A 72,089-nucleotide genomic window follows, 5' to 3' on the forward strand; every position below is an offset into this window, starting at 1 on the left:
TACGTGTTGGTGTCCTCCGTTCGCGTCATCGCGCCGTCGTTCGCCGGCGAGCTTGCGCGCCCGAGCCGCCGCCGGTGATGACGTCATCGCCGACGTCATCATTGCCGTCCGTCGTAGACCGGTCGTAAACCGTTAGATCTTGGCCGTCCGTTGTGGATAGGATCGATCTCGGCCGTTCGTTTCCGTGAGCCGCCGCCGTGCACCCGGTCCACCGCGAACCCTAGCCGCTAACGCAATAATTCCCTTTTCCTTTTCAAAAATAATTCATTATTGTGTCATAATTCAATTAAAACCCATATAGGTGTTATAATCTGATTTAATCTTTAAAAATTCATAACTAATCCATCTTAGCTCGGATTTAGTTGGTTCAAGTCTCTAAATTTTTCTAAAATTGAGATCTACATGTTAAAAATATCCACATGTACTGTTCATGCTTGTTTATGTGCTGTTTTGGTGATTTTGCTCTTTTCTCTTTAGATTCCGACGTTTCCGGAGAGTCTGAGTTTGCAGGAGAAGATTTTGAAGAGTTCCAAGGCCAGCAAGGCAAGTCACACAGATCCCAAACAACCCTTTGAGCATGTTGATCCCGTTTAAAGCTATTGTTTCTATTCAACTATTGCATTTATTTTCGAATGTCATTGGGTGGAATTAACCTATTGTTTGTTATAGCCCTTTTGTTCTTAATTACTTTATTCCTTGATACCTTGGGTTATTATAACTTGACTAGTTGGGCTTAATATATTGGTTCAGCTAGATAATAGATATGATTGCTTAGCCATGCTTAGAAACATTAGCACACTATTAGGATAACTTATGACTCACTATTAATTAATGAGGGCTTAATGATAGCTCATGATGGTTAATCATGATTGGTTAATTAATTAATTTGTCAACTAAAACCTGATAATGGTGGGTTGTGAGCACATGGTTTTGATGGTCGTGCTCATGACAATTAAGGACCGGTTCACGAGTTTCGGTTGTGAAACATTAACCGTGCCAACCACAAGCCAGCGTGGGCAACGGCTTTACCTTTTGTATAGCATGGTTCATTGCGGGGCACCAGACTGAGAAGTGGCGGAGATAAGCCCACGGGGGTCGCTGGGGAGTCCATGCCTTGTTTATAAGGGGGTGATTATGATCCAGGAATGGTGCGCTGTGGTGGATTGTGTTGTGCGAGGGGTACTGTCACAGCTCCTTTCTGAGGTACCGTGGTGGTATTGAGGTGCATGGTGACATGTTGTGGGGCTGTGTCTTGTGGGTACAGTGGTACACCTCTGGCTAGAGTAAAACTATTCGAATAGCCGTGCCCGCGGTTATGGGCGGGTCTAACAATGTCTTTCGTGATTAATTTCACACTTCTCACCATAATAAAAGATGCTATAACTGGTAATAATTTGATTAGCTCCTGTTTTGGAATGGTATATTCCTGGTTTGGAGATAGAACTGTGTAGCCGGGATGGTTGTTCAGAATGGTTGGGCCTATGCAACATGGTATGTTGTATAGCGTTGGATTAATATTGTTTAATTACTACTTAACTATTTTATTAAATTCTGAAATGTTTATTAAATGCTATTTATGCAAATGAAACCCTACTATACCATCCTTTGTTATCCTGTGCACTTGCATATTTGCTGCGTGGCTTGCTGAGTATGTCATATACTCACCTTGCAATCATTCATCAGAGAAGGAGTTCTACAGTGATGCTGATGGTGTGGAGGATTAGGTGTAGCCCTGGTCAAGCTGCCTGTGGAGTGGAGTCATCTGCGCCGTTTATCTTATTTTTCCACTACTTAGATCTTTATTGATTGAGAGGAACTATCTACCTCTATAATGACATTTTATTCGCTTATTAATTAGAGTAATAATTGTACTCTATTATCAATTTGTTATTGTGTGCCTCGGCTGATTCCTGGACGAAGGTTCACACACATGTAAGCGTTTGGAATTTTGGATAGAAATTCCGGGCGTGACAAGTTGGTATCAGAGCTTCCTTGACCCTAGGTTATGCCAAATGGTTACCCATAGAAGCCCTCTAAAAATATTGGAAAAGTAGAATTGTTCTCCTCCCTTTCTCTTTTAATTAAACCAAACTAATGGCACATGCACTTCATAATCTCTTTTAGTGGTTCTCATTCAAAATTTATTCCAGTGTTGTTAGTACTGTACATCTATTACTGTACTAATGGCCCATTTACCAGCAAAAATTTTACAACATTGTTTATCTATTCTTGCTGCAATGAAATAAATTTAGCATGTTGATTTTATAACTTTCTTTTATTTTAATTGAAACCTGTTGTTCAAAAGTACAAAATTTGTGACCTTGTTTTCAACTGTTTCAACTTATCTTGCAAGCTTGGTTTACTTTATTTACTTACCTTTTACTTTGATTTTCTAACTTTATTCAAATTAATCCAAAAACTTGTGCTATTAATTGGATAAATGTCTTAACTCCCTCCTTTCACTTGTCTTTAGATGCTGCGCTACAAGCCTGAGTACTTGTTTGGTGTTGAGGGATTTGTCCAGGAGTTGCGTACGATGTCCTTTGCCATAGGATTTGGGACTGCCCCTTTGTATGCCCAGATTCCTCATGATCGTGACGAAGAGAAGTGCCGAGTCAAAGTCACCTTGAACAGTAATAGTGAAGATATCCCATCAGTGATGTTCGAAGCTGGAGGAGGAAACTACATTCATGCATGTCAGGAGGTGGCAAGGATCGCCATAGGAGAGCTCCGCGATCGCTACAGTGATCAGTTGGCCGACACTGAGTATCGCTACCATCCTCGCCAACCCCAGGGAAGTGACCGTGGCAGCTACCTTGAGACTGAGGGGATTGAGAATGATGTTACCACAAGGCATTTGGTTGAGATGCTGTGGGCTATGGATGAGACCCGCGCGGAGGTTGTGCTAGCAGCTCAAGATCGTGAAGACCGGAATCATGGAAAGATTTGCAAACTAGAAGACAAGGTGGATCGTTTGGAGAAGGAACTAGCCGCATTGAAGGGAGAAGCACCACCGCAGAAGGCCAGGGTTCGTCTTACCGCAAGGAAGAGAGTTCTATTCGTCCCTCGCTACCAATTGGCGCCAAAGGTTCATGTGGTGGAAAAAGAAGCTACCCCAGCCCTAGCGGATCCTCCGATCGTCAACGTAAGTGATGATGAAGGAGAAGAATCGAAGCGCACCCACTCAAAGGTCGAATGGGGAGCTACTCAAGATGATGGAGACGAGCCGAACGAGCCTTCAATCAACTCCGATGCCCGGAAGATCTAGAATGCCTTGTCAAGCCGTTGTCCTAGATCGTTGGGTTAGTTTGCTTGTTTAAAGTTTGATTGTGTGTGTGGGTCCTGCATGTGGTTTACATCAGTGGTGGGATGTAAGTGCATGCGTTTGTTTGCTTTTGAGTGTTAGGAAGTTGGTGAGTTTAGTGGTGTGAGAGTCTTCAGTTTTGTAATAATGAAACTCAGTTAAGATCAATAAAAGTTAAGTTAGTAGAAAAATTAATTCTCTGTCCTAAGTAGTTTTTCCCCGGTTTCTCTTCTTGTGCTCTTGCCCATGCCAGATGGTGCTCACTCGCAGCAACGGGAATGGCTCCAACATCAACAATAACAACAACAATGGAGAGAATCCCACACTTGCCCAAGTCCTGGCTCAACAGGCACAGCTTATGAACATGATGATGCAGCAACTTCAGAACCAGCAGAACCAGGGAAATAACCATGCACCTCCCCAGAACAAGTTAGCAGAATTTCTTCGTGTGAGGCCGCCCACTTTCTCTAGCACCACTAATCCTGTTGAAGCTGGTGATTGGCTGCACGCCATAGAGAAGAAGTTGGATTTGCTTCAGTGTACTGATCAGGAGAAGGTCTCATTTGAATCACACCAACTGCATGGCCCCGCCTCTGAGTGGTGGGATCACTTCCGCCTTAACAGGACTACTGCTGAACCTATCACTTGGCTTGAATTCACCGCTGCTTTCCGGAAGACGCATATACCATCGGGAGTGGTGTCTCTCAAGAAGAAGGAATTCAGGTCGCTCACCCAGGGATCTCGCACGGTCACCGAGTATCTGCACGAGTTCAATCGTCTGGCTCGTTATGCTCCGGAAGATGTGCGCACTGATGAAGAGCGCCAGGAGAGGTTCTTGGAAGGACTTAATGATGAGCTTTCTTACCCACTCATGACTGGGGATTATCATGATTTCCAGAAGTTAGTGGATAAGGCTATTCGCCGGGAGGACAAGTACAACCGCATGGAGCAGAAGAAACGCCAGATTGCTCACTTCAAGGCACAACAGGGGAATAGTCAGAGGCCGCGTCTTACTTTAGGACCCCAGTCCATGCCACAGGGAGGTTCTTCGTCTATTGTTCGTCCGCAGCGTCAGTTCTTCAACAACAATGCTGGCAACAACATCCGCAATCAAGCTCCACGCCCTGTTGCAGCTCCAACACAGCAACAAACTGCCAAGAGGGAGCAAGGCAGCAAACCCGGGGTGTGCTTCAACTGTGGAGACCCAGGACATTACGCTGACAAGTGTCCGAAGCCCCGACGCGTTAAGGTTGTCCCTGCCCAGAGCAACTCTACCGCACCAGCATCAAAGGCTCGTGTCAATCATGTTGTTGCTGCAGAAGCTCAAGGTGCTCCAGATGTGATTTTGGGTACGTTCCTTGTTAACTCAGTTCCTGCAACAGTGCTTTTCGATTCTGGTGCTACACATTCATTTTTATCTATGAGTTTTGCGGGAAATCATGGGATGGAAGTAGAAGATCTTAGACGTCCTTTGATGGTTAGTACCCCGAGTAATCAAGCACTCTCTTTGCAACGTAGCCCCTCTGTCAGAATAGATATTCAAGGAGTACCATTTCTGGCCAATCTTATCCTGTTAGAATCCAAAGACCTGGATGTCATCCTAGGGATGGACTGGTTAGCCAGATATAAAGGTATGATAGACTGTGCCAACAGAAAAGTAACTCTCACCAGCAATGATGGTCGAGTTGTAACTGTTCATGCATTGTCTTCTGAATCTTTAAGGTCAAGTCTGAACCAAATAGCTTTGGAAGAGATTCCCATAATACAGGAATACCCGGACGTGTTCCCGGACGATTTACCTGGTATGCCGCCTAAAAGAGATATTGAATTCAGAATAGATCTGGTACCAGGAACAACCCCGATCCATAAGAGACCTTATAGAATGACAGCCAATGAATTAGCAGAAGTCAAGAGGCAAGTAGGTGATTTGCTTCAGAAAGGATACATCAGACCAAGTTCGTCTCCATGGGGAGCTCCAGTTATTTTTGTGGAAAAGAAAGATCATACCCAGAGGATGTGTGTGGACTATCGTACACTAAATGATGTGACTATCAAGAATAAGTACCCGCTGCCTAGAATTGATGATTTGTTTGATCAGCTTAAAGGTGCCACCGTTTTCTCCAAGATAGATCTTCGATCAGGGTATCACCAGTTTAGGATTAAAAAAGAAGATATACTTAAGACGGCTTTTACCACTAGGTATGGGTTGTTTGAATGTACTGTTATGTCTTTTGGACTTACCAATGCCCCCGCTTTCTTCATGAACTTGATGAATAAGGTGTTTATGGAATACCTAGACAAGTTCGTGGTGATCTTTATTGATGACATTCTTATCTACTCTCGAACAAAAGAAGAGCATGAAGAACATCTTCGCCTTGCACTAGAGAAGCTACGAGAACATCAACTGTATGCCAAGTTTAGCAAGTGTGAATTTTGGTTGTCTGAAGTGAAGTTCCTTGGTCACGTCATCTCAGCCGGAGGAGTTGCCGTTGATCCTAGTAATGTGGAATCCGTAACCAACTGGAAACAACCGAAGACAGTTTCAGAGATTCGCAGTTTCCTAGGCCTCGCAGGATATTATCGGAGGTTTATAGAGAATTTTTCCAAGATTGCTAAGCCCATGACACGATTACTTCAAAAGGATGTAAAGTACAAGTGGTCAGAAGAATGTGAGCAGAGTTTTCAAGAGTTGAAGAATCGCTTAATATCAGCTCCTATTTTGATTTTACCTGATCCAAAGAAGGGTTTCCAAGTGTATTGCGATGCATCCAAACTTGGGTTAGGTTGTGTTCTGATGCAAGATGGGAAGGTGGTTGCCTATGCATCTCGTCAGTTACGTCCGCATGAGAAGAACTACCCTACTCATGATCTTGAGTTAGCTGCCGTGGTTCATGCGTTGAAGATTTGGCGTCATTATCTTTTCGGTACTCGTACAGAGGTGTACACTGATCACAAGAGTTTAAAGTATATTTTTACTCAGCTAGATCTGAACATGAGACAACGGAGATGGTTGGAATTAATTAAGGATTATGACATGGGAATTCATTATCACCCGGGAAAGGTTAATGTTGTAGCAGATGCTCTTAGCAGAAAAGGCTATTGCAATGCTACGGAAGGACGACAGTTGCCATTGGAGTTATGCAAGGAATTTGAAAGATTAAATCTAGGAATTGTCAGTAGAGGTTTCGTTGCAGCCTTAGAAGCAAAGCCCACTCTAATTGATCAAGTTAGAGAAGCTCAAATTAACGACCCTGATATTCAAGAAATTAAGAAGAATATGAGAAGAGGAAAAGCTATCGGTTTCTTGGAAGATGAGCAAGGAACTGTATGGTTAGGCGAGAGAATCTGTGTCCCCGACAACAAAGATTTAAAAGATGCAATTCTGAAAGAAGCTCATGATACTTTATACTCCATTCACCCTGGTAGTACCAAGATGTACCAGGATCTCAAGGAAAGATTTTGGTGGGCAAGTATGAAGCGTGAGATAGCGGAATATGTAGCTGTGTGTGATGTTTGTCAGCGGGTCAAGGCAGAACATCAGAAACCCGCAGGTTTGCTGCAGCCTTTGAAGATTCCTGAATGGAAGTGGGAGGAAATCGGTATGGATTTCATCACTGGTCTACCCAGAACGTCATCAGGACACGACTCTATTTGGGTGATAGTCGACAGACTTACCAAAGTGGCTCATTTCGTCCCAGTAAAGACAACATATTCCGGAAGTCGGTTGGCGGAATTGTATATGGCAAGGATTGTGTGTTTGCATGGTGTTCCTAAGAAGATCGTATCCGATCGGGGAAGTCAGTTTACTTCAAAATTTTGGAAGAAACTTCAAGAAGAGATGGGTTCTAAGCTGAACTTCAGTACTGCTTATCATCCGCAGACAGACGGACAAACCGAAAGGGTAAATCAGATTTTGGAAGACATGTTGAGAGCTTGTGCTTTAGACTTCGGTGGAAGTTGGGATAAGAATCTACCTTATGCGGAATTCTCGTACAACAATAGTTATCAAGCTAGTCTTCAGATGGCTCCTTACGAAGCACTGTATGGTCGGAAGTGCCGCACTCCGCTTTTGTGCGATCAAACGGGAGAACGTCAGGTTTTCGGGACAGATATCCTGAGGGAAGCAGAAGAAAAGGTGAAAATCATTCAAGAAAGATTGCGTGTGGCCTAGTCTCGTCATAAGAGTTATGTCGACAATCGTCGTAGAGATCTAAGTTTTGACGAAGGACATTATGTGTACCTTCGTGTCACGCCTCTTCGAGGGGTTCATCGCTTCCACACTAAAGGAAAATTGGCACCGCATTTCGTGGGACCTTACAAGATTGTCAGTAGAAGAGGAGAGGTCGCTTATCAGTTGGAGTTACCTCAATCTTTGGCAGGAGTCCATAATGTGTTCCATGTGTCGCAATTGAAAAAGTGTTTAAGGGTACCTATCGAAGAAGCTAATCTTGAACAGATAGAAGTCCAAGAGGATCTGACCTATGTTGAGAAACCAATCCGTATCTTGGAAACAGATGAGAGAAGAACCAGAAATCGAGTTATCCGTTTTTGTAAAGTTCAGTGGAGTAATCACTCGGAAGAAGAATCAACTTGGGAACGAGAAGATGAATTGAAGTCAGCTCATCCGCATCTGTTCGCCAGTTCTTCCGAATCTCGAGGACGAGATTCCGTTTAAGGGGGGTAGGTTTGTCACACCCTAAAAATCCTAAATATATAAATTGTTGTTTAACTGGAATTATTAGAATTTATTTTAAAAGCCTAGAAGAGAAGATCTAGTTTTAATTAATAAATTCCAATATAAAATGGGGTCAGATAAAATTTCATTAAATACTTTGCTTAATTCTATAATTCCTAGATTTTTCTGCGATTTATTTGAGCTAAGGAAGTATTTTTAATAAATGGAATTGCATTTCATGAATAATTTAAATTGAAAAAGGTTTTTTAAAAAAAGTCTTCTTTTGGCTTTGGGCCGAAAGTCGGCCCAAAACCTTTCTCTCTCTCTCTCTCTCCCTCGGCCCAGTCCGGCAGCAGCCGCCCACGAGCGCGTCCGCCCGCTGACAGGTGGGGCCCACCTGTCAGTCTTCGTCTTCCTCGCGCCGCTGCCACGCCCAAACCCTAGCTAAGCAGCGCCGCCATCTCCTTCCAAATTCGGCCGCGCCTTTCCTTTCCCGGTGAAATCAATAGAGGGGAAATGATCTTCGGGATCTCCTCTACCTTTTCTCTTTTGGAATCGTCGGCTAAAATCGTTTGGAAATCCGTGGATTCGAGTTCGATTCGGATCGATCTCTCTCCTCCGAACCCTAAACCTTCCATCGCGTCGCCGGTCGCCGTGGGCCTTCACCGCCGCCTCCTTGCCCCTATAAAAGGACCCCCAAGCCCGCCGCTACCCGCCGCCACCCTCGCCTTTGCCTCTCGTCGCCGGTAGAGCCCTATCACCGTGTAGCCTAGCGCCGTCATCGCCGTCCGTTGATCTTCTGCCATTGTTTTGGTCACCGGTGAGTTCGCCGCGTCGCCCTCTACGTGTTGGTGTCCTCCGTTCGCATCGTCGCGCCGTCGTTCGCCGGCGAGCTTGCGCGCCCGAGCCGCCGCCGGTGATGACGTCATCGCCGACGTCATCGTTGCCGTTCGTCGTAGACCGGTCGTAGACCGTTAGATCTTGGCCGTCCGTTGTGGATAGGATCGATCTCGACCGTTCGTTTCCGTGAGCCGCCGCCGTGCACCCGGTCCACCGCGAACCCTAGCCGCTGACGCAATAATTCCCTTTTCCTTTTCAAAAATAATTCATTATTGCGTCATAATTCAATTAAAACCCATATAAGTGTTTTAATCCGATTTAATTTTTAAAAATTCATAACTAATCCATCTTACCTCGGATTTAGTTGGCTCAAGTCTCTAAATTTTTCTAAAATTGAGATCTACATGTTAAAAATATCCACATATACTGTTCATGCTTGTTTATGTGCTGTTTTGGTGATTTTGCTCTTTTCTCTTTAGATTCCGACGTTTCCGGAGAGTCTGAGTTTGCAGGAGAAAATTTTGAAGAGTTCCAAGGCCAGCAAGGCAAGTCACACAGATCTCAAACAACCCTTTGAGCATGTTGATCCCGTTTAAAGCTATTGTTTCTATTCGACTATTGCATTTATTTTCGAATGTCATTGGGTGGAATTAACCTATTGTTTGTTATAGCTCTTTTGTTCTTGATTACTTTATTCCTTGATACCTTGGGTTATTATAACTTGACTACTTGGGCTTTATATATTGGTTCAGCTAGATATTAGATATGATTGCTTAGCCATGTTTACAAACATTAGCACACTATTGGGATAACTTATGACTCACTATTATTTAATGATAGCTTAATGATAGCTCATGATGGTTAATCATGATTGGTTAATTAATTAATTTGTCAACTAAAACCTGATAATGGTGGGTTGTGAGCACATGGTTTTGATGGTCGTGCTCATGACAATTAAGGACCGGTTCACGAGTTTCGGTTGTGAAACATTAACCGTGCCAACCACAAGCCAGCGTGGGCAACGGCTTTACCTTTTGTATAGCATGGTTCATTGCGGGGCACCAGACTGAGAAGTGGCGGAGATAAGCCCACGAGGGTCGCTGGGGAGTCCATGCCTTGTTTATAAGGGGGTGATTATGATCCAGGAATGGTGCGCTGTGGTGGATTGTGTTGTGCGAGGGGTACTGTCACAGCTCCTTTCTGAGGTACCGTGGTGGTATTGAGGTGCATGGTGACATGTTGTGGGGCTGTGTCTTGTGGGTACAGTGGTACACCTCTGGCCAGAGTAAAACTATTCGAATAGCCGTGCCCGCAGTTATGGGCGGGTCTAACAATGTCTTTCGTGATTAGTTTCACACTTCTCACTATAATAAAAGATGCTATAACTGGTAATAATTTGATTAGCTCCTGTTTTGGAATGGTATATTCCTGGTTTAGAGATAGAACTGTGTAGCCGGGATGGTTGTTCAGAATGGTTGGGCCTATGCAACAGGGTATGTTGTATAGCGTTGGATTAATATTGTTTAATTACTACTTAACTATTTTATTAAATTCTGAAATGTTTATTAAATGCTACTATGCTATCCTTTGTTATCCTGTGCACTTGCATATTTGCTGCGTGGCTTGCTGAGTATGTCATATACTCACCTTGCAATCATTCATCAGAGAAGGAGTTCTACAGTGATGCTGATGGTGTGGAGGATTAGGTGTAGCCCTGGTCAAGCTGCCTGTGGTGTGGAGTCGTCTGCGCCGTTTATCTTATTTTTCCGCTGCTTAGATCTTTATTGATTGAGAGGAACTATCTACCTCTGTAATGACATTTTATTCGCTTATTAATTAGAGTAATAATTGTACTCTATTATTATTTTGTTATTGTGTGCCTCGGCTGATTCCTGGACGAGGGTTCACACACATATAAGCGTTTGGAATTTTGGATAGAAATTCCGGGCGTGACAAGAATATAGGAAGTTGGCTAGATCTAGGCCCTCTTTGTTTAGGCTTAGGTTTATTGGCCTAGACTTTTAAGTCAGTTTATTGGCTTATATGATTTATAAGCCGGTGGATTTAATGTCCTAAGTTTAGTAGTTGAGTCATACATCTACCTCACATAAGCCAAAAAAAGCTTCTTCAACCTAACTTTTGGCTTAATAGTGTTAGAGTGGCTTATAGCTTCAAAAAAGCCAAACGGAAAAGCTGCTTGTTTGTTTAGGCTTAGGCCCTCTTTGTTTAGGCTTAGGCTTATTGGCTTAGACTTTTAAGTCAGCTTATTGGCTTATATGATTTATAAGCCAGTGGATTTAATGTCCTAAGTTTAATGGTAGAGTCATACATCTATCTCATATAAGCCAAAAAAAACTTCTCCAACCTAGCTTTTGGCTTAATAGTGTTAGAGTGGCTTATGGCTTAAAAAAGCCAAATGAAAAAGCTGCTTGTTTGTTTTGGCTTAGACTTTTCGACTTATAAGTTGGCTTATAAGCCTAAACAAAGAGGGCCTTAGACTTTTTGACTTATAAGTTGACTTATAAGCCTAAACAAAGAGGGCCCTAGTAGGTTAATGGGCTTTTTAGGCCCATAAAAAGTATTTAATTTTAATTATTATGGGTATTAAAAAAAAGAGAGAGGAACGGTGGATGGAGGATCTCACGTACGTGCGCACGGATGCTGACGTGATTTTTTTTTCTCGTGAAGATAAATCTAACGATGAAAATTAATGGGCCAACCAATTTAAATGAAAATTAATAATAAGATTTGCCTATCTTTTAAGAGTGACACGTGGCGACTCGAGAGCGTTTATAGGATGCCACATGGCAGTCTTGGAGTGTTTGTAGAAAGTTTAATAGACTTTTAGTATATAATAATAGATAGATAGATATCTCACATGATTATATTTTGATGAAAAATTATAGATTACTTTTATAATTTATCTAAATTACTTTTACATAAATTATAAAAGTAGCTAAAAACAAAAAGAAAGTAACTTTGTCACGACATTAGAAGTGAATTCATTATAGCGATAATATCTAGAAATTAAATTTAATCAGCACAGATTAGCACAAGTAAGTTTAACAATTTTTAAAAGTAACTTCGATGTTAATTGGAAGTAACTTTTGCATGGTTTAGAAGTAACTTTCTATAAATCTGTTTTAAACACGGATTGTTTTTTCCCTTTCACTTTTGTTTTTATGTAGTATGAGAAAAGAAAATAAAACCTTTAATGAAAATAACATTGATAGAGTAACTAATGAGAATTAATATGTATAAGATGTAAAAATTACTTCCTGATAACATAAATGTTACTTCCTAACATGTACTTCTTCCTCCGTCCTAGAATATAAGAAGTTTTAGGGTTGGACACGGTTATTAACTCTTAGAATATAAGGGCACCCACAATGGTTATCTATAGACTCTCTACAAGAGATCTATGTCAGCATATTTTTCTACTTAGAAGAGATTAAACGAAGAGATAGAGCAAAGCTATCTAATAACCTGGAGACAGTCTATAGAGAAAAACGAGGCAATGCATTAGAGAGCTATAGATACCCATGTAGACATACTATTGAGGTGGTTTACTATTAATCTAGTCTATTGCTGAGATGTACATGTTTTATAGAGAGCACCTTACTTTACCATTGCGGGTGCTCTAAGAAGTTTTAGGGTTGGACACGATTATAAAGAAAGTAGGTAGAAGTGAGTGGTGCAGGGTTATGATTGAATGAGTAGTGGATGTAGGTAGGAAAAGTGAATAGTGTAGGGTTGTGATTGGTTCGAAAGAGAATGTTGATGGAGAAATTGTTATATTTTGGGACAAATCCTGAGAGCTAAAAGTTTATATTTTAGGACGGAGGGAGTAATCAGTTACTTTTAAATTAATAAAATATTTGAATATATTCATTATGGATCTTGTTTTGTCGCATATTTTGAGTGGAGCACAACAGTGCAAATATATTTTAAAAAGAATATGTGATTTAAAAGATACTTCTATAAGTTATTAAAAAGATTAAAAAACACCCTATTATACTTAATGGAGTGGTAGCTGATAAAACAAACCATACTTAGAACCACCACCGCGCGCGCGTGGGGGTTGGGGCCTTGGGGGCGGCGGAGGCGGCGCGCCACGCCCAAATCGCCAAACGCAACCCGCCTGCAGTTACACCACGCACACCCCCCGTTTCATTTCAATTCACATTTGCCCGCTCAAAAATAATTCCCGCGTCCCCATCCCCCGCCCGCCGCGGCCTCTCTCTCTCGCGCGCCTTCTTCCACCACCTCCAAACGCTTCGAATTTTCCAAATCCGCACCAAACACCGAAAAATTTCCCCAAAATCTTTCCCTCCCCCAAACCTGAAACCCCCCTCCACCGAATTTCCAAATCCCCAATCGGAGGAAATGGCTTCCCTCCAACTCGAATTCCCTTCGAATCTCATCTCCCTCCCTCCCATTTCTGTTCGCGCACCGGCTACTTATAATCGCCAACTGCCCAATCCCTCCTCCGCCTCCGCCTCCACCTCCGCGTCCGCTCCGCCGCCTGCCTCGCCGCGCCGCCGTGCTCGGAGGAGGAGGGAGCAGCCGCGGAGCGCGTCGAGATGGCCGGCAAGGAGAACGCCGCGGCGGCGCAGCCCCGCCTCACCCGCGCCGCCGCCAAGCGCGCGGCCGCCGTCACCGCCGTGGCCGTCGCCGCCAAGCGCAAGCGCGTCGCGCTCAGCGAGCTCCCCACGCTGTCCAACAACAACGCCGTGGTGCTCAAGCCGCAGCCGGCGCCCAGGGGCGGCAAGAGGGCCGCCTCCCACGCCGCCGAGCCCAAGAAGCCAGCTCCGGCGCCGGCGCCGGCGGTGGTGGTCGTGGTCGACGACGTAGAGGAGGGGGAGGGGGAGGGGGATCCGCAGCTCTGCGCGCCCTACGCCTCCGACATCAACTCCTACCTCCGCTCCATGGAGGTACGCCACATCTCTCGTCCTTGCCCCCACCATCTCGCCCTCCGCCGCCATTTCCAAGATCTAACGAGGCGCCGTCGTGCGCGCGTGCGTGCGCAGGTGCAACCGAAGCGGCGGCCGGCGGCGGACTACATCGAGACGGTGCAGGTGGACGTGACGGCCAACATGCGGGCCATCCTGGTCGACTGGCTCGTCGAGGTCGCCGAGGAGTACAAGCTCGTCTCCGACACGCTCTACCTCACCGTCTCCTACATCGACCGCTTCCTCTCCGCCAAAGCCATCAACCGCCAGAAGCTGCAGCTTCTCGGCGTCTCCGCCATGCTCATCGCCTCGTAAGCGCCGCCCATTTCATCATCCCCGCCCCTCGCTGAGATTTACCCATTAGTTCAAGAATCGATATTTACTTCGGATTGGTTTGGTGGATCCAGGAAGTATGAGGAGATCAGTCCCCCAAATGTGGAGGATTTCTGCTATATAACCGACAACACCTACATGAAACAGGAGGTGGGTACTGATTTGGTGGATTTCTCTTTGTTCATGTACCTGGGTACGATTTGATTCCAGATCTTTCAAGTGTTTGATGCTAAATTGCTGATTGAGTCGTGTTCTTGTTGCTTGTCGATGTGTAGGTTGTCAAGATGGAGCGCGATATACTGAATGTTCTCAAGTTTGAGATGGGCAATCCTACAACCAAGACGTTCCTGAGGTAAAACCACAAACCAAGTTAATCTGAAATGTTTTGTGTTAATCACCATGGATCTGTATCTGACCTTTTCTCTCTGTTTTTCCCTACTCTGTTTTCAGGATGTTCATCAGATCTAGCCAAGAAGACGATAAGGTAACAATCCACAAATCTCATTTGCTATATTTCTTGTTAGATTACTTGATTACTATGTACATGTTTGTTGATCTCAAAGTATTTTTGATTCTTGCTGCAGTATCCTAGCCTTCCCTTGGAGTTCATGTGTAGCTATCTTGCCGAGCTGAGCCTGCTGGAGTATGGCTGTGTTCGGCTCTTGCCATCTGTTGTTGCAGCCTCGGTGGTGTTTGTTGCAAGGCTAACCCTTGATCCAGACACCAATCCTTGGGTATGCAAACAATTCCATTGCATCCAAAGCTTTCTTTGAACCATATCTTGTGAAATGGCAATTCATCTGTTTCTGTGTGGTTGCAGAGCAAGAAGTTGCAAGAGGTGACCGGCTACAGGGCATCTGAGTTGAAGGATTGCATTACCTGCATACATGACTTGCAGCTAAACAGGAAAGGGTCATCTCTAATGGCTATCCGGGACAAGTACAAGCAACATAGGGTAAGCTTGAATCTTTTACAATTGGAGAATCTTCTTGACATCTTATTCATTTAGTACTAATCTAATTGTGCATTCATCTCTAACAGTTCAAGGGCGTATCGACATTGTTACCCCCTGTTGAGATCCCTGCATCATACTTTGAAGACCTAAACGAGTAGATGTTACTGGATGATGATGTGGTGAGATTAAGATTGAGCTTTCCTCAAGATAGATCCATGGTGACTGAAGTTGAAAGGGGGCTTGTCAGTACACTCAGTACAAGAGATGTCCTACCTTGGATGCTGGACTGTCAAAGCTTAGCTAGGAGCTCTTAGGGTTGATTTATTAAGCTGAAGCTTAGTACACTTCAGTAAGATGCTAGGCATGTGGAGAGTTGTACCTCTGTATCATATTCATACATTACAACCTGATGCCTTAATTTTTGGGCCAGAACTGCAATACTTGATTTGCTAGTCCTCATGCCATTTTTTCTTTGCTATTGATTATTTGATTCTTTTATTCATATAGCTTGGCTATTAGCCTGTTACTACTATAGTTAAGATGCCTTTTAGTAGGCAGTTCCACATTAGAGATCAGAATTACTTATCTAGCTGCAACTCTAAACATCTTAGTATGCACCAAGTGATGTGCTCTTCACATTACATGTATCTTCATATGACTGGTGATCATTTCTAGCACAATGTTGTTGCCAGTAAGAACATCTGAATTCATGAGGGTTCGCAGCTATTTTCATAGCGGAATTTTGCAGATCATTTATTAACTTGTGCATCACAAGAGGTGGTTTGCTGTAATGCATTGAATCTTCTAATATGCTGGACCAATTGTCTGTGTGCCGTAGCCTGAGTTTATAGCCCAGAACTAAGATCATGGTGCTTTTATTTTGGTGAAGTTTTGTTACTCAGTACAAAACATGTGGTCCGGATAATGTCTTGCTAATGATTTTCCCATAGTTTGCTCATGTTCTTACTTGGTACTTATTACAGTGACTCCATGTTGAGAACCTCCATTTCTACAGCGTGTTCACTCAAGTTTTAGACACTCTGGAGTCCGGTCTATACTGAAAACATGTTATTTTTCAAGATGATTTCAGCTTACCACTTGGCATAGAGTTAACAAAGTTCTGAGCCTGTCTTTCACCAGTAGGTGTTAGGAGCTTTCTGTCCATCCTACTTCAGTTGAACAACTGAAAGATTACCATGTAAAACATTAATGAGTTTCTATTTTACAGACTGAACTCAGTTCAACGACTCAAATGAGTTCAGATATGTACCATAAGTCTTTCAAAGCATAAGGTTTCCCTTAGGCCTTGTTCGGTTAATCCCTCTCCCAGGAGATTAACAAGCCCTTAATGAGGCAAAGAAAAGGGGAAAATGTTGGTTTCTTCAGTGGCTGACATTGTTTTGTGGTAATGAGAAATGAGTTTGATAGCCTTTCAGAAACAAAGAAGGTAACATGCCAAAGAAAATTGGCACACAGGTCAATTCTTTCTCTTTTTGTTTCCCTAAGAATAAAAACACTTCGAAGAATATTTCTCCCAGGAGATTATTAACCGAACAAGCCCTTAACGAGGTAAAGAAAGGGGAACATTTTAGTTTCTTCAGTGGCTGACACTGTTTTGTGCTAATGAGAAATAAGTTTAACTGCTTTTTAGAAACAAAGAAGGCAACATGCCAATAAAAAATTGGTATACATGCAGCTTTTCAATTCTCTTCTTGTTTCCCTCAGAATAAAAACACTTCGAAGAACATTTCTTGACCCTGCCTTGATCACTTCAAAAGCTTTGCACATACTCCATCCGTCCCAAAATGTATGACGTCATTAACTTTTCACATAACGTTTGACTATTCGTCTTATTAAAAAGATTATATAAACGATATGTGAAAAGCCAATGGCGTCGTACATTTTGAGACGGAGAGAGTAGATCATAAGTTCAAAACTACTGTGCGATTATGTTATTTGCAGGCACTGATCAAGTGATTATATAAATCATGTGAATAGTTAGAGTTCTAGGGCTAAAGTAGACCTTAAAACAGAATTGGTTTCTGTTGAGGGAAAAGGAGAACTTCTCCACAAGAAACTGCTTATTTGTTTCAGACTTATTTGTTTGAAAATAGAAGTGAGGAACCAAAGTATAAGAGAAACTAAACTATTCTCTGCTAGTATAACTTCCATACCAAAACACTGCTTATTTGTTTCTTTTCTTCAATCCTAATTCAAAAGTACAAGCCTACAAGACGTGCATGAAGATAAAATGCTTTTTTTTAAAAAAAATGAAGATATGATGTATGTTTCTCTCTTTTAACATCAGTTATCTTCCCTATATCCTCTATTTATGGGCGATTGAGTACACGCTCCTCACTTTTATTTTCAAAGTTTTAAAACTACTGATACGGTGATACCACATTCATTTCCATAATTGTCCCGATCCCCATGCAAGTGAAACGGCGAGGCATCTTTTCAAAGGCAGCTAAAGAGTAACACAACCTGGTAGAATGTTCCTCCAAGGTTTCAATTATATGTGTTACAACTTACTAGTACTCCTACATTATATCTTCATAAAAAAAACTGATTTTACCTATGCATCTATGATTAATTAAGAACAACTGTTTTAAAAAATGGAAATGGAGAAATCACTTTACAATTTCTCTTGAAGAACAAGTTGGGCTTTTATTCGCAGCAACCTTGCCAGGACCTGGTTTTGCTACAGGCCGTAGTGAGACCGCAACTTAAACAGTCCCGCTAGGGCTATCAGATTTGAATCCAAGGGCTCAGATTGACCCAAGGACTAGGTTTACTGTATCAGATATGCTACTATCTTGGGAGATGCCAATACTTGTGGAACACCAAGCTAAAATTAGTGAACCAGGTATGCCTTTTCTGCTGCTGATATGTCTCCATCTTATCCTATTGCTGAGCCTGAGTAGTGGAATTGCAACTGCAACTTGATGAGTGGGAACATCTGAGAAGAGTTCTGTACTGTCCAATTGTCCATGTCAGGCTTGCATTCCCCGGACCAAAGTCAGATTTTAAAGGCCATAATAGTGAAGCACAACTAGCATAGCACCAAACTCTGCTACTGTTATCGACCAGTTCTTTGATTCCGACATGCAATTTTCTGCTAATATTAGGTTTGTCCCTTTTTTTTTCTCTCTTTTGATATCCTTTTCTTCATAGGTAGTGCAAGATTTTGAACTGGTTTAAAAAAAAATTCTTTCTTTCCTAGTACTACTGCATATTTGTGCTCTACTTATGTGCCTTTTAAGAAGAAAAAGCTGCACATACGACACCACCATTAGGCAGTGCAGATTGCAGAATTACATCCTCTGTCATCTCCTCTGTTATGACATACCCCCTCCGTCCCATAAAAACCCAATCCTACCAACGATATGTGTCCAGTTTCATTGCCAGGATTGGCTTTTTTTGGGACAGAGTAGTAATATCAGCATGATTATCCTGGATTACTAACTAAGAACTGAACTTGCTGAATTTCACATCTGAAGAAAGAATGGAAGAACTGAACAGCAAAACGCCAAAACGCTTCAGAGGTGAGGTATCTGAACTCTGAAGAGGGAGACTAACTGAACTGAAAGATAATCTCTTCCTGGAATCATTATATATCAAACTGAAGAATCAAACACATGATGATTATATACTGGTCAAATTAATTAGTACAAGAACTAGCTCTACACCTAGGACATGCATGGATTTATATCATGATGATGATCAATTGATCACCTATCATAATCTACTAGTATAATCTCTCACATCACAGCCTGAGGCTCAAGTCTATCTTCTTACTCTGCTCTGATGGCGGCTCCTGCTCCGAGCTGGGAGGAGGCTCAGGCTGCGTCCTGAACCTGAAGCTCCCGGGCCACGACGACGCCGACGAGCTGAGCACCTCGTCGTAGGCGAGCGGGGCGACGGGCGCCCACGGCGTGACCGCCGCCGCCGCCGCCACGGCCGCGCCGTCGTGGAACCTCGGCGCCGTGGCGTCCTGGGTGATCGGCGGCGGCGGCTGGTGCTGCTGCTGCTGCTTGTGGATCGCCGAGCCCGCCGGGTTGACGCGGAGGGCGGCGCGCATGAACGCGGCGTGCGCCTCGAGCGGCAGGCCGGCGCCGGCCATCATCATCCTGTGGTGGTGGAGGTGGTACGGCGACGACGACGGCGTCCGCTTGGCGGCGCTGCGCTCCCGCTTGTGCGCGTTCTGGTGCCCGCCCAGCGCCTGCGAGCTGAAGAACTTGCGCATGCAGAAGTTGCACGAGAACACCTTGTTCGGCGCCGACGACGCCGCCGGAGAAGAAGGAGAACCCTGCTGCTGCTGCTGCTGCGACGGCGTCACCGTGTCCGCCTCGCCGGCCTCCGAGGACGCGGAGGAGTCCGCCGCCGTGACCGGCACCGTCTCAACGCCGCCGCCGCCGTTCACGCCTAGCCTGAGCTCAAGCCACCCCCTGTTCACCGACGCCTCGTGCCCTCTCTCCATCTCCCTATCGACTCGCATGCACACAGCTTGTTGAGCTCAGCAGCTTCTTGTTCTTGGCTGTTCTTCTTGCAGCTGATGATGCACTAGCTATCATGCAAGCTCGACGATGAGCTTAGCATCAGCTACTAGACACAGATAATCTTCGGCTCGATCGTATCGGAAGCATCAGCTGGGTAGCTTTATAGGTGGAGGAGATGATGAGATGAGGGTAGGGCAATCATCCGGCAGGGTAACGTAGGGAAGAGGGAATAATTCTAATGGAGGCTTGTGGAGGGTCTCTGTGAGGAATCAGGAGGTAACTAGATAAGAAGAGAGAGAGAGAGGGAAGGGCACAACTTTAATCATTTTCAGAATTTCTGGCTGCGGCTGCTGTTGCTGCTGCTTATCTCTTCTTCTTTACTTTGTTTCCTTTCCCATCAGGATCATCATCCTGGCCCCATGTTCCTGGAGAAATGCTCGCTGATGTCACCTTCTCCTTCTCCAGCTATATATAGCTGATAAGCTGTTAAAAAAAAAAGAACGAATCGACAAAAAAAAAATGTGTGGGTAAAAGTTTTATATCCGTGTCGCCAAATCCACTCTCAAATAGTTTGTGTGAAGCTCTTGGATGGTGGCGGGTCGGCAGGTTTGTGTGAGGGAGAGGGGTCTTTCTTCTCGATCTCTTGCCCTCTCCCTCTACAACCTTTTGCTCTGGCAATGTCCAGTAGGTCAGTTCCTTAGCTGTTTGGAGTTGGCATTAGGCGGTATAGCTGTAGCTCCTTATTGGTCTAGCGGCGGTAGGTTTGGTGCTAGTCCTTTCCTCAGTTGTGTGTATAGGGGTCGTCGATGTATAATGGTGGTGCGTTTGTATTTTCTTTTTCCTAACTATAGTCTTCCAGAATTATAGCTCGTAACTTTTTTATGTTTTATCCAATTAAACTTCATACTATCTAAGTGCCGGTTCGTTCGAAATTTTTTATATCCGCGTTGTTTGCGGTTTAAAAACTGATGCTAGAATTTAGAATATGGGCCTTGTTTAGTTCCAAACTTTTTCTTCAAACTTTCAACTTTTCCATCACATCAAAACTTTCCTATACACGTAAACTTCCAATTTTTCCGTCACATCGTTCCAATTTAAACCAAACTTCCAATCTTAGCATGAACTAAACACACCCATGATGGAAAAAAAAAAACTCCAAAATTTAGTCCCCACCCCACCCCCAGCTGCATCTATCTGGTGAGCACAACCATTTCATACTGTTGCTGATCAAGTGTCAAGTCTCAGCTGTTGTCGTGTACTCTGTTCCAGTCAGATTGGCCGTGTCATTGTAGCTCTTCTTTTTCTCCGAAAGATTGTATAACACACACACACAGAGACTTGGAAACTTGGTATGAAGTTTCAACGACAGGGTTGCTTCCAATGGCGATGGGCGGACACGCCGTTTGGCCATTGGCCGGTGCAGGGCTTGATAAGAGTGATCTTCTTTGACGGTGAACATCAGAAGTATGTAACATTCAGCAGTAGATTCATGTGTTTCTGGACTGTAGCTGTTCTGTCCAATCAGGATAACTTGTTAGTCCAAACTCCAGTTAGATGATTGGGTTTAATTTGGTCTCGAAACATGCCATGCATGCATAGTCTTGTGGTAGTAATCAGCACAAGTATCACGCAATTGATGGCGCCATGCTGAAGTTACAGAGGATGTCTGCTAACCTGTGTCTGAAGGTTTAATGCTTACGCTAAAACACCATGATGATGTGATGCTTCATGTTTGTAGTTTAGTGTTTGTTCTCAAGTAAAATATCTACTTCAGTAAAATAATAGTAGAATTATTGAACTTGTTTGTTGGTTTTTACTGACAAGAATTTGGCCATGAGCTCTCACATCCATCTGTGAACTGTTCCTGGTATTGCACAGTGCTAGAGAGCCTAAAGAACTTGAGAAGACTGAGCAAGTGCACTTCAAGTTCTGTCATTTTCTGCTAGCACTATAGCTGGTTGATAAGCCTAATATACATTAACACTTAACAGTTCAGAGCTTAGACTAAATCACTATGACTAAGTCAAACAGCCTTGTGCTAGTCACGCATCATGCATTTTTTTCCCCATCTCTTTCATGTTTCAAACAATGTAACTTAGGTACTAGTAATACTGAATAATGATGATTTGGCCAACAAGGTTAATTGTCATGCATCATACACATTTTTTTTTCAGTAGTGGAGGACTGTAGTTGTCACAACTCACAAGTGCAGTGATAGAGGACCAGCTGTACTTTTGAGGAGGTGTTGTGTAGGCAGCTGAGTTCTCTACACTCTTTGGATGCAAATTCCAGAAATCCTCTTGTGGAAGTGTTAAGAGTTTGATGTTAGCACTGGGGGTTCAGACAGAAGCCTCTTACATTTGATCCTGGGAGTCAACTTGATCGATTTCTCGAGGATAGAAAAGGAGAGGCACCTGGGCTTCCTTCCACACAGTTAGCCATATCTGCAGGGGGCAGCTCCAACATGCGTCGCTTTCGGCGAGATATGAAGATCTACTTCCATTTCCTCAAGCACAATTTGATCAGATCGGGGGGGACCCATTGGCACCCAAGTTCTTTGCATTCCTCAAATCATCATCCTTTATTCCTAGTTGCCTGCACTGCATGTGTTCCCTTTCAAGAACTGAATTCTTTCTTTCTTTCTTTTTTATTCTGGCTTCAGAAGGTGCACATAGTCTCTGAATAAGTGCTGTAATCATGGCAATTTAGGTATGGAGTAGTTCTCAGATCATGAAAACCTCTCTCAATCTGTGCTCCAGCTCATCATCAGTTTGTGTTGACCTCTCTGCGTTGAACTCTTTGAGGCACAATGATCTGAACATGATCATCGGGGAATACTGTGTGAGGAGCTACTGTTCCGTTCTTATTGGAGACGGCAATTTTGTCAGAAATCCTCTGCACGATTGATTGGACAGCTACTACTGGAAGCCAGCCAATGTGAGAGATGAGAAATTCTGGACACAGAATTCACGCTGTTTCCGGTGCTGTGTTGATGTCACCTTCAGTCCTTCACTATGAAATTCTGTAGTAGTAGTAGCCTTCAGTCTTGTACTTGCAGCAACACACAAGTTGTAGTAGCTTCAGTTTTTGTTTTGACCATGTACCTTCGACTTCAAGCTGAATGTGACAGTAAAAAAAAAAGAAGAGGATTTTTCCCCTATCTATACAGCAATTCCTCTCTTCAGACTTCAGAGTGCTGGTGAAACTACCCATATATTTTTTCTCTGAACTTGATTGGAATGATCAGAGGTTTGGCCATGTCATCATACATGAACAGCAATCTTTCTAATTGGACTCCCTCACATCACAGGTGAACAAGGTTGGTTAGTTCTACCTCCAAGTCCAAAAGGCAACTGCTTTTTTCTTTCTTTCTCTTGGGAGTTCCCAGTGATGGCAACCCTTGTCTGCCACTTTGCTTGGTACTGCTACTGGATCAAGTGACCCATCATAGGATGAGAGGACAAGATCCTAAGCAAGAAGGTATCCTGAAATTGCAATCTTCAGAAACTATTATGTCCACTCACTCAATCAGGATTACAAGGCATCCAAACTAGTAGTAGTACTACATCTTCTTTGTCAAATGCATGTTGGGCATGTGTTATTCCTTGGACTTTGTTTGTTTGGCTACAGTGGTCACCACAGGATTCCATGGGAAGCTGCTCATGTCCAGAAGCCAAAAGAGGAGAAAGTGACAGCAAAAGCTTGCAAAATGTGCAGGATTAGTGGGCCAAGAAAACAGATAGACAGAGAGGAGCTTTGTTTGACAAGGAAGGAGACAGTGCAAAGAGAATATTGGGAAGCATGATGAGGCCAATAAGTGCTCTTTCTTCCTCGGCAAATTCTTCACTGAAAGTAAAAACCGATCGATCGATTCTCGTGTGTCCTAATCGGGCACGTCTCTCTTCTCTGTCGTCCTCTCGTGCATTCCCTTTGCCAATCACAGTAATCTAATCTCTGAACATTGGACAGGGACGGCTCGTCGAGGCTGCACCTGTCGAAACGGGGAGAAATTAAATCTCTGAACATTTGGACAGGAATTTTCAGCACTTGGTTAGTTATACTTTGTGTAAAGTTTATATCTGAAAGGTGACATTACTTCGACGAAATCTGACGAGTGACAAGGCTCTTGAGCATGATTCAATGCATGGCGTAGTTTTGGTTTATTCAGGATCGAGGTGATCACAGACCGAAAGAGAGCATTTTGGCTTTACAAAACGAATCATCATGGAAAATTCATTTGCTGGTAGTGTTAGGCACCTTTGTAGCTTCTGTCTTTTTTTCTTTTTTTAACTTTCAGGTTTCTTTTGACAAACCAGTCACTTTTTTCTCTTATCAAATTAGCTACTGTAGTAGGCTGTATTCCTCCAGATCACGTCTCATATGATCGTTCAAGCTTCAGCAAGAACAGTTGGGGAATGTTAGATTTGGGAGGCGAGAATCTATGTCGACCCAAGGAAAGATGAAGGTTAATCGTGAATGCTAAAAGCAACTCCAGTGAAATTCTTGACAAAACATATTTCACAGATGAATCTCTGGGTATTGTTTTGGAAAAGACAATACTCACAGATTGCGCCAAAAATGCTATTCCCTCTGTTTCTTATTTTTTTTATGATGGTGGTTAGTTAAAAAATGAACTAACCAACGTTTCTTTTTTTTTTTAAAAAAAAAGGATTCTGATATCCCATGTCAAAATAGATATGTTTCTTTCAAGCGAAAAAGGCAAAGAATGAATAATCAATGACAGCTAAAAGCCAATTCTATCACACAAGCATAAGTACCGCATGGATTCATAAAAGAAAAGGTGAGCATGTCAGCATAAAGCATAGTTGGAGCTGGGAAATTGCAAAGCTATCATAAACATACATTCAAATTTAACAGATGCAGAATGTTTAATAATATCACAGTGGTTCATGTCAAAATCCCTTTCACATGAGTTGCCAAGTATACCATGGAAAAGCAGTAACTATTCTTCTCAAGCACATCAGATACACTCTATAACCCACATCAGATAAAATCGATCAAAATTCAAGCAGAGCAAAAAATGTTAATCCCATAGCCATCAATTGAGGTTACTCACTTGCTCTAGCAAATCCTGTAAAATCTACTTTCACATACTCAACCTCTAAATTGAGCTGCACTCCTCATCATGATATTTGCATTTCCTTACCCATGGACAAACTTACATTCTCTGATTCTCCCTTTTCCTCTTCCTCCTCCTCGCCCTCGCCGTCGCCTCTGCCCCCTCCCTCTCTGCACAGGCTGCTCCCTATGCACTGCGGTGGTATTTGGCACTTCGGTGGCCTTTGCCTTCTGTAGTAGCTGCTTCTTATGCGCTCTGCTGATCTCATCAGAATCGGAACTTGACACTTCGGTGAGCTGGACAGAGTAATCCTTCGCTTTTCACTTTGGCTGCTTCCGACGCGGTATGGCGTCCTCAGCATAATCGCTCCCATGCGGTTCGACAGTCTTGACAGCGTCATTCTTTTTCTCTTTGGCAGTCTCAACAAAATCAGGGTTTGCACGGCCAGTAATTTGCATTTTCAGCTCACCTACATCTTTGGTGAGTAGGTCTAGAGCAATGAAATGGTGGAAGTTTTCATCATCGGCAACATCAGCCTACAAAACCAAGCAGGAGCAAATATATAACAGCATTCCCAACATATAACATTGGAGTTCACATAAAAATTACTTGCACAAGCTTACATTGGCTTGAAACTCGATGTGTTCGAGGCCTTTGAGCACTACTCTGATTAGGGTACCCTGCGGGATCTTCTTTATCTCGATGTCATGTATATCAAGGTGTGACTCATGGTAGAAGTTGAATGCTGTATGAACAAATCCTACAATTTCAGGCAGAACATTAAAAAGGAATGCCATTTTATTCGAGGATAGGATTTTTCTAACCATTGTATGTTGAAAACACAAATAAAATGCTGAGAAACAGCAAAAAACAGTACCATGATTTAATGAACTAAAGAGAAGACTCTATCGAAATTTATGCCAATGGACAAATTCTGCAAATGTTTTGATCATACTGACAAAGCAATTGCTACACTTTACAATTCTATTTACTGGCTTTGATCAACCACACAAGTTTTCAAGACCCAATTGAACATTGTATTACTTTAAAAATGTAACTTAGCAAAGGCAAAAACAACTGTCAACAGTCGCCACAATGTTACAATACTAGCCTCAAATATGCTGCATCATTGGTGTTACCTTCATGACTCATGCTGAACTAACTATTTGGAGTCAACCCTGAAAATCTAATGAAGTCATGAATCACCCAATAACTCCGAATAACACATGAAGCACAAAGAAATATAATGCTAGGTGAAACCTAATTATCCAATTCTTCTTCCACCAGGCAAACCAACCTAAAGCAAGACACTTTTTATCTTCTAGGTTATGATTTAACAGGAATGCACGTGCCCATTTTATTTGGAGATAGCTAATAACATCCTAATAATGGACAAAGAAAAGAACAGAACAATGGAAAATTAAATAAACAGGGGAATAGAATATCCCATGCCAAACCCCGCATCAATGTTAAGCTTTTAAGAGTTATGAACCTGTCCTACAGATTTGGTAATATACCTTACTATTTACTACACCATAAGAAGATGGTGAATTTTGAAAGAAATGGGAAGTGAGCTGTTGGAACCAACAAACCAGTCCTTTTGGACAAACCATGAAATCCTTTTGGATTTAAAGTGAGCATGATCAGTCCAATATTAGAAAAGCATGGCTTCTGTTTTATGGTTCAGACATAATAAAAATCCACATTGGTGAACTATTTGATGAACCCTCAAGGACACCACATTTTGACCAAAAAACAAACAAGAAAATCAGATTTAATAGAATGACATAACCAATAATGGAGATAAATATGAGAAAAATCCACCCATTATACCTCTTTCTGCAGATTAAGCAAAACTTTTTAATTGCTTTATTCAAACTAATAACAAATGATAGACATGGAACAATTGCTTTGCTTTCTACTTTGCAGTTATAAAGAACTAACAGGCCGATATATAGAGAACTCCCTATGAATAAGATGAATATGGGAAAAGAGCAAGAATGATTAATGCAGAATCCAATCAAGTATGCACAAGGCAGACCAATTTTCTTGGTACGTCAATCAATAATCTGCAGACTTTACCTCAAACCAATCAACTATACACCAATTTTTTTCTTCATATGTCGATTACCAATCTGTATGCTCCCATCTATTTGGCAAGCCCTAATATTGAAATGGATCAACTCAAGAAACAAATAGGAAGCAACCTACATAACATGGGCAGTCTATTTGCTGACTATTCTTCATATGTTCTAAGCCCTGCCATTTCAAAACCAACAACTTTGTGCAGCTGATCATTTGGTCAATCGCCAATGAAGACAATGGCCATAACTGACCCAAAAAGGGACTAGGAAATGAGAAATCTCATTCTCATGCAATCAAGAGATGAGATAACTAAACTCAGGAGGTCAAACCTGACTCAAGGAGGTAGCGATAGACAGCAGCATTGAGGTCATTTGCCGTGAGATCCTCAGGATTCAACCCTGCCATTGGAGCCCACGCGAACAAAGCCAATGCTTTCTTGGAAGCTAGCAAAGAGACAAGACTTGTATAACCTACTAACAAATAATTGGGAGCTATGAGGCAAATGTGAACGATTATCTAACCAAAAAGTTTAGCGACAAATAAGATACTTGCACTCCTTGAAAGAATGCTTGCTAATGGCTAACACCAGCAATTTGTGTGACATTGTCTTCATCCAAACCAGCAAAGTTCTCTTTGCAAAATTTCACCAAACCTTATGATTCCATCCTTTTGTGATGAAAATGGTTGACGTGATTTGGCCAAGAATTGACTAAGTCAGAATTTTTGCGTCAGAAAACAAGACAGAATTTTGCAAACATTTCGGCAACAGATCGATCGTAGCCAATACAAAGGCAAATTTTGTCTTTTTCAATAACTTTGTTCTATTATATGGCCTATTTTGTTCTATACCGAGCAAGTCAACAGTTCATAAAAAAAAAGACTTATTTGTCACTATTTCTAAGTTCTGACCGTTGTCTGTTATCTGAATTTTGTTGATTCAAGTGCATGATGTTTTATGGGAGCATAGCCTCGTTCTGAAATTGCCTTCTTCGCGACTCTGCTGACATCATCATCGCCATTGTATGTGTGTGTTTTATCCATACCTTTTTTTTTTTTTTTACTTTCTGTGTCCTTTTTATCACTGTCTTAAGAACGATGGCAATATGTGCTGCTGCAAGTTAATCCTAACAACAAGATGAATTATGCAAGAATGGAACCTGATTTCTACAGATTCTGCTATACTTTTTTCAGACTGAGTAATCATAAGGTAGACAAGTAATACTTCTGTCTCATGTTTCAGAGTTAGCGAGAATTCATATGGGCCGAACTATTCAGTGAAACAAGAAAGAGATAGTACAAATATGCAATGGCCCGATCAATGACAACTTTTGTTCACAATAAGCAGGGAAATAAATGCCCGTCTCTCCTCACACGTGTTAAAATTCTTATCAAGCAAACAAACCAACAAATTGAATCCAGAAAGAACAATGGAATGAAGGAACAATCTACCATACGACCAACCAAGTAGGAAAATTTATTCATACGAAGCAGGATAAACCAAATGTTAATCAGGGAAAATTTCTTCTTCTTTGTCTTAATTAAGAATTCACATGAATATGTCTACTTGGCGAATCCAAAACATACTAGTGATATGATGAATTGGACCCAAAGAAAGAACAAACAAAAGTGAAATGCCACAATCCTATCAAAACAGCACAAAGGCAAGCATGTTCTTCTGTTCATACTACAAAACTCAATCCAACGCAACAAAGCAAGAATATCACCCATCTTTATATTTACTGAAACTAATCAAGAACTGACAAGCTATTTGCTGCTGCCCCACGCGTCAGGTCGGATCGACCAAAGAAAGAACCCCAAACGGCCGAAACCCACAATGCTGCAACACACAACGCATTATTCGATTCCAATTCATCCTGAGCCGTACAAACAACGCCAAGAAGATAACCCAGACGCGTCGCGAGCCAATTGGTGAACCCCAATTTCAAGAACAGGAGGGAGCGCCCCAATCGCAAAAACCAAGAAACGGAGAAATGCTAACGCGCGGGGGGGCAGTCGGGGTTCGGGAGGAGGGCAATGGAGCCAAACCTGGCTCTCTCCCCAGGAGGTAGAGAACCGCGTCGGCGGCGGCCACGGATGTCGCCGGACTTGAGCGGCCGCGGCCGGGGCCCTCCCCCCGCCTTTGCCGGACGACGCTACAGCTACACCCTGTCCCTCCCGCGCGCGCAAGAAGCCAACCCCCGCTTTCTTGGAGTCCGGCAGACGGCAGTCAGGCAGCAGGCGATGAGGTCGGGCTCTGGCCTCTCTATCTTGCTCTCTCGCTTTGCCGGGGAGAGAGACCTCGAACTCCAAATCCTTGGGGTTCTTGGTGGAAGACGAGGAAGAAAAAGGGGAAGGCTTCGTTCGGAGAAGACGAGGAGGAGGCGGGTTTGCTTCTTGCGAGGCGAACAAATATGCACTGGGCTGTTCTATGTGGGCTTATTTTGGTTGGGCCAAAGGCCCAAATCCCAGGGAAAATACTACTGTACACTTCTTTCATTATTGAAAATAAAATGATTGTTTGTCCGTATAACCACCTAGATACCTTAAAGAAATAAGCTAAAATGTCAAACCCGGTATATTACAAAGTAAAACCTGCATGCGTATCTATTGTAGATTTTAATTTGATCTTTTGAGCAATTAATGGTGAAAACTTTTGATTAAATTGCATGAACTTGTTTTTGGCACAACACAATATGTTGATGAGAATGCAAGCACCGGGGTTGTGATTCCATTTACGAGTATTCAAATCCTAGTGCTTATAAATATTACACATACACATGCACTTTTAATAAAAGTATAATGAAGTCAGTAATTTGTTACTCCTTCCGTTTGATATTATAAGTTGATTTGACTTTTTTTCCCAAAGTCTGATCAAGTTTATAGAAAAATATATAAATATTTTCAATACAAAACAAACATATTATGAAAATATATTCAATGTTATATTTAATTAAACTAATTTGGTCTGATAGATCGATGTTGCTAATTTTTTTCTATAAATTTAGTCAAACTTAAAAAAGTTTGATTAAGAAAAATGTTAAAACAACTTATAATACTCCATCCGTTCTAAAATATAAGCATTTTTAGCTATAAATCTAGACAATTGTGTGTCCAGATTCATAGTGAAAAGTTGTTATATTTTAGAACGGAGGTAGTATAAAACATAGGGAGTACTGATTTATGTCTCCTTAAGCATGTATTAAGTAACGTACTTATGGACATGTACACCTTTCATTTAATTGCGAAAAGAAAAATGATTACGAGAGAGGGGAGAGGGAAGTCCAGAGATTAGACCATCAGGATACAGGGACGATTGAGTTACACACTAGACGCAGATAAGCAGTGGTTGCAGGCAGGATGATGGGAAGCAAGAAACCCAGAACTCTGCATGTACACGGAAGGAGAACAATCCTCAGGCCGTACGGTACCGTAAATTGTTCAAATTGATCTTGGATTTAAAATCAGAGCCTCAGTCCTCAGAGGATGTTGCATCGCGGCAAAATCACAGAAATCTACAGCTTTTACCTTGTGATGTTTGGATGCAGGAACTTAACTTTAGTCTTTATATTTAGACACTAATTTAGAGTATTAAATATAGACTACTTACAAAACTAATTACATAAATGAAAGCTAATTTGTGAGACAAAATTTTTAAGCCTAATTAATTCATAATTAGATAATGTTTACTGTAGCATCACATAGGCTAATCATGGATTAATTAGGCTCAATCGATTCGTATCGCGAATTAGTCCAAGATTTTGGATGGGTTTTATTAATAGTCTACGTTTAATATTTATAATTAGTGTCCAAACATCCGATGTGATAGGAACTTAAGGGCCTCTTTGAATCGTAGGAATGAAAAAATAGAGGAATAGGAAAAACATAGGATTCTGACAAGAATACAATTGTAAAACAGAGGATTGTAAAACACAGGAAAAACATAGGAATGGCCGTTTGATTGGACCACAGGAAAAACGCAGGAATCAGATGAAAGAGATAGACTCAGAGGAAATGTTCCAAGAGGTTAGACCTCTTGCTAACTTTTCTCTAAAAATGTGCATAGGATTATCTATTTCATACGAATTTTAAAGGATTGGATAAGATTCAATCCTTTGTTTCAAAGGCTTTCATAGGATTTTTTTTCTATAGGATTGAAATCCTCCAAAATTCCTATATTTTTTCAACAAATCAAAGGGGCCCTAAAAGTTTTAATCCCATGTTAACATGGTAACATTGAACAGGAAAGCTGGTCACCAGGAACTCTGCACAGATGTGATGGTAACCGCTCTACTATCGCGGTCACCAGACTTACCAAGCCGGGTATGAATTGAGAAATCTCCATGTAAACGGAATAAGTTAACAGAAAATCAAACAAAAATTTAACTTAAAAGTATAATATGTCCAGATTTTATCAGTTTTCATCGGTAGGTGCTAATCGACAAAACGCTAGCTAGGGAGCGGTTTCCAGTAGCAATCTGCAAATCAAGAAAGAAAGAAACGAATATGTATACCAGTCGGCAAAAAGAATTACAGTAGTAGTACACATCTGAACATACACACACGTAAAGGTGATCAATTTCCGAAAGATTCCAATGCAAAAAGATGACAAAGAGCCAGGAGATGGTATTGATAGAATCCAATGTAGTAGCATCCATGCAACGAAAGAAAGAAAAGGGGGGCAAAATTCAGTTGGCCATTTCCCCTTCTTAGAGTCCGAGGCCTAGAAGCAGCCTCCCCGCGAGGCGAAGCCCACCGGCGAGCAGGCCGCGGCCCTCGGCGAGCATCATCCGACCGCCGTGAACGTCCATGCCCGGTTCAGCCACCGGCGCCATCGCCGGCGCCGGCGGCATAGCCGTGCCCGTGTACTCCACGTCGTCGAGCAGGCGGCGCGCGTCGGCGGCGGCGACCATCCATCCGGCGGCGAGGAGCAGGGCCAGGAGGCAGGTCGCCGTGGCCAGAAGCTGGCTCGCCGCCGCCATGGTGTATGAATCGATCTTGCTCGTGTTGCGTGGTTCGTGTAGACTAGCTACTCGATCCGTCAATGCACCTGTGACTGTGACACCGTGTGTGATCGAGCTTGTGACTATATATATATATATAGGCGTTCGATCGATCTAGCCGTGAGCACCAACAATTTGACGCCGATTCTTCGTGTGGGCGTGTGGCCTTGTCGTGTCGGTGCACGCATGCGTTCCGTTCCGGGGCGTAGTCAAAGCACGGCGCAATTGGCTAAGTTTGTGTTGGCCGACCGGACCGCATGTGCAGGCACGTTGGTTGAAAATACATGCGCCGCATATACATACATATTACATACACGCGGGCTCAGCTAGCTGGCTCCTGCACACATTATGCACCCCCACTAAGGTTGATTAATAATTACCTGATCGACTTGACCTGCATTACAGAGTCATCCATTCAACGGGCAACCGAACTACTCCCTCCATCCCTAAATATTTGACGCCATTGATTTTTGTGAAACATGTAAAAATATATAAAAGTATATTTAACAATTAATCAAATGATATGAAAAGAATTAATAATTATTTAAATTTTTTAATAAGACGAACGGTTAAATATATTTAAAAAAGTCAACGATGATACTGTAATATTGGAAGAGGAAACATGCAAGGGACAATTTATAATGTACAACAATTAATTAGTACTCCCTCCTTTCCACGTTATAAGATATTTTGGTCTTCCATCTCTCGTCTAGATTCACTGAGGGGTTGTTTGGTTGGCTACTAAAGATTGCCATGCCAAATTTTAGGTATGCCATAGTATAACTAGGTTGGCTCCTAAAGGTTGCCATGCCAAATTTTAGTCATGCCATAATTTGTCAGTATAAGTAGGAAGGCAGCCTGCGCATTCACTCGGGCATACATCATAGGTTTCATTTGAAAACGAATCATATTTATTGGATAGCCTCTGTCATGTTTTAGAAGTACGTTTCCTCAACAAATATTTTTCGTTAGCATCACTTTGATAATTTCTCTAAGCTATATACTATATACTCCCTCTATCCCATAATATAAGGTATGGTCAAATTTGGCATAGTATTCAAAACTAACATTTGATTTGTAATTTCTCATATACTATAAGGTTTATTACAATAAAATTATAATCATCTTAAAGTAAATTTAAATGTCTATCCAATGATATTAATTTTGGCAAATAAAATTTAATTTATATTATAATAATTGTTGGTAAAATATTTTTAAAGTTGAATCTTGAAATGTGTGCACGCCTTATATTATGGGATAGAGGGAGTACTTATATAGTATTTCATTAATCTGTATAAGCAATATCTATAATCTTCACTATCATCTAAAAAGGAGCTAGACCTAGTTTGTTTAGAAAACATACTTATTAAATTAAAAGCAAGGTGTTTTTTTCTTTTTTTTTTATTGAATGCTTTGGGCTCCATTGGTGAAAACGTAAGACCTAGCTAAACTCATTGTTCCTTTTCCCCCCGCCATACGGTTTTCATGCAGCTCCTAGTCACCGTGTTGAAATGTGGTCATTGCACCTATGGAGGTTGCCTTGTGATTCATCATAATGGTGATCACATTTTTGGTCAAGCTTAGCTAGTCCTATTTTCATGTCATGTTATATTGTAAAATCTAAATGGGTTCCAAAGTTAATCCTTCAAGTATATATATACAACAAAATAATATTCACAGACGATTAATGTCTTTATATAGGGATGATTCACCTTTTGAATGGTCAATGCACAAAGAAAATAAATGGAGTTACCCGGAATACGTAGAAGGTTAGAACAACACGCTTGAACATAAATCAATGATATACTAAGAGTGCATTAAGCACCATCTAAAGTCAATTAAATGGTTACTAGTTTAGAGTAAATACATGAAAGATCATTTAGCTTGCTTGGATTATTTTAGCACATTTTTTAAAAATATCACAAAGTAATTAGATTTTTTGCTCTAACTAAAGCCATTGGATTTTCTATGCATTGGTGGTTTGGACTTCATATTTTAGTTAGTCCTATTTGCTTAGATAGTGTATATCTAATTTAGCTATGCATGTTTGAGAAACAACATATGATGATGCAACCTGTATTGGATTATTTTGTAGTTCTTTTACAACAATTCAAATGACATGTAAAAGGGCAGGGGTGTTCTTCCTCAATAAAAAAATGTTTCATAGTTCGCTTTGTAATTTTTGTTTGGATATTATTGATTTAATTTAGCTATGCGTGTTTCCAGAATGATGTATAGTGATGTAATATATGCATCCAATTTGTTTAAGGTATTTCAATCATATTTGGATGCGCGTGGGCTGAATGTGGTCGAATATCATATTTTGTATATAGGAAAATATAAGGATATGGATCTTAAATTCCTAGTTTATTATAAACAGAGCAACAATTATGTTAGAAATCAGATGTGTAGCTCTTAAAAATTATGGTTGTTTTAATATATTGATTATCTCTCTTTTATAGTTTACTCCTACCAAAAAATAGGGATGGATAGGCAGTGGTCTGCGCGCATGTGAGGGGGGCGAGGAGGTATATGCGATTTATTTTTCGAACTTCTCCAAATAATGTAACTTAAAACCAAAGATAATAGGTTTAATTTTTTTCTAAAAATTTCTAAGATTATTTCTGATTTTCAGGAATATTTTTCGTAAATTTAATCTAATTGCTGAAAATAATGGGTCCATCGATTTAATTGAAATATTTTATAATTTTAAAATGTGACATATGGTGACTTAAGTGTGCTCTAAGGCCGAGTTCTTTGGTTAGCTTTCACAACTCACTTCCCTCGTTTTCATGCGCACGTTTCCTAAATTCCTAAACGGAAGTTTTTGGCAAAACATTTATATGTGGAAGTTGTTTTTAAATATCATATTGATCCATTTTTTTAAAAAAATAGCTAGTACTCCCTTCGTCCCAAAATATATGTGGTACATTCTAGTATAACAAATCTGGACATACACCTGTTCAGATTCATTGTACTAGGATGTGTCACATTCAGTACAAGGTTGCTATATTTTGGGACGGGGGGAGTACTAATTAATGACATACTAATGTACCACTCTGTTTTGCGTAATTGGTGGGAGAGTTCCCAACTCTTGTTACTGAACACAGCCTAAAGGGTGTTTAATTGGTTTTTATTACGTATACTGATTTAATATCAAATAGTAAATGTTGTCATTTTGTTATAATTTTTCATTGTCATTCAGTTGCCCTGCAAAGGAGTATTTTAATTTTTATATAGTAAAATACAACTATAATGTGTATTGAATTATTTAATTAATTGTAAAAAAATAGTCCAAACAAATTAAAAATCAAATATAATTTTAGAAATTTTAAACCATTTAGCTATGTTTTTTAATATTAGGTTATTAGTTAAAAAAATAGAAGGGGAGAGGATCAGAGGAGGTATATGTACAGCAGGGTGAGAAGCGGAGATTCGTTTTCCTTTGAGACATATTCCAATGGATCCTAGTCTTTTGTTATCTATTTTTAAAAGATAGATGTAAAGATAAATGTGCTAGGCATTGTATTTAATAATATAAGCTAACTGTTGCCAATCATATGGTTTAAAAATCTATGTGATTTTTCTAAAAACGTATCGACTGACCAATTGGTAGTCTCAAGCAGTATAGGACCCAAAGAAATACATTTATTTTACTTGTTAAATGTAGTTAATTTGGGTATGGAATTCTAAATTTTATTGTAAATAATCTCATGCCGTGCACATATAAAAAAATAGATTTAGATGGTACATTTGTTTAAAATTTGTTATTACAAAACATGTTTTCCAATATTAATTAAGAAAATATTCAGTCAAAAAAATATTAATTAAGAAAATACTTGAAAATAGGAAGCCATGTCACCCTCATGTATTAGGGTGAGGGTAGGATGTATGATACATAACTATGTACGTATACCTAATAACGTAATGGATGGCATTGGTGGGGTGTGCGCCTTTCATTTTTTTTTCTTTATGTAAATCTGATGGTAGAAAATATGGGTCCACCGTATATTAGTGAAAATCAACGGTCATATGTTTTGTTTTTTTCTATAATTTGCTTGAGTGACACATGGTGTGATGAGAACATTTGTGGAATGTCACATGGCGGTTTGGAAGCGTTTTAGGATGTTTAATGAACTTTTAGTATATAATAGATAGATAGATGTTTGGTTGGTTGTCACACTTGTATTATGTCTTTCCTTAGACGTAAACGTCGTAGACTTAAATTTTTTACCAAACTAATCACAATTGTGGTCAACAAATTGCTAACCTCACTTTATGTGGCATGATACACTTACAGCAAAGTGAGGTGTGTCAAACTTAGCCATCAATCAAACAACCCCTAACTTCCATATGAATTTAGACACATATATATGAAGCACATACATAGGTTAATGAATGAATCTCTTCAAAACCCAAAACATTTTATGATGCAAAACAGAAAAAGCAAGGGCATGTTTGGTTCGCTCACCCAGCTAGCCTAGCTCGGCAGCGCTAAACCATCTCTTTGCCAGCTTTCTATAGGCTTACCATGGCTATGGTTTTGCTTCCTGTGGCAAAGATTAATGGCTAGCTGCTACAGATGAGTTTATACATGTTGTTTGGATGGTTTTGCTTCCTGAGTTCTTCCGTGAATTGATTTTTCTTTTAGATCCAGACTGATTTGTTCGCTGTGTTTAAGAGTTGGTGGAGACAAAAATGCTAATTCGCGGCTAGTCACGCGAGCGCTCGTCAGCGCGACTGGACACACGTGGGACGTCGCACGGAGGGGGGGGGGGGCTTTTTTTTTTCTTCTTTCCCCATTTCTTTGTCATTTTTTTGGTTTTTTATAACTCCTGTACCACGTCTTCTTCTGGTCTTCTAGCCATCACCATTTCTGAATGTGTTTACCTTGCCATTGTGTAAACATAGCTTCCATGGAGGCTCATAGGCAGGGATAGAGATAGAACGAAATAGAGGGTGGTGTCACTTACTTAATTTACTCTATATTAGATCAGGTTTAAGCTGATACGGGTGCTAAGTTTATATTGATAGGGATGCATACATGGTGAAAATAGATAAGGTATAGCTAAAAAAATATTCTTGACCGGTTTCCGGGGCATCCCTAATACACTCTACCTCCGCCCCTGCTCATAGGTCACAAGAAATTGGGCACTCGAGAAGAAATCATGAGAAATTGAGTAAACGAGGAGAGAAATCAATGAAATTTGGACCCGGGGGAAGTTAGAAGCGAATTGAGTTGTGGCCCGTCGTTGCCACCACGCCGTGCCGCTTCCCAGCTGCCGCCCGGTGAGGAAACGCACCCACCGTCCATCCCTCTCCCTTCGTGGTTGAGCAGCCTGCCACGGCCGGCACCGCCGAAATCGGCGTGGCGCCGCGCTCATGCCCGCACCAGCGCCAGAGCACGCCATGATCTGATAGGCTCCGGACCGAGCTGCACAAGCCCCTCCACTGCCTCTGAGCGGTTTAGCGCATCGTCCTCTCGCCGGAAGATGCCTCTAGGAGCCCCATAGTCGTCCCCAGCCTGCGCGTCGCCGATTTTGCCCTGTCGCCGGTGTTTTGCATGCACCGTCGCCCCCGGGTAGAAGGCCGACGACGACCTCGCTCCTTCACACCATCCCCGGCAGCACAAAGCGGGGGAATCATCTCCCCTTGTGACAATGAAGCTAAGCAAGCCGCGCTGCGGCCAATATTGGCTCGGCCCGAGCTAGCGCCGAAGCTGCCATGACCGCCTCGAGCTCCCACTTTCGTCGCCCCTTCCAGCCACATCTTGCCCAGGTTAATTAGCTCTCGGTGGCACCTCCTAGGAACCCCTAGAAGCCCACCACCGGCCTTGGCTTCGCCACCATGCACGCCGCTCAGCCCGAAGACTGTCCCCGCCCCCAGCCACCGTGGCGCTGCCCAGCGGTGGCCGAGGTTCTCCTAGGCCTCCCATCGCTAGCCGCACCACTCTCTAGCCTCGCGCGGTGCCGTGGGCACCACCCTGTCACGCCCGGAATTTCTATCCAAAATTCCAAACTCCAAACGCTTACATGTGTGTGAACCCTCGTCCAGGAATCAGCCGAGGCACACAATAACAAATTGATAATATAGTACAATTATTACTCTTAATTAATAAGCGAATAAAATGTCATTACAGAGGTAGATAGTTCCTCTCAATCAATAAAGACCTAAGCAGCGGAAAAAAAAAATAAACGACGCAGGCGACTCCACCCCACAAGCAGCTTGACCAGGGCTACACCTAATCCTCCACACCATCAGCTTCACTGTAAAGCTCCTCCTCTGAGGAATGATTGCAAGGTGAGTATATGACATACTCAGCAAGCCACGCAGCAAATATGCAAGTGCACAGGATAACAAAGGATGGCATAGTAGGGTTTCATTTGCATAAACAGCATTTAATAAACATTTCAGAATTTAATAAAACAGTTAAGTAATAATTAAACAATATTAAACCAACGCTATACAACATACCCTGTTGCATAGGCCCAACCAATCTGAACAACCATCCCGGCTGCACAGTTCTATCTCCAAACCAGGAATATACCATTCCAAACCGGGAGCTAATCAAATTATTACCAGTTATAGCATCTTTTATAATGATGAGAGGTGTGAGACTAATCACGAAAGACATTGTTAGACCCGCCCATAACCGCGGGCATGGCTATTCGAATAGTTTTACTCTGGCCAGAGGTGTACCACTGTACCCACAAGACACAGCCCCACAACATATCACCATGTGCCTCAATACCACCACGGTACCTCAGAGAGGAGCTGTGACAGTACCCCTCGCACAACACAATCCACCACAGTGCACCGTTCCTGGATCATAATCACCCCCTTATAAACAAGGCATGGACTCCCCAGCGACCCCCGTGGGCTTATCACCGCCACTTCTCAGTCTGGTGCCCCGCAATGAACCATACTATACAAAAGGTAAAGCCGTTGCCCACGCTGGCTTGTGGTTGGCACGGTTAATGTTTCACAACCGAAACTCGTGAACCGGTCCTTAATTGTCATGAGCACGACCATCAAAACCATGTGCTCACAACCCACCATTATCAGGTTTTAGTTGGCAAATTAATTAATTAACCAATTATGATTAACCATCACGAGCTATCATTAAGCCATCATTAATTAGTAGTGAGTCATAAGTTATCCCAATAGTGTGCTAAAGTTTCTAAGCATGGCTAAGCAATCATATCTAATATCTAGCTGAACCAATATATAAAGCCCAACTAGTCAAGTTATAATAACCCAAGGTATCAAGGAATAAAGTAATCAAGAACAAAGGGGCTATAACAAACAATAGGTTAATTCCACCCAATGACATTCGAAAATAAATGCAATAGTTGAATAGAAACAATAGCTTTAAACGGGATCAACATGCTTAAAGGGTTGTTTGGGATCTGTGTGACTTGCCTTGCTGGCCTCGGAACTCCTCAAATTCTTCTCCTGCGAAAACGGACTCTCCGGAAACGTCGGAATCTAAACAGAAAAGAGCAAAAACACCAAAACAGCACATAAACAAGCATGAACAGTACATGTGGATATTTTTAACATGTAGATCTCAATTTTAGAAAAATTTAGATAGTTGAACCAACTAAATCCGAGCTAACATGAATTAGTTATGAATTTTTAAAGATTAAATCGGATTAAAACACTTATATGGATTTTAATTGAATTATGACGCAATAATGAATTATTTTTGAAAAGGAAAAGAGGATTTATTGCGTCAGCTGCTAGGGTTTGTGGTGGACCGGGCGCACGGCGACGGTTCACAAGATTGGACGGCCGAGATTGATCCATCCAAAACGGACGGCCGAGATCGATCGGTCCACAGCCAGACCACGGCGGTCGGCACCGATGACGTCAGCGGTGACGTCACCACCGGCGGCGACTCGGGCGCGCATGCTCGCCGGCGAACGACGGCGCGGCGGCGCGAACGGAGAGCACCTACGGGTAGCGGACGGCACGGCGAACTCACTGGTGACCAAAACGGCGGCGGAAGATCAACGGACGGCGACGGTGTTCCGGCGGTCTACGGCGACGACGGAGGGGCGGACAAGGTCGGCGACGGCTTGGCGATCACGACGGTGGCCTCCCCGAGCGACGGCGACGACCAGAGCGACGGCGGCGCACGGCTGGAGCGACGGCGGCGACGGCGGTGCTAAGCTACACGGTGCTAGGGCTCTACCGACGACGAGAGGCGAAGGCGAGGGTGGCGACGGGTAGCGGAGACACCGGGGATCCTTTTAAAGGGGCAAGGAGGCGGCGGCGAAGGCCCACGGCGACCGGGGACGCGAAGGAAAGGTTAGGGTTCGGGAGAGAGAGACGAATCCGATTCGAGATCGAATCCTCCGCTTTCCAAACGATTTAGGTGAAGTTTCCAAAAGGGAAAAGGTAGAGGAGATCCCGAGGATCATTTCCCCTCAATTGATTTCACCGGAGAAGGAAAGACACGGCTGAATTTGGAAGGAGACGGCGGCGGCGCGACGCTAGGGTTCAGGCGGTGGCGGCGGCGCGAGGAAGACGAAGACCTGACAGGTGGGCGCCACCTGTCAGCGAGCGAACGCGCGCGCGAGCGGGCGGCTGCGGGCCGGCTTGGGCCGAGGAAGAGAGAGGATTTTGGGCCGACTTTCGGCCCAGAGCCAAAAGAGACTTTTAAAAACCTTTTTCCCATTTAAATTATTCATGAAATGCAATTCCATTTATTAAAAATACTTCCTTAGCTCAAATAAATCCCAGAAAAATCTAGGAATTATAGAATCAAGCAAAGTATTTAATGAAATTTTATCTAGCCCCATTTTATATTGGAATTTATTATTTAAAATTAGATCTTCTCTTCTAGGCTTTTAAAATCAATTCTAATAATTCCAATTAAACAACAATTTATATTTTTAGGATTTTTAGGATGTGACACACCCCTAGCGCCGGCGGCCAGAGAGAGCTGACAGCGGGCCACACTAGGAAATGATTTTTTTTAAAAAAAATTTAATGAAGGTGATTATAATAAGTTAATTAGTTGGTTAATTTGTTAGGCTGACATATGGGTCACAACTGCTAATAACACCTACTTAAAATCATATCTAAATATGTATCAATGATATGTGGGCCCAAGGCCATTGCCTTGGGCCCACATGTCATTGACTCATTCCTTTTCTTTACAAAAGTAATTGTTTAACTAAAGAAAAGGTTGTGGGGCCTATCTGTCAGTGAGACAATATATTTTCCTATAAAAATAATTCCAAAAATTGAATAAAAGGCAGAACAAGAGCTTTTCAATTAATTTGATTTAATTCAAATTTGAATCTTTGAAAGGCCATAACTCACTCGTTTTAAATTGTATTTCGGTGAAACTTTCACCATAATTCTTCTAAAATCAAGACCTACCCAATGGCACTATGTTTCCATTTTTTACCCATTTTCTTTTCTAGGATTTTTCCCCTTGCGTTAGAAGATCGTTTTCACCAAGCAAGGTACGTCTGTGAAGGAGAAGCTGCAGCAGCCGACGAGGAGCCGTTGACTGGACAAGGCAAGTCACTACGCTCCCCACCTTGAGTATGTTGATCCTATTTTTGTAAATGTGTTGATTGCAAATAAAATTGCATGTTAATTATAAAATGTCTACCTAAACTTGTTTGTGAGCCATTCTTGAAATTGTTATCCATATTCCTTGTTCCCTGAGTCTAAAACTTTTGTGTGGTCAATTATTGACATTGGTTAGCATGGCTTGTTTAGACGATTATACACTTCATACTATCGAGCCCCCTTTTAGTGATGCGGCCAGCAACACATCCAGCCCGAGCTCCTCTAAATCGTCAGGGCCACCAAGCACGGCTCCTCCGATTCAGGGGTGCCAATCTCTAGCGATGGAAATCGTCGACTACCATGTACGCGGTGACCCTGGCCTTCACCAATTCCATGATCTACTAAAAAACTGGGCTCAAGCGCCAATCGGTTGGTGTTGCGTTGGTCTATGACAGCAGGCCCATCGTGGAGGCAACAGGGAGGATGAGGCATTTGTGGGGATTCTACGCTGATGTAGACCCACTTCTGGTGCCACTCGTCCCACTTGTCCTTCATGGGGATGTGAAGGAATTCTTGAATAGGGCGTGCGGTGAAGGTGACGCATCCTATGAGCTCCAGCAGGCTGCTCATCTTGCTTTTCGGGGCATGTCGCACCACGAAGGTACGACAGAAGAGATCCACCGAAGGCAGGAGCCCGACGAACATCTTGTAGAAATGAGCAAAGATGGCCAACCATCACGGCATTGGGCGTCAAATGCAGCATCTACAACTTGAACACTTCCAGACCTGCAGGTAGAACTCGGAGAAGGGCGGAACCAAGTCGCCGCCGGCGTAGGCGGTGCAGTACACCACCTTGTTGGGCTCATGGGGCTTGGGGGCAGTTTCCTCCTTTCCGAATAGAGATTGCTGCCCGATGTGCATTGGGAGCGGCATCAGCTTCTGCATCTTCTCCTTCCTGTCATCATCATCCATGAGAGATGGGGGAAGTGCGCTCTCTGCCAAGGGCTTGTGGCAGCGATGGTGTGGAGAAGAAAGGTGGCAGTGAATGCAGGGAACTTGAGGACGGAGGTTGGTGATGGCGATTTCACAGATGGGGGGCAATGGCGAGAGACATGAAAATAAGGAAGCGGAAAATGAATCGCTGTGGGAAGTAGGGTTTTTAGGCCCTCACCGCGCCGCTTAGTTTTTGCACCAGCAACACCTCGAAACATGGGGTAGCAGTAGGAAGTTATGGCCATGTATGATTGTGGCCTAAAGCTTGGAAAACCGTCCCTGACGGAAGACGAGACTGATGGGACTTGGCCTTGTTACATCCTTGGTAACAGGTGGGACCTGCAAGGCTGACTCGATCGATGGCTTTGAAGAAAAGGCCCGCACCCAGCGACAAACAGTTTTCCATCCTAATTCCGAGGCTAGGGGCAACTGTTGGAGAAACAGGAACTAGGGTCCCCATTCCTCCGGGGCCCTAGGATACCGGGGGCCCACAAAATCACTTCCTACCACATATATAATTCATTGTCACGTCAGAAACCCTGGAAGTGGAAGATGACAATTGGAGATGAATGAGAACCAAGGCCCGTATCCAAACGGGGTTGGGGCACCGATGCTTTTAAAGGTTTTCATTTGGAAAGCCTCAAGAAGAGTGCCCAGACATAAATGATCTATATCTACAAGGTATCAAGAAGAGTGTGGAAACCTACAAGATCTGTATATTCAAGGTACTAAAGTGGATACCTTCGGATGTCAGCATATCCTCCAAGGTTATGTCCATCACTCCTTCATCAATATCTTTGAGAAGCTTGTCAAAGTTAACAAGAGTTCTTATCAAGCAGTGTGGGAGCGCACGGGACCTCGGGAGTACCTAAGGGCCTCGGCCGCGGACCATGCCCCGGGCGTGAATCGTGCCCAGAAGAAGATTAGTCCCGAGGATGTAGCAGTTCGAGACACTAATATAGTTCGAAAGAAGGGCTTAGGCATGTAATTACTAGGTGTGGCTGGCAATGCATGTCAATTGGATTCGTCCGATGGTCTATGCAGGGTAGTGAGCCCGGCGATGGGACAAGAAGTAGTGGCATTAAGTCATAGCAGAGCGGCGCAGTGAGAATTACAGCTCAAATGACATGCAAGTAATCAAGCTACCTGCGTCACCCGAAGAAATAGTAGCAGGATGATGCGTTGAGCGCTGGTGAGCAATTCATGACTTCGCCGTGAAGAAATAAGGCGGGTGGAAAATCTACGATGTTCTCATTTGGTCCCACTGAGCCCAGTTTCAGAACATGTGGCGCTAGGAGTCTTCTCCAGCTGTCTCGGGCCCCTACTAAGTCCTTCTAGGGCACAAGCGTAGGCCTGATCAGTAGCAATGATTATGTTCAGACTAATATAACAGATGGGACAAGGTCAAGAAGACTGAGTATAGTCGCTTTCCCATGCAAGAATGTACTCGTCGGCTCTACTTAGGATATAAAAGGATGAGTCCGGCTACTGAGAAAAGGGGGATTTTTTAAAAGAACCTAGCTCAAATAGAACCCTAGCTAATCTCGATGTAAGGAACCTTTTGTAACACAAACACACATAGTCCCAAACATAGGAGTAGGGTATTACGATTCTGAGCAACCTGAACCTGTATAAGATTGTTTCTTGAGCACGAACATGCTTGACCTCAACTTGCCCCTTAGCTGAATCTCACGGCGGGGGGGGGGGGGGGGGGGGGGGGGGGGGAGGTTGACGGTCACACCTTAGATTAAAGTTGACTATCAAGCTATTCAAAGATCTACTTTGTTCACTGCTCGACGCTTTGGGTTTTATATTGCGTTTGTTATTTGGCATGCCATGCAGCGATGAGGTTGGATGGTGATAATTACTATTTGGGTTTTGTTTGCGACACTATCCAACTAAATATTTTGGGTTATTATGCTGAGTAGCTTACATAATATCTAGCATGGACGGAGTGCATGCATGAAGAAATTTGAAAAAGAGGATATTTACTTTTTTTTTTTCCTTTTAATCCAACTACTCCCTCCGTTTCATAATGTAAGACTTTCTAGCATTACCCACATTCATATAGATGCTAATGAATCTAGACATTATTATATATATATATATATATATATATATATATATATATATATATATATATATATATATATATATATATATATATATTCATTAGCATCTATATAAATGTGGGTAATGCTAGAAAGTCTTACATTGTGAAACAGATGTAGTATTTATTATCAACTAATGGATATCCAACAAACAAGGAGGGGTGTACATATTTCCAGGAGTACATAATGAAACATATTTCCGGGAGTACATCACAACAAACAAGAAGGGGTGTACATATTTCTCCGAGTACAAAATGGCGGTCTGTATTGTAAATACATAATTAAAGTTTATATCATGTTTTGACACTGTAATAGCCATCAATGCTTCTTCGAGCTCAAAACTCGCTCGCTAATAGTCCTAAGAAACTTGTTAATTTCTCTAAAGTGTAAAACTATATTGTGTCCAGGAATTTCCATAGATGTACTTGTACCAAGAGATAATCTTTGGATCATTCCTATTATATGTCCCGTCGATGACAATACAACATCAGATCTACCTACTGCATGCAAGTTTACCACCTGAAAGTGTTCCGTATCATCAACGATCCTTCTACAGTGACATACCTCTCCAATTGCATAAGAGTAGCTGCCTGAAAGTTCATGAAGAATACTGTATATTTCTTGACCATTAGTAATCTGCGTAGAATCATCTGCTACGTTTGCATAATCATATCCTTCTTTCTTGTTATCAGTTGGTGTAAGAAGCACGAATAACTTGCTACACTTAAGTATCTTCAACCGCTGAAAAGTACCGTCGCTGACTTCTCGACCCAAAATGATACTGTTAGTATTTGGAACACTACTTGATGTGGTTAGAATATGGCCCACATTATTTATACAAACTCCCGTGGCAAAATTTAAATGTTTTCCACTTCCAATCTTAAGTAGCCAAATACAAGACTTCAGAGAATCATAAAATTGTGCTTGTTCTTCTGTTGTTAGATCACGCCCTTTTCCAATATGTGTAAAGGCTTTAACTGGCATTTTAATATCTCTGAAAATATACATTTGAAACTCAGAATTCATTAAAAACAACAATATTTTTAGTATAACAAAATGCATCAATCCCATCTTAAAATACGAGAGCATTCAAGACACAAAAATGCTACAACCTAGAAATTTGCACATTACATGCGCTGCAAGCAAAGTGACATTTGTCTTATTATGAGTTTAATTGTTTAAACATGAGGTTATTCCCAAACTACATGAAAATGCAAGAGCAACAATAGCAAATGATAATTTCCGGCACAATGCAACAACTTACCTATACCAAATGGAACCTCTTGGACATTAGATGGAGAATAGGTCTTGGTTACCGACAATTAACACCAAGTAGATATAAATTACCAAAAGAATAACAGCTTTGGAGCAACACTTCAGAAGAAACACAACGTAAAGAAATTGATTCTTGTTTTTACCAGGAAGATAGATATATTGCTGCAACATGTACCAAATGCAACAGGTAGAATCAAGAAAGTATTGCAATTGTTACTTCCAACTAAAACAACAGAACAAAGCACTGCATGCAATCTTAGTGTGCAACTGAAAATACTACTATCTACTAGAATTAAATACGGACCAAAAGCTCATGCAACACCATTAACCCAAGGTTCAAAACTGTCAAGAAGTGCGTCTTGACTCGTGAAGCATGAAAAGCTGTGTCTCACTAATAATCGCGCCACCACCTAGCCACAAGAACAAAGAATCCCAAGTATTTACTTCCTGCAGATGTGACACGACAATCTACAGTTCAATAAAAATTGGACACAATGAACTTGCTGTTTTAGGAGTACAACGTTGGGAAAAATATCTAACAAGGGACATCAACACTGACCAAACAGCAATTCACCACACAGGAATAACCAACATCAGCAAGGCTTCATCACCATGAAGTGGTATGAGTGACAGCACCTCCACAGGTCAGTGCCCACCTAAACGAATCCCACCTATATGAATCCAACAGTAGGAACATCAGAAATGCCACGCCACTAGAGCAGTAGTTCTTGTCCATATCATCCTAGGAACTTGCACCAATGTGTGGCAACAAGCTTGAGGAGCTAGCAGAGCCATATTGTTAGGGACCATGGTCACTTGCGATGACAATCATACGCCACACTCTGATGCCACTGGATTGGAAAGGGACAAGTGTTCTGCCAGAGCTTCGTTGCTGGATGCTTGCGCTTATGTGAAAATGCAAATTAGATAGATGTGGCCGAGAGGAATAGGAAGGATCAAAATATAGGAGGAGCACAAGCATCCAACCTTGGTGGACGGCACCATTTACTTTCAGGAGATGAGGTCAAATGGGCCGGACCAATGACTCCCATGATTTGTGCAAGGCTGCAACACAATCCACAACAAATGTTTGGCACCATCAAAATGACGTGTGTCCCTACCTCATATGTTCCAATACACTTGTGGGATACGAAGAAGCCAATAATCGAATATTTCAGTTAATAGTTTAGTTATATTATTTGAACAGTATATAACCTAGGGATGCACTGTTTGTCCATCCACATCAGTAAGCATGAAACATAGCGTGCAATAGACAGAAGAAGCCACAGAAGGTCTATAGATACCAATGTGCACTGCACAATTGCCTGGCTTGATTCACCTGACATTTGTGCATGGTTCACAGGGCTGAAAGCACGAGTAAAATCAGGACTGGATACGCGAACATGGACTGATGTAGTTAGCACTCACATGCCAAATTGTTCACTAATGCTGGAACATATACCAACAAGCGCAATACAGCGATTTTGCATGTGATGCTGTGTATGGTAACCAGTGTACCACCAAAATAGTAAGCACGTAATCCTGTATGTAAACTCTCCAGACTGTCATATCCTACTTGTTTATAATCTACAAGCCATCATGAACAAATGCTTCCAATTTATGAAAATTAACAATCTAAAAATCACAACACTGCAATTATTGTCTATCGATTCAATACTAAACGGGTATGCACTAATCAAATGACAACCATCCTACTATCCAAATGACAACCATCCTAAACAAGAGAGGGAGATTGCACAAAAATCACAGACCAGGCATACAGCAAACAAATCAATAGGAAAGGACGAGGACTCACCAATTCCTCGGGCCTATAGAATCAAATCGAGGACTCCCTGTCCCTGGAGGACCGGCTTGCGCGGGCGCCCGTCATCTCGGTGGCCATGCCGCATGGAGCTGAGACGAGGAGGCTGCCTACCGCCGCAGACCGGACCGGCCTCACGAAGTGGCTCCGCCAAGAACCGTCCGAATCGCCTCCCGTAGACCTCCTCCTCTCCCTCGCCTGCCGATGCCGCCGCCGTGGTGCCGCGGGTAGGGTTCCGCTAGAACTAGTGCCGAGGGCGACGCGGCGATCTCGATGCGGCCGGCCCACTGGCCCAGATTATTTTGGGGGAAATCCAACGATCCGTCGTAGCCGGCCTCTCTCGCACCGAGCAAAGGGCTTGTTTGGATTTGTGCTTTTTGGTAGTGTCAAAATATAGACAAGTTTTAGCACTACCAATTATTTAGTAGAATAAATTTGTATTCATCTTATTTGGTTTGCTACCAAAATGTAGCCAAATTATGATACCATAGTGAAAGTTCTCGATTGCTACCAAATTTGCGATGGGCATTACCAAAATGTTGGTATCAATCCAAACAAATGGTGGGTACTATTTAGGCTACCAAAATATTGGCAGGGCAAATTTTGGTAGCAATCCAAAACTGCCCAAAATTCCAATGTGCTCCTTAGTTTTACCCCTTAGGCTCGTTCAGAAGCTCCAAATCTAAACTACAACTTCTCCGTTCTCCATTAGCACGTTCCCAAACTACGCAAAAGTTTTTTATATAAAATTATGCCAAAATTAAAATATATATAGGTTATAGTTTTTAATAATTAATATTTGATTAATATTTTATAGTTTTTAATAATTATGTCAAAATGAAAAAAATATGACCTGTTTTGTTTTGAGTAACAACAAGACTAACCTCTAAAAGCAACAATCGAAAAGCAGCCTTAGTCCAAAGAAAATAGTATAGTACTGTATGAACCCAGCACGTTGCTACAGGAGTATTTTATAATATTAATAAAATAACAAGTAAAAGATTTACTCTTTATATAATTTTATCTCTGATTGGCTATTAAAAAGGTCTAAACAATTAAGATGATGATATAGTTTATAACAATTTAAATCAATATAGGATTGGTCGTTCAAAAGCAAAATTAAAGGTAATGTCGTTCAATGAGAAATGGAAAAGAAAGAGTGTAACGTAGATTTATTATCCAAAGGAAAAATTAAGGTGATATAATTTTATAAGAGAAGACACAAAGGAAGATGATTAGGACCATAGATCAATCATTCAAAGCTAGGAATAATTAAGATGATGTGGTCTAATGAGAGAAGAGAGAAATAATATTAATTATACTTAGTGAGATGAACTTTATAGATTTACTTCTCTTAATTGACCGTGAGTTGCACATTATTTTTTTTTACCAAGTTGCCCTCTCTTAAAATGATAATCTCTATGAAAAATCAAAAGCCTCTTACAGACGAAAAATCCCAAATTAGCAAATATCCAGAAGGGTGTGGAAATCCAAACTTCCATATTCAAATAACTTCACCCCCACGTTTGAAATCAAAATACAAATTCTTAAATGAAATTCAATCAAATTTGGACGATATTCAGAAGGGGCGAAATTATCAAAATCACCTTAACTTCCATCTTTCCCCTTGAATTTGAAACAGGATTTAATTTTTTAATTAAATTCAACCAAATTAAAAAACAGTGAACTGTGGTGAAATTAACCAAATAACCAAAAATTTAGGTAATTTTATGTAAAATAGGGAAAACGTTATCTATTTTTTTTATTGAATTTCAATCCAATTAGTTCACTTCAAATATGATTGAAATTTGTGCAAGAACTAATTAAATTTTGGTTTCTAATTTTTCTTGAACTTTGAAGTGATTTGGGTAATTTTTGTTTGCTTCAAAACATTCATACAATTGATTTTTTTCTTAGGGTTTTGTTTTATATAACAAAAAACTCATGAAACATAGTTCCATGAGGAGATTTATTTTGTCTCGGGACGATTAAAAGTTGTGATGGGAAGTTTACAAAAATGGAGTAGAAAGAAGTTTGGTTCAGTGAAGAAGGAGCTTGAGGGGCTTTGGAAACAACTTGATGCACTGCTCATGCAAGGGAAGGGTGTACAAGATCAGGAGTACCAAACTGTCTCTAGAAGAATGGAGGAAATTTTGTACAGGGAGGAGATGATCTTGTTACAGAGATCACGCATTGTGTGGCTCCGGGAGGGGGACCGTAATAGTACATCTTTCTTCCATCACAAGGCTACTTGGCGACACAAAAAGAACAGAATTTGCAGGCTGCAGAAAACGGACGGCACATGGACTGAGAACAGAGAGGAGATGGCAAATGTGGCCACAAATTTCTTCAAAAATCTTTATATATACCAGCGATCCCACAGTTAATCTCTAGCCATTACTTGATATGGTTCAGGCAAAGGTTACAGAGGAAATGAATGCAGATCTCTGCAAAAGCTTCTCAGATGATGAAATCACCAGGACCGGACCGGATGGTTTCCCGGCAATATTTTTTTTAGAAAAAATGGGAAATCTTGAAAATTGATATTTGCAGTGCGGTCAAAAATTTATTTGAGCACCGTACCGAATATGCCTGAAGGGGCTGAATGAAACATCAATAGTGTTAATTCCACAGAAGAAGGATGCTAAAGAGCTTAGAGATTACATACCATCAGTCTATGCATTGTGATTTATAAAATCATTGCAAAATGTTTGGTGATCGAATCGTCTAAGACCAATCCTTCAGGCAGTGGCAGACGCAAGATGAAAAAAAAAAAGATGGCGTGGATATGCCCGGTTCATAAGGACAACTAAATACAATAAATAGCATAATTGTATTGGAATCACATAAGAACATACTATAACCAATAAATTAAGGCAACAAAAACTATTTTCAAGTAAAGCAATAATCTTTACGCCATATATAATTCATCATATACCAAAAGATAATAGTAAACATGTCAATTTGCAATATAAGTCAATTTATAAAGCATGGTTGATGGTGTGAAATCATTGTCATGATTAATATTTGTGATGAACAATTAGCTTTGCAAAATGATTTATTCGATGAATTGGTTTGAAAAGATATGTGGATATTGGTGTGAGTGCGTGTGATTAATGTGAGTCATGTTATGATATCTGTCCCCAGGAACGGTTGTTTTATCTGATTGTGTACAGGTGACTTGAGGTCAACCTTGGTCAATGGTGAGGACCGGGACTATGCTTAGGAAGGAGCAGAGGTGCAGTCGGTATACCATATGAGAAGATGACTAGAGTCAGGATTCTTGAAGGACAACTTCGGTCAAAGGGGATCAGGACTAGATTCAGGGAGGAGTTAAGATCCAGATGGTCAAGGATACCGGGTGACAAAGTTGGATACGAGATGGCATACGGTAGATGGACACCGTGTGGGAGAGATCTTCGCAACAGGCTTCACGTGGTGTGCGTGCAAGCGTCGGTGTTCGCGAATGGAATTGAAAGAGAAAAGTTGGAGGTATATGGTGCTACAGTACACAAGGCACTACTGTAGCACGCAGGTTATATGTATGCATATACGGTCCTGTACTTGTGTAGTTGATTGCTTGGATTGCATGTGTGTTGGCCGGCTCAGGTGAGGCAGCAGCATGCAACGGCTCGCATGGCAGGAGCGGCAGCAAGGCAGGAGGCCGACTTCGATGCGGATTTTGATACCGAGACGGATACGTGTTAATGGAGGATTCGTGTACGTCAATGGATGATGAGATTTGCTGTGGTCGGTTGTTGGCTGCAGGTTTGGTAATTGTATTTTGATTTGAAAATCAAGAATAGAGTCGTAGTAGAACTAGGAGTTGCACTCCTATTTTGAGTAGAAGATTTTCGGTATAAATAGAGAGAGAGGGTATGTCTTAAGGGTAAGCTAAGTTTGAAAGATTAGATAAGGTTTCGTGAGAAACTTTTAAGGAGTGTTGTGGTTATACCTCGTGAACAATATACTTGAGCAATAAAGATCATATTCAATCATCAAGACATTGACGATCTATTCCAGTTTTGTAGGTTTTATGTTTATGTTTAGTTTTGGCATTAACTTGTGATTATTCGTTTTGCTGCGATTTTGTTCAAGTTAATCCATCCAAAACCTTTCTAATACTTCATAGATTAGATTTGGAAAGTTTCGTTGATTGGTTCTTGTTAGATTTGAATTTGCTTAAGTTTTAGGTTTAGTTCACATGTGTGAAATTCTGAGACAGCTGACTTTCAAGGGTGTTTTCTCTTAAATCGTTTATTAGTTTGCAAATCCCTCCGGTGGAGTTATTTCTTAGTTTGTCTAGTTTATTATGTCAAGTTTGCAACTCGATTCAACGGTTAGTTTAAGAGAAATCATATTTTTACCTAAGCTCTATCGTGTTGTTTTCAGGCTGACGGTCAGACCGCCGAGTGACCTGCGGTCAGACCGGTCAGGCTTCGGTCAGACCGACCCTAGTAGGTCGGATAGACCGCCGAATGTGTGTTCCATTGGTTTTTGAGGCTGGGGTGTGTTTTAATCTATTAAGATTCGATTATTTGACTTCCGCTGACGTAATCTACCATTCACCCCTCCTGTGGTAGGCTTGGTTACTTGTGTTCGATCCTACAGATAAATATCTTTAAAAGTTGATAAATATATGAGAAGTCATACCTTGATTCAAAAGAGAGAAACAACTAATCATTTGTTGCTCCTTATTGGCCCATTTGTAATAGTCAATCAAATTTAAAATTCCACAAGTGACAAGTCAATGATATACATTAATCTTTAAATCTCTTGCCGATGATATACTACTATAGGAACGATTTTCCTGTACAAAGAGGGGCCATATGTTCCAGGCGGGCCATAAGTAGCCGTGCGTGGAAAAAAGGGTCCCCCGGGGCCGGCTGATGGACCGCACGCATAATTGCATTATTGTGTGCGGTCCTCCTATGGAACCGCACGCGATAATGCGCCCACATTGCGTGCAGTCCACTTAAGCGACCGCGCGCGATAATGCTTTTTTGCGTGCAGTCACCTATATATTCATTGGTTGAATGCAGAGATAATTGAATCTAATTGCCGTTGGATCTAATCCTGATCAGTTTTATCGTTCTAGTATTGGATTTAACGGGTACACCCGTTTATACATTAAATATGGAATGAGTTATATATGAATTAAAAGCTACCGCATGCAATTGCCTATTTATGGATAGTAACGATATGCATGCTTGGTACGTACCTAAACTTTCTCTGTATGACTAGTAATTTCCTTGTGAGTACGTGCGATGATTGCTCATGAGTTTCCAATTTTGAACTTATTACTTAAACATATAAAACAAGGAATGTTAATGCGCAGTATCTTTCTTGATTAATATATGGAATGTGATTGACGTGGTATATGGCAGGAAACTGTTGGAGATTTATTTTTTGGTACGTGAAGAAATGCATATATTACTAAACTTTTTATTTTTTTGGGAAACAAATATTTATCTTCGTTTATTTGAATTACAATATTTATACTAATCTGTTAATTACTTATGACTGATAATATACACACACATTTAGGTAGGTATAGATCCATTTAAATACGTATTAGGAATATACTCCTTAAACACGTATTAGGTATATACCGTTTAAAAACGTATTATGTATATACTCCTTTAAACATGCATGTATTAGGTATATCCCGTTTTAAACATATATAACTAAACTATTGTGTTTTCTATACCAGAAAATTAGTCCTTGTGTATATACTCATTTTAAGTTAGATATATAACCATTTGTTCATTCCTATTTAAATTGGGTATATGCCTGACTTTTCTACTTGTTTAAATTGGGTATATAGACACTTTAATATTAGGTATATATATACACGTATATGTATACATTAGGAATTACACATTTAGTTGGGTAGAGACCCATTTAAATACGTATTAGGTATATACTCTTTTAAACACGTATTAGGTATACTTGGTAAATAACCAATTAAAAACACATATTAGGTGTATATTTGCACAAGTATGGAGGCAATACTTGTCTTAGATATGGATTGAAACACACAATTAAAAAAAGAAAAAAAAGCATTATAAAAGACCAAAAGCATGAAAAATAATTGAATGAGATGCTTCCTTCGAAAAAGGGTATCCATAGCGAGAACAATTCTCAAGCCATGTGTATTTCGCTACGTACAAAAGAATATTTCCTAACTGTATATAGGATTAATCACAAATAAATTGAAGAGCTCCGAGCACAAGCATGCAACTTGTACAAGCATGCTGACTATGCATGCAAGCTGGTGCTTCTTCTGTGCCAAGCATGCGGCACATCCACGTTGCCGCGGCAACAACGATTGGATGGCAGGCAGGCCGGAAGCCTTCGACCTCCAATCATGGCAACGATGGCAGGGTGGCATGCAATTAGAACCATGCCGCCAGGCCGGAAGCAGTCGACCTCTGCGGATGGCGACGGCAGGCTGGAAGAAGCTCGCGGACTAGCGGCAGCGATGACGAACAAGCTCACAGATGTCCAGCGGCGCAACAGCGTGGAGGAATGGGTATGGCGACAAAGAAGCTCGCAGATGAACGTCGAAGGCAACAGAGGTCACAGACGACCGGGCGGCAGCGACAAAGAAGATACCGTTTATAATGACATAGAAAATGAAAACAAATGGGTATTGATGGAAATAAAGCAATTACACCGAAATTAGTGGACTTGATTTTTGTACGATCTCGAAATTGGAAACTCAATCACGTTCATACTAATTCTTTGTAAAGTACCTGCTTGCAATCTTATATGGAAATATATGCATTCGAATCATGCGGGGATAGCAATAAAAACGGAAAGGTGAGTCAAACCGGATCTTGAGCATTTCTTATTGGTTTAAACCCGTTAATAAGTACTAATCTCATGTTATGAGTAGCACGGATCCTGAAGCAGCTCAACGGTGGATAGCATTGGAGTATGGACACCATGTAGCACCACATAATTTACCCATACATACATACATACATACATACATATATATACATACATATAAGATGGTCGAAAGGAAAGGAAGAATAAGAAAAGAAAAAAGCAATTTCGAGAGCTATTCTCTTTTCTATTCAGTTCGGAAAAGAACAAAGATAAGAGAGGAAATGATACTCCATACATATATACACACACACATGCCACCAGGCATGGCATTCAGACTCAATGGCCCTCATCGTCTTCGCTCAGCAGTTGCGATGTTTATAGTTTCCATCGTTAAATGTGAACCGGTACCACGGCCATATCATACCCATACCCATATCCATATTCAGGGCCTATTTGGGGAGCTTCTAGTTGCTGCAGCTTCAACCAGAATCAGAAGCTCCTCCAAACAGTCCAGTTTTTTTCCAGATTCAGAAATAAACTAGAAACCAGAAGCTGGAAAACCCAACTTTTCCAAATTCTAAGAGGCTGGCTACCAACCAGCTACTTATCAGAATCTTAACCTTCTCTAACCAGTCCCTCATTCTCCTTCCCAACTTCCGAACACTATTTCCATATGCCATAGCGGCAGCTGGTAGGCCTGCTGCCAGCAACAGGCAACCAACAACCAGGAACAGGGAACCAGCGGAAGGGGCTTGGCTAGCCGGCTAGCCCTAGCCACCGGCCGGCTGGGGCTGCTGCTTGCTGCCACTGCGTACGCATATATATGCTGTGTAGTTTCACGTCAAAATTAAAAATTCAAAGAAATTAGGACTATATAACGAAAAAATTAAAAGTTTGTGTATGTAGAAAAGTTCGATGTGATGAAAAAGTTGAAATCTAACCATGGCCATATATACGGCGTGCAAGCATTGGCCGCACGGCAGGGCTAGGACAGATGGCAAGGCAGCAGGCCGATCGATGACGGCGCGCGGCACGACTGGCGACGGCGTGCTGGAGTTGGCGTAGGTGGTGTTTAGATCTAAACTTTAGTCTCTGTCATATCGAATGTTTGGACGCTAATCTAAAGTATTAAACATAGACTAATTATAAAACTAATTGCATAAATGAGAGCTTTACGAGAAATTTTTTAAGCATAATTAATCCATAATTAGCCCATATTTAGTGTAGCATCACATAGGCTAATCATGAATTAATTAGGTTTATTAAATTCGTCTCGCGAATTAGTCCAAAGATATGAAATAGGTTTTATCATTAGTCTATATTTAATATTTCTAATTAGTGTCAAGCATCCGATATAACGGGGACTAAACTATCCAAACAGCCCCGTAGTAGTCGCACACGGTGCAGATGCAAGAGCAAAGCAGGCGAGCACCACACAGCGAGAAAGGGACCAGAGCGACGCTGCGACAACCGACCACTGATCTGACGGAGTGACGGGGACAATTTCGGTGCTACCGCGCTAGCGGCGTCAGTGACTCGGCGCGGCGGCGTGGATATGGAAGACGAATCGTGCGGCGTCCAAATAATTATGCCGCCGATTGAGGGATGAGGGTATACGAGACGTCGTGTCGTGTGTGTGTGTGGCATCACCGCATCAGCCTGATTGCGACAGTGGTTTCGTTGGGCGCTTGGGCTGCTCACTTGGGTTGCGTCTAGTACGCGACTGCTCGCGTCGAGCGAACCGTGCGTGTCTGCTCCTAGCTGCCTCTTGCGCACAAGTCTCTCTGCTCCAACCCACAACATAGCCTACGTACATGCAAAATCTTCCTGGGACACTAGCTAGCTCAAGCATATCCTGACCTTTTCCTTTCTCATTTAGACTAAAATCCAACATAAACCATTCTATTTTATACATGTAACTTTATCCGTATAAACTTTACATATACCTTTATGCATAGTAATTTTCAGTAGGTTTTTATATATAAGCTTTACACATGTAAACTTTCAACATAGATTTTTTTTCAAATAAGTATGAGTGAATTTTAGACAACAAACAAAGTAAGTCCAAGAAAAAAATATTTAATAAAGCTTATATTGTACATAAATGGGCCAAAGTAGAAAGTAGGATTTATTCAAGTATATTTGTAATATAGTTTTTAAAATAAAATAATTTAGACCACACGCAAACTTAAAAAATGGTGTAAGTCTACCTTGCATGCACACAATAGAAAAGTCAGGAAAAAATAGGATTTATTGTTTGCAGATGACAGCTTATTATTTTTTCAAGCGGAGGTGGAGCAGGCCAGGAGTATTAAGCATGCCTTGAGTTTGTATGAGAATAGCACCGGGCAACTAATAAACCCATCAAAGTGCTCTTTGTTATTTAGCGGTTTTTGCCCTGTTGCTACACAGGAGGAGATCAAGGGTGTTCTACAGGTGCAAAGTGCAAGCTTTGAGGAGAAATATCTGGGACTCCCAACCCCAGATGGACGAATGAAAGCTACACAGTTTCAACCACTCGGCGAAAGATTATCAAAAAGAATGACGAATTGGAATGAGAAATATATGTCGGCAGGAGCTATGGATGTGTTAATTAAAAGCGTAGCTCAAGCTCTGCCCACATATACAATGGGTATGTTTAAAATGTCTGATAAGTTTTGCGAGGAATATTCACAACTTGTCCGGAATTTCTGGTGGGGACATGATAAAGGAGAGAGGAAAGTTCACTGGATTTCTTGGGAGAAGCTAACCAGCCCGAAAACTTTTGGAGGAATGGGATTTCGGGATATAAAATGTTTTAACCAAGCTTTGTTGGCTCGGCAAGCTTGGAGACTATTGACCATGCCTGATAGTCTTTGTGCCAGGATTCTGAAGGCCAAGTATTACCCCCATGGAAACCTTTTGGACACTGCATTCCCTTCAGTTTCATCCCCAACCTGGAAAGCTATTGAGCATGGATTGCAATTGTTGAAGGACGGTGTTATATGGAGGATTGGTAATGGAACAAATATCAAAATTTGGCGCCACCGATGGATACCTAAGGGTGACAAGTCAGTGGTACCGAGGAAGAATAACAGAAATAGGTTGTTATATGTGAATGAATTGCTAAATCCTGGGACAAAGGAATGGAATGAAAGGCTTGTTCGGCATGTCATGAAGGAAGAGGATGCTACTGAAACACTGCGAATGAATCTGTCTGATGCAATTGACGAAGATTTCCCTGCTTGGCAGCCGGAGCGGACAGGAATGTTTACAGTTAAAAGTGCTTATAGATTGGCATGGAACTTAAAGCAGCCAACGTCAGCATCTTCTAGTTCAGAAGCCGATGGGGAGAGGAAAATCTGGAGATGTCTTTGGAAAACAAATGTACAGCCTAAAGTTAAGATTTTCGCTTGGAAGTTGGCGCATGATAGACTGCCGACTTGGGAGAATAAGAGGAAAAGGAAAATAGAACAATCAGGCATATTTCCGATCTGTGCTCAGACGGTGGAGGATGGCTTCCATGCAACGGTGGAATGCACAAAAGCAAGAGCCCTGAGAGAAGGAATGCGGGAGATTTGGAAGTTGCCGGGAGAAGAATGTTTCGCTAGAACGGGACCAGATTGGTTACTGGTCCTACTGGATGCATCCGATGATGCGATGAGAGCTCATGTATTGTACCTCTTATGGCGATCATAGTATCTCCGGAATGATGTTATACATGGGTCAGGCATAGAAGGTATATCAAATTCAGTTATCGTCTTAGCCAATTATGTGGAGTGTTTGGTACCAACACAACAAAGCGTCGATGATCCGAAAGGGAAAAAACCCATGTATGAGATTGCCATGCCAATAAGCAACGATTCAATGGGAAGCATTGTGACAGTGTGGCAGCCACCACCAGAAGGCCATGCAAAGCTCAATACTGATGCTACGTATAATCCTGAAACAGGGGAAGCAACGGCTGGGGTAATCATCAGAGATTGCAGGGGACTAGTTCTAATGTCGGCATGTAAGCGTTTGCAGAGATGTAATTCGGCGGTGCATGCTGAGGCTATGGCGTGTGTGGAAGGTTTACGATTGGCCGCGAATTGGGTGCATATGCCGATGATTTATGAATTTGACAACTCAGAAGTGGTTGCTAACCTCGTGAAGAAGACTCAGTTGAGATCGGCGTGGGCTGGGACGATCAGGGAGGCACTAAGATGGATGGAGTGTCTACACAGGTGCAGGTGCACAAGATAAAGAGAGAATCAAATGGAGTAGCGCATAAGCTAGCTAGATTAGTAGTAAGTTCAGGAATCTGCGGTGAATGGTTGTTAAGTTCTCCTGCAGAACTCACTGAACTACTCAATCTAGAATGTAACCCCAATTTCAGTCATTAATATATTATCTCTTTTCAAAAAAAAAAAGAAAAGTCAGGAAAAACAATGAAGTGCATGGCAATACTTTATACATAAATAATAATCTTTCTACCTATAAACTTTATTAATAAATAATAGACTTTCCACATGTAAAGTTTATATAAGATTTAAAATTCCTTCTCCAAATAATAAAGAAAAAAATATTCAAACATAAATTTTGCTGTTGTGTTATGTTTTTAAAATAAGTACATATTTTGTGATCACAAAATAAATAACAAACTACAATAAAAAATAATTTCACAAAAGAAACAAAAGAATTAAAAAATAAGATAAAGATGTCAACTTATACTACTATGGCCCATAAGGCCCATGCGGTATATCTCCATAATCTAATCGGATGGTGATCTGAAATTACAAACGACCTGGCTCCGCTTAGTACGCGGAAGCGATCCAGAAAAGCAGCGATCATGCGAACTCGTTTTCCGCGTGTATGTTTTTCAAACTACTAAACGGTACACGTTTTCCATGCGAATAGGAGGGGTTCCCAACCCCTCCAAAAGAACGCATCCTAAGTATAGATTGCTCTTTGGAAGTATATGTCGACAATCTTTTCAAGATTAGGGCTGCTCTCGTAAGTTGTTTCCCTCTGAAGTTTCACCATGTTCTTTTTAAAATTATACTATAAAAAGTCATATAAATGTTCAGTTATATATTTTTTTTAAAAAAATACCTCTTATGTCTCAATTCATCACGCACCTTCTGCCTATGTTTGTCGATTTAATTATATAGACTTATGGCATCAATCAATGTGTACTTATGCTAGATGTTGCATTTAGAAATATTAGCACTGCTTTTTTCAAGCAGGGACCATGCCACCAACATCTTTACCTATCTCTTTATGATTTGTAGTACGCATTCTTTCCATACAATTTTCCTTAAATTACTGTGATTTTCAGCCTGAGTTGCCTATTTCTTTTTTCGTTTTGTTCAAGTAAGCTCTAGTTGTTTTTTTTAAGATAATGGAATATAATTCCGGCCTTTTCTCAAAGAGTTACAGTCAATTATTACACAATTTCACTTAAAAGTGATCACACGCTAATGAGTTCAACACACCACGGTCTTAACATAATGCAAACACAAACTAATAAACATCAACGCGAGATAAAGAATCCACAACTATTGAATCTTGTTTGTGAACCTTCACCTGAAATTGGAGAAAATCTGCATGACCGATGACTCAAGCTTACGACATGCATTATTTATTAGCTTGATGTCGTCATCACACCTTTGTAGTGGAGCCTAACACCGGAGCCAATGCGTTGCCCTGAAAAGTACCTACATATAAGATTTGAAGGTAATTTGTCAAAAACCATATCATTTTTACTCAGCCATAGAGCCCAACATATTGCAGATACTCCTACAAATATTAGTTTCTTAGTTTTAATATCAATTCCCACAAGCCGATTCCCAAAAATATGATATATACTATGCGGAGGATATAAACCAAAAGAAACATGTAACGCTCTACAGAGAAATCTAGAATAATGGCAATCTAAGAAAAGATGGTAAATCGTCTTATTTCATACAGAAACAACATCTCAAACTACCATTCCAATTCCTTCTAGCCAAATTATATTTTTGTTAATACTACCCCTTTAAGTAGATATCGCATAAAAATCTTGATCTTCCAAATAATTTTGTTTCTCTTAATATAACCATTATTAATTAAGGCTATGTATATAGATCAAACCGAGAATTGATCACTTTGATGGTAATTCCATCTAAAAATGTCATTTTCTTCTGTCAAATGAATATGTAAAATTGAAGCAGTGTAAAACCAAAATATTCCTTTATTTGTTCCAAGGCATGTCTCCTGTTCACCAAGCAAGTTGATGCTTTGTTTTAGGAAATATAGGACAGTTAAACAGATGACTGTTTTAGACAAGTACACCCTATCGATTGCATTAAAATCAGATGCTCAAGATGGATGACAGTAACAAAGCAAGTGGGTCCTCCAATGTTTCATCATTTACGGAGGAGCTCATAAGGTAAGCGAACGTGAAACGGTAACCAGATTTTTTAGTTAGTGATGTATCCTCTTTCCAATTTTGTGAGATCTTTTACTGCATTAATTTCATCTCAGCAGATGATGTAAATAATATGAGTCATTTGATGATATTTCTTTGTATACATTTTCATTTAACTACTGTTAAGTTTTGAGTATTATTAACAAACAGTTACGGTTGTTCCAACAATTTACGATATATCATTACACTAAATTAGGTGAGCATAGTGGGGACGCCCGGGGGGGGGGGGGGGGGGGGTGGAGTTGTCTGTTGGCAAGAATTCTTCTTGCAAAAGCATCATCACAATTTGCAAATAAATGGATCGCTGCTCATCCATGCTTATTAGAGCTCAATTTATGCATGTACAAAATTTTATATTTTTGAAGCTTCCGAACCCATGACTAGATAACAATTTTGTTGCTTGCATTACAATGAACCTTCTTTGCATATGCGTCCATGTAAAATTCACATCATAATGCTGGTACTTATAGTCGAGACTCTTGGGAAAATCACACCAGTAGCAAACCTCGGCAAAATCACGTCAATAGCTAGCTGCCTAGCTATACAGCAAGTGTAAGCTGTGGTTGTGTCAAAAGACCTTTTTTTCTCATATTCTGTTCTCTCTTGAGAAAAATCTTTGCCTTGGCATTATTGTGAATTGTGATGCGGCTCTCTATTACCGTAAAAAAATGTGTTATATGTACAATTACATTTCTTCAGAGTTGTAGCACCAAAAAGTTACTTACGATAATTTTATCAGGTTCTTTTTCTGTTGACCCTACATTGGATTGTGATTGTTTATTGATATGGTAATAATAAATATGAAGCAGGGGCATGGCCAGGTTATGCCCATGCTTCCTTAGCGTATTATCGGAGCAGTATGTCATCTTCTATGTAAACCTAAGTGCAATGTAATCTTTTTCCTTCAATGTAAATCTGTGATCTTTGGTATCTCAAATTATACGTTGATCTAATTGGTACAATGGTACCATAATGATATACACGTTCTTAACTGAATCTTTTTCACTTTCAGAACATTGATTGAGGGAACAGAGCCATGTGTTAGAAACAGTAAGTAAATGTTAGTATTTTTTTACAAATCATCTCGGCCTCTACTCTTTTGTTCGTTGAGACAATCCTGACATTCCTAACAGCAGTATTAGTGACCCTTTGTTCAAAGGATATGTGAAGGAATTTCATAGGATTCTAATCCTATATGAATTTCTCTAATTGACCCTTTGATACAAATGATTGAAGCTTCTATGGAATAGCTCGTTACACGTAGATTTGGAGTAAACTTTGCAAGATCTCCAACCTATTTTTGCCTATTTAAAAATTTCCTTTGAGTCTATCTGTCTCTCTCTCACCCGATTGCTATATTTTTTCTACGGCCTAATCAAACAACCATTCTTATATTTTTTTGTGTCTTGCAATTCTCTATTTGAAACTTGCATTTCTATTAAAATCATGTGTTTTTTTTATTGCTACGTTTTCCAACCACACGTTTAAAATCCCGTGTTTTTCTTATTGCTCCGTTTTCCAACCACATGTTTAAAAGAATCCCTTAGCATTGTTTTTTGGGGTTGGTAGTGGTGGTTAACCATAGTTGCATGATATAAATTTGTGTCATTTAATACTTTGTGCTATGCCTTTTACATTAAGTCCAAGTAAATATAATACCAAATATATAAACCATACTATCCAACTAAAAAACAAATCGGTCGGTCACATACGTGCAACATATTTGGTTTAATTTGTATTTTCTAACGTAAATTACACGTGCACGATTACTAGTACACAAGAAACAGTTTCCTATCATCGTCTTCCTTTCCGCATCAACTTGTAGCAAAGCTGCAAAAGTTCCTTGAGTCTTCGGCTAAGAGAAAATGTAAACCTAACATCAATATTTTTCTCTCATCCACGCCAGCATATTCTAGTTGGCAGTCTTATAGGCCAGTTGTTAGTCGATGTATGCTGTACAAGCCCTAACGATCAAATCCAAAAGTCTTGTCTTACAAACAAAATACATTAGGTACATTAGGGATTAGAATGGAAACTTAGGAATATGTAGGGATCGAAGCAAACCTTAAGGCATGGCGGAAGGGATTGATCAAAGACACGTACAAAGGGTACAAGAAGAAATTTCTTCCCTCTCCTATCTATGTGAATTTCCATTTCACTTGCATCCATAATCATGCTACCTCATAGTGACGTGTAGAAACATTTACAGTCACAAAACTAAGCATTTACACATTCATAAGCATTTACAGCTGCATTTTTATAGCGTGCTGGCTCATATGAAATTGTCATTTTCCCGTCACTGGCGATGGCATCAACATCATCGGTTCATATAACAGCCATCTGACTAGACCTCCAGTTATATATAACAGCCACTGCCGATCACCATTCTCCGCATAAAAACCAAGACCTACTAGCTACTACAGTATCTATAGTAAGAGGAAAAAAAAAAGAAAACACACATCGCCATGTTACATGTTGGCTTAGTAATATTCCTTCGAAGATATGGCTTATCAAAATTGCAGCTCAAAATCAGTGACGTGAGGTAGGAGCTAAGGAAGCCAGTGACCAGTTGACCACTAGGTTCATAGATACATCGCATGCATATGGTTAAAGTGACAGCACTATCAGCAAATTAAAGGTGTACATATATGTCATAGGATTTTTCTTTTTTGTTGAACGAACCAAAAATGTTTGGAAACAAAGACAACAGCTCTGCCACATTTTATGGATAAAAATGAGATACACATCAACCTAATATTTTTTCTTATCGAAACATATATATGATGGGTAAAGATGATGATGCATGAGGCTGTAGCGAATGAACTATAAATGTCGTTAGCTTTCCTCAATTGATTGATTGCCTGCATAATATGTTGTCCCGTCGTCTGATCAACTGATGAACTCAACAAATAATCACGAGTCATCCGGAGCTTTCTTAGCCAGTGGATTGAAACGATCAAGCATTTCAGATTTTCAGTTCCAGTCTCAATTAGAACCGAACATACACACACACACACACACACACACACAGTGAACCTGTTCTGCGAATTATTGGCTCAATCATAGACATGGTTATAAGAGCCACCAGGATAGTTCACCACAACACCAAAACATAGCAATGCCTGGTAAACACATTGAAGCAAATTAAGCAAAACATATTTTCAGGGACACAACCCTACTCCTTGGAGAGGTGATGGTGAGCAAGCTGGACAGCTGGGAATTCACAAGCAGCAGCAAACAGTTGCAAGAAGAGAACCACCTAAAAGAACACAGAATGATTGAAGACAACAGGAGAGGTAGCCCGCACAACTGGGCAAATAAGATCAGATCGCCTATAATACGAAGAGGGGCAGGCACACTTATCAGCAGGAAATGAGGAACCACGAAAACAAGTCGAGCAACAATAACAGAAAATGTTATTGGGAAATAATAGAAGAGAAACATTTCCTGCGCCAATATGGCCCACCAACGAAGGCCCCCAAAGCAGACACACAGCATACTGAATGCGGAACTAAACCTATAAAGATACCAACATGTCAAGAATGAACAGAAACTCAACAAATGGTAGAAATGAAACCACAACCCAAAGGAGCAAACAAAACCTACGAGAGAATAGCCACACACAAGCTGTTAGGAATGACTGACACACGGGAAGCAGCTTCACCAGGCTAACCAGACGAGTAAAGACTGAGGCAGCAGGACTAGCAGCAGTTGGCAACATAAATGCCAAAGAAGCCAAGCCCCAATATAGAGAAACCACTATATAACCATGAGGCAGCACCAACCAGATCAAGTAGAATGCAAAGGAGGTGGCACGTACAAAAAAATACAGAAAGGAAAGTCTAACAGGCCTAAAACCATTTCCTGAAACATGGTGAGCCCCCACATCCCAACATCTGGTATGTACCGCTGACGTGCAGTGCCACCTGCATCGTGTCTCCTCTGTCTCAACAAGGAAGAAAAACTAGCAAGCTAGCTAAACAAAACCAGGAAAGAACCATGAAACAAATACCAACAAGGCAATAAGACAAGCAAGTTTGGCCGTGTACATTGGATGTAGAGGTTGGGTTTATCCCATTTTCTAAAAAAAAAATTATACAAGCAAGTTTAATATAACAGCAGGAAACAAGGGGATCAACCTACAAACATAGTCCAAGGCACCATGCTTTTGATGTTTAAATTTATGTTACTGTATTTTACCAGAATCCAGAGCATGAGTGTCATGAAGCATGTATTTTGTGCAACAATGAAAAATTCTGGCCAGCTAATTATCTCGTCAAATCCCAAATTGACAATCCACGACAATGGATCGAATTGCTTATTTCACCATTGTTTGCTCCAATCTACTTCCTTAACATCATTTTTTTCCTGCACGTACATAAGTTCATTTTCTTAGGTATATAAACAAAAAGAAAGACCAATTGCGATAAAGATGATAAACATTTTTCTCGTTGTGGAATCATGCAAAAGAAAGGGATTTATCAAGAAAATAATTTATTTTTCAGAAAGTTATGATTAGTTACAGTTGATTTGTTTTTCAATACAAAGATAATTTATTTTTTGGGCAGTGGCATGCTTCACACCAATGTCATACACTACCCATTTCAGTTGTTAGCTTAACAACCCAGTTCACCGTAGGAAACACTTCTCATCAGAAAAGGACTCATGTACAACATGTGGTTTCAAGAATTCACAACCTCAAAAGGAACATAAATTAAATTAGTGAAAGGAACTGCTATAAGTGCTTCATTAATGCACCTTCCTGTCTTTTTTAAGAAGAATACAAACATTAGCAACCAAATAGCAAGTCAAATAATAATTTGATGAAAGATAATGGAAGATTCAAGCATACCTTCACTTTTCATTCGATTTGTTGGATTCATTTTTGCCTTCATTTTTGTCTCTTGATTGCTTTTCGGAGGCTGCCAAACGATTCACCAGCTTGCTGTATAACTTCTTTGCTTCCTCAAAAGCTATTCGTAATGCTGACACATGCACTGCATAACTCTTTGAGAAATCTCCTGATGATATCATCCCAACAACTTTTCCTATGGGAAGAAAAATTGGGCCTCCTGATCCACCATGGCCAAGATGAATATTCCTCATTTCAATTATCGGTAGATCTTCATTAAATGGCAGAGTAAAAGATGTTTCTTTCTGTGTACGGTATTCAGATGTCTCTGAGGGTATATGGTCGGTTGGTTCTTTCCCAAAAGACCTTGGCGTCCTGTCAAAAGTTCTTACTGTATCACTGCAGGGATAACTAACCTTTCCACTACAGAAGGAGTACATAAGAGAATGCTGGTTTGAAATAGCATATACATCTTGGCCAGGAACTAAGGTCCCATCATTTGCCAGAGAAACAGCTGGATAAGCATCTGAGCCATTAGGCACAAAACACAGAATTGCAATGTCCCAAGATTCAATTTTGTGTAAAATATAAGCCTTTTGGAACTTCTTGTCGTTTTGCCTTGCTACAAAACAGGTTTTGCCACTCACACAATGTGCACACGTCATAATTAACCCACGCTGATCAATGCAGAAACCAGTCCCTGTCCCACTACTTTCATCACTCTCTACATGAATTACCCAGACTGCACTTTTTAGTTCATCATACAATTTTTGTTCATCTTGGCCACGGATTGATTGTGCACTCCTAGTGGCATCCATCTTCTGCCAAAAAGGAAAAAGAAAAATCTAATAAGAATTGTAAACCAAAAGATGTATGGCACATCCTGGTATCAAACATCTACATCCAATAGTACATACTGTTTCTAGTTTGAACAAACTTTGAAAGAGTTCTATAAAAACAACACACTTGAGATTAAATGAACTTTAGAAACAACACACTTGCAGAGGGAGTACCCATTTCCTTTGATCAGAAAGAATAAATGGTTCAAACTCCAAAGCAATTATTGGTTACGTAAAATAGATAAAATGCCATGGGAGAAGCTAACTGGATTGTGTATTCGATTAATAATATATGGATCAATCAGAGTATGGATATGTGAAACGAAGTAGACCCGTGAAATGCTCACCTAGAGTTGAGAAAATATGTATATATATAGTTTTGATTCATCCCAATCATTTCAAAGTACTCCCTCCGTCCCTAAATATTCGACGCCGTTGATTTTTTTAAAATAAGTTTGACCGTTTGTCTTATTCAAAAACTTTTGTGAAATATGTAAAACTATATGTATGTATAAAGGTATATTTAACAATGAATCAAATGATAGGAAAAGAATTCATAATTACTTATTTTTTTAATAAGACGAACGGTCAAATATGTTTAAAAAACTGAACGGCGTCAAATATTTAGGGATGGAGGGAGTAAATGATTTAGCATGAGTGCATGACCAAGCAAGATATCAAAGGTTAGAGGAATCCATCGTGCTAACTACCAATTGCCTACTATATTATCACAATTCACAAACTGTGGTTGGCTTAAAAAAAATCGAGAAGCTAGCGCAGTGGCAGGGGTCGCCGACGTGGTTCGACTCTCGTTGAGCATGCTCACCAGAAATATTTACCTCTCCCTTTATTAAAACCATTGACACCAAGCCCTTCTTGGTGTCCAACCTTTAAAAAAAAATTTCAGCCTTGTAAAACTCAAAAGGAAAAGAAAATAAAATCTGCCTTGTGACCGCATTTCTCAATTAGCAAAAGACGAGGGTTCGGATTGCTTAAATGGTAAGGGAAGTTTGCTGCAGTAAGATACTCCAAATGAAGGAATTTCGGCAGAAGGAAAGTAATTAGTGCGAAAATCGAAAGGATTTAGGTAGACAAACTGAACGAACCTTCACACATGATCCGTCCGGACACGTGAAAGAGGAAAGGGCGGAATGCGGCGCGAGACGCTAGGGTGTGGAGGGCGTCCGATCCGGGCGGCTGGAGGTAAGCGACAGGGGATCGTTCAGTCGGACGCCGCTGCTGCTGCTTCCGCCGAGCGCCGACGCCGTCGGGGAGGAAAGCGTGCGTGCGGGCGGCGGGCGGGGGAGGAGTGCGCGGCGGCGGCACAGCTGGAGGCTGGAGGCGTGGTGGTGTTCTAGCGAGGACAAGCGGGTGCCATGTACTGGGTGGGGACTGGGGATGTTTAGAGCAGAAAAATACGAATATATGTAACCCTCTATGTTTAGAGAGAAAATAAGTGTAGGCGTGCCAGTATACCTAGATACACAATGTAAACAAAACATAGGAAACATGCTCTTTATTAATCTTAAAAGATCATAAATACAAATTCCTAATGTAATATATATGTATACGCGCTCCACAATCTGTCGTTGGACAGATCTGACTTGTGCAATGTGTTCTCCCGGTTCCTGGGGCCTCGAAAAGCTCCCAGTTGATTACCTCCGCAGGTCTAGGCCTGCAGGAGAACCTCCGATTAAGCTGCTTGTGGTCGTCTCGTCGTCTTCGCTTCACGTTCTCCATACATGGTTGTGATGATGATGTAGATGTGTGTGTGTGTGAGCGCCGGCAGCGATCCACAGCCTCGTCGGTCCGTGCGCCGGTGTTGGTAACGTAGCCTTCGCATCGGCTTCGCCCGCCCTCCGTCGTCTAGCCTCGTCGGTCTTGAACAACGTGTCGATGTAGATTGTTGGTGAAGACATGCATGGAGTTGTGTAGCTCGAACGACTTGACGTCACAGCAGTTGCGTCGAGATTAGATTAGAGGAGAATCAGGAACTGTTGGAGATGATCAGCGCATGTAATAGCTGGATTTAATCACAGCTAACTCCCCGTTGAGAAGGACAAGAATGAACACTATAGCACTTTGATGACGTGTCATCTTCCGATCGGTCGGCCATGTTGCCACTATAATTAGCTTAATTAGCATGCTTGCATTTGCTAACTTGCTATCTCCCCGTTGCTGCCGTCACGCCGCCGTGCGACATGTGTGTATGCGAGGCCGACGGTCGTCCTGTCGTCCTTCGGTGCTGCCGCCACGCGCCAATCGCGGATCGCCGATCCGATCATGCGATGGGAGACCGCCGGCCGTCGGTCGCCGATATTTGTTGACGCAGATCCATAGCCGTCGTCGCCTGCACGGAGTGCCGCCGGCCGCCGGTCACCGATCTAATCTGTAACCGAGCGATATTTGTTGACTCAGATCGATAGCCGCTACCGTCATCCGGCGCCATAACACCAGCGCACGCCGACGCGGCCGCACGAGTGTACTTCTCCATACTCTAGTTGATGCCTCTCCATGCATGCGTATGTACGTGCTGCATATGAAATAAGAAATAAATTGATCTTAATTAATTTTACCTTGGAAGACCATCGATTCCATCTCCCTCCTCATGCTCCCCTGCCGGACGCCGGTTCGTCCGAAGCCGCTCGCCACCGCCGGTGTGCTCCGGCCGCGCGCCCGCTGTTGCTCCGGTGCTGGATGATGGATGTGTTGATGACGAGGGATGGCTGCGTCGAGGATGGATGGCTGCGTTGTGTGTTAATGGCTTGTGGATGCTAGATGCATTGGTCTATGAATGTGTGAATGAGTTCCTGAATGCCCCCGGCTGCCGAGGGGTCGAAGCCTTATATAAGGGCCTGAGGTCGGTGCTCGCCGCGTCCGCGCGCCGTTTCCTCCTCGTCAAGTTCGTTGCAGATAAGGCTTGATCGATCATTTTGTTATTTATTCATATCCTTCTTTGATTTTATCTCTTAGCTTCTCCTGGCGTCAAATATCTGATTTGTAATTCGCTTTGTTTCTCTGCTGCTGGGCCACCGTCCGATGATAAGCGCCTCGTCAGCGCTCACGCGAAGTAACTAACTCGATCAAGTTTGTTATAGAGATAAAATCAATTGGTTTGTTGGTTATCTCTTAACTCATCTGGTTTTATCTCTTTCGCATATTAACTTCTGAAATCTTGGCGGGATAGAGGTCCAGCCACCCGCGCGTAGGCAGCTATCGTCTTCGGCCATGGGCCGAGCCCATGATTAATCACTCGAATATGCATAGGTTGCTTAATTACCCAGGCATGCACACACATACGACCGTCTACTGTAGTACATGCATGCATGCACGTGATTGCCTCACCAGCCAATCTTCACACGGCTAGCTAGTTATTGGTTAACTATACATGCACACATACTAATCCAAGTATATATATCCCAGCTACCTGTGCATGCATGAATTTGCGTGTATATACATGGCCAAGCATTACGTAGAAATGATAAGCTAGCCAACTTATAAACTGCTTGTTTGCTTTGTCCATCATGAGTAAGTCTTGTGTACACATATAATCGCCAAAATACCATCAAACAGGGGAGAAGACTGCTTTCCGCTGGACCTGGAACCTGGACGCATTAGACCAAGGCTAATGATACTTCGCTATAAGGGCAGTCCCAACCCTTAACCTAGGATGGTGTCTATGACATTAACTACATTGCTATGTAGGACTTTTAGCTTATGTGACACTATATTAATTAAGAGAGAGAGTGAAGAGAGGAAGAAACTGGGTCTCATGCAAGACACAGCTTCAACACGAGAACCTATGCAGTAGACACTATTAAGTTGTGCATTGGGAGAGAATAGTGTTTTCATAATAGATGAAGAATAAATATGATTGGTAGAAAAGAGAGATGATGTATTTATTAATGGCCCACTTTAAGAAACCATGGGTTGTAGATTGTAGTTACTATTGTGATGTCTTATTGACATGGCACCATAGAAACTACTTATGGACACTATGGGTTGGGACTGCCCTAAGATTCTTTGTAACTTCTCTCATCCTATCCATATACAATTAATGCATTGCCTATTTGTCTCTATCATAGAGTTTCTTGGTTCTTGTGTCCAAGCCGGCTGCAAGTTTACAGCCCGCTTCTCCTCTCTCTCCTACCTTCTCTCCTCCACCTCAGCATTTAGCCGGCTTATAGCCTACTATTATACTTGCTCTTACGGTGTGTTCGCTACAGCCGGCTCCCAACGTGCATAGTATGCACGGAAAACAGAGTGGTCTATTAGCACGTGATTAATTAAGTACTCCCTCCGTTTTATATTATAAGACTTTATAGCATTGCCCACATTCAAATATAGATGTTAATAAATCTATGCAAATATATGTCTAGATTCATCTGTATGAATGTGGGTAATGCTAGAAAGTCTTATAATATGAAACGAAGGTAGTACGTCTTAGGGAGTATAACCAACTATTGTAGCTTCAAATCATTTATAGCCAATTTAATAGTCAATTTATATAGTTATATATAAACATATATTCCCTCCGTTCCTAAATATTTGACGTCGTTAAATTTTCTAAACATGTTTGACTATTCGTTTTATTAAAAAAATTTAAGTAATTATTAATTCTTTTCCTATCATTTGATTCAGTGTTAAATATTATACTACTACTACTCAACTTTTGAATAATATTCACAAAATTTTTTGGGTCAAACATATTTAAAAAAGTCTACGGCATCAAATATTTAGGTACGGAGAGAGTATAACACAATTTCTATATGGTCCCCCCGTCATACACACATGCATCTTGAAGTCCGTACTATAGCTAGCTACAAATCTGTAGCCCGCTGCTATTTTCTCTCCTCTTTTATCATCTAGAAATATGTTTATAGCTGGCTTATAGTCTCCTATTATACCTACTCTTATTGAAATAAATTTTAGGAATATTAAGCTTAAAACCACCTAACCAAATATACTCACTTTATCCACACTCTCAAATCAAGAGAATTCTTAGGCTATAAGAAAACGGAGGGATGGGAACTAATCCCTCCCGCACGGAAAACGTGGTCCATTAACATATGATTAATAAAGTTTTAGCTTTTTTTAAAAAATGGATCAATATGATTTTTAAGAAACTTTCTTATAGAATTTTTTTTCAAAAATAATACATCGTTTAATTGTTTGAAAAGCGCGCGCGGAAAAAGAGGGGAGTGGGTTCTCAACTCCAGGTGCCAAAGGCAGCCTTAAGCCCAATTTTAGGACCACACCTTTTGTGAGCAAGCTTCAAATCAGTCGACCGATATGACAGTTTATCAGGCATCTTACCTCTCCGCTCCAACTATGCATATGCGATCGTTAAAAAAAATTTTCTTCTAAACTACTTATCCATCTAAAATTCAATTGTACCGTTGTATTTGTTGTAATTAAAATTTTATAACAATATATCACATGATTATATTCCGATTAAAGAAAAACATATGTTTCAAACCATTAATACTTCATGTTTAGACATGTTTTGGCGTCTGTTTTTACTATGTTTCATAAAATTCACGGAAATGCTTGCCACTCCTCTCTCATCTCTCTCCACTTCATTAATACTTGCATGTATGCATTTTAGCGTTCTTCAAAATGATTTTTTTTCTTCTAAACTGTTTATCCAATCTATGATCCGATCACACCGTTGTA

The 72,089-nt window shown here is 41.3% G+C and overlaps 5 protein-coding genes across 6 annotated transcripts; 1 reads left to right on the plus strand and 4 right to left on the minus strand.

Annotated features, from left to right (window-relative positions):
* Nucleotides 1-13,230: 13,230 nt before the first annotated feature.
* On the plus strand, nt 13,231-15,517 carry LOC127765782 (cyclin-A3-1). The gene is made up of 8 exons (XM_052290739.1): nt 13,231-13,753; nt 13,850-14,082; nt 14,179-14,254; nt 14,380-14,456; nt 14,555-14,588; nt 14,689-14,838; nt 14,925-15,059; nt 15,146-15,517. Exons 1-8 carry the CDS (start codon nt 13,403-13,405, stop codon nt 15,215-15,217), a joined length of 1,128 nt encoding a protein of 375 aa, XP_052146699.1. The 5' UTR covers nt 13,231-13,402; the 3' UTR covers nt 15,218-15,517.
* Nucleotides 15,518-18,643: 3,126 nt separating this feature from the next.
* Nucleotides 18,644-20,000, minus strand: LOC127765809 (zinc finger protein 1-like). The gene has a single exon (XM_052290769.1). It carries the CDS (start codon nt 19,555-19,557, stop codon nt 18,826-18,828), a length of 732 nt encoding a protein of 243 aa, XP_052146729.1. The 5' UTR covers nt 19,558-20,000; the 3' UTR covers nt 18,644-18,825.
* Nucleotides 20,001-24,355: 4,355 nt separating this feature from the next.
* LOC127765931 (WD40 repeat-containing protein HOS15-like) lies at nt 24,356-29,087 on the minus strand. 2 transcript variants are annotated; one of them, XM_052290907.1, is made up of 3 exons: nt 27,053-29,087; nt 25,262-25,398; nt 24,356-25,174 (listed from the first exon to the last, which is right to left on the minus strand). In XM_052290907.1, the coding sequence occupies exons 1-3, from the start codon at nt 27,126-27,128 to the stop codon at nt 24,959-24,961; spliced, it is 429 nt and encodes a 142-aa protein (XP_052146867.1). In that variant the 5' UTR covers nt 27,129-29,087; the 3' UTR covers nt 24,356-24,958. The 2 variants fall into 2 exon arrangements, 1 of the variants encoding a protein (XP_052146867.1); XR_008016176.1 differs by having other exon boundaries at nt 24,357-25,174; nt 28,770-29,087.
* Nucleotides 29,088-31,242: 2,155 nt separating this feature from the next.
* LOC127768863 (uncharacterized) lies at nt 31,243-31,781 on the minus strand. Its single transcript, XM_052294517.1, has one exon. The coding sequence runs from the start codon at nt 31,700-31,702 to the stop codon at nt 31,430-31,432; it is 273 nt and encodes a 90-aa protein (XP_052150477.1). The 5' UTR covers nt 31,703-31,781; the 3' UTR covers nt 31,243-31,429.
* A 32,536-nt stretch (nt 31,782-64,317) lies between these two features.
* On the minus strand, nt 64,318-67,790 carry LOC127767909 (uncharacterized). Its single transcript, XM_052293394.1, has 3 exons — nt 67,520-67,790; nt 65,575-66,395; nt 64,318-65,090 (listed from the first exon to the last, which is right to left on the minus strand). Exon 2 carries the CDS (start codon nt 66,390-66,392, stop codon nt 65,577-65,579), a length of 816 nt encoding a protein of 271 aa, XP_052149354.1. The 5' UTR covers nt 66,393-66,395; nt 67,520-67,790; the 3' UTR covers nt 64,318-65,090; nt 65,575-65,576.
* Between the last annotated feature and the right edge of the window lie 4,299 nt (nt 67,791-72,089).

The sequence above is a fragment of the Oryza glaberrima genome, chromosome 3 (genome assembly GCF_000147395.1).
Source record: "Oryza glaberrima chromosome 3, OglaRS2, whole genome shotgun sequence".
Taxonomy (NCBI): Eukaryota; Viridiplantae; Streptophyta; class Magnoliopsida; order Poales; family Poaceae; genus Oryza; species Oryza glaberrima.

Excerpts from the sequence above, each read along its gene's own strand:
- LOC127765782 (XM_052290739.1), top strand. The coding sequence starts at position 13,403 with ATGGCCGGCAAGGAGAACGCCGCGGCGGCGCAGCCCCGCCTCACCCGC. Across the intron at positions 14,839-14,924 it reads ATCCAGACACCAATCCTTGG|AGCAAGAAGTTGCAAGAGGT; the intron begins GTATGCAAACAA and ends GTGTGGTTGCAG. Across the intron at positions 15,060-15,145 it reads ACAAGTACAAGCAACATAGG|TTCAAGGGCGTATCGACATT; the intron begins GTAAGCTTGAAT and ends CATCTCTAACAG.
- LOC127767909 (XM_052293394.1), bottom strand. The coding sequence starts at position 66,392 with ATGGATGCCACTAGGAGTGCACAATCAATCCGTGGCCAAGATGAACAA.
- LOC127765931 (XM_052290907.1), bottom strand. The coding sequence starts at position 27,128 with ATGGCAGGGTTGAATCCTGAGGATCTCACGGCAAATGACCTCAATGCT. Across the intron at positions 25,399-27,052 it reads TCGCTACCTCCTTGAGTCAG|GATTTGTTCATACAGCATTC; the intron begins GTTTGACCTCCT and ends CTGAAATTGTAG. Across the intron at positions 25,175-25,261 it reads ACATCGAGTTTCAAGCCAAT|GCTGATGTTGCCGATGATGA; the intron begins GTAAGCTTGTGC and ends TTGGTTTTGTAG.
- LOC127765809 (XM_052290769.1), bottom strand. The coding sequence starts at position 19,557 with ATGCGAGTCGATAGGGAGATGGAGAGAGGGCACGAGGCGTCGGTGAAC.
- LOC127768863 (XM_052294517.1), bottom strand. The coding sequence starts at position 31,702 with ATGGCGGCGGCGAGCCAGCTTCTGGCCACGGCGACCTGCCTCCTGGCC.